At 35.0% G+C, this 52740-nt stretch overlaps 1 long non-coding RNA gene across 1 annotated transcript; it reads left to right on the plus strand.

The window, feature by feature from the left end:
- The first annotated feature begins 6691 nt into the window (after positions 1–6691).
- On the plus strand, positions 6692–28429 carry LOC108365902 (uncharacterized). Its single transcript, XR_001848024.1, has 3 exons — positions 6692–6705; positions 7301–7306; positions 28350–28429. It is a non-coding gene; the product is annotated as an uncharacterized LOC108365902 (long non-coding RNA).
- Positions 28430–52740: the final 24311 nt, after the last annotated feature.

A 52740-nucleotide genomic window follows, 5' to 3' on the forward strand; every position in this document is an offset into this window, starting at 1 on the left:
AAAGTAGCCTATTTTTCAACTCTAGCTCATAAGCTATCTGTGTGAAAACTTCCATGCAAATCAGTTCACTCATTTCCGCGTATTAAATAAATTAAACATTTCTAACAGGTGGAAACTCTTAAAAAAAGTAGCCTACTTTCTAACCTAGATCATAAGCTATCTGTGTGCCAAATTTCATGCAAATCCGTTTAGTCGTTTCCACGTATTAATTTAATTAAACTTTTTTAACAGGTGGCAACTCTTCCAAAAAATTAGCCTATTCCAAATCCAAATCCATTCAGTCGTTTCCGCGTATTAATTTAATGAAACTTTTTTACTCTTAAAAACTCTTAAAAAAAAAAAGTAGCCTATTTTCCAATCTAGGCCATAAGCTATCTTTGTGCAAATTTTCATGCAAATCCATTCAGTCGTTCCCGCATATTAAATAAATTAAACTTTTTAACAGGTGGCAACTCTTAAAAAAAAATAGTCTATTAACCAATCTGGTAGCTATCCGCGTACAAAATTTCATGCAAATCCGTTCAGTCGTTTCCGCGTGATGATTTCCCAAACATCCAAACATACAAACTTTCACATTTATAATATTAGTAAGAAAGATAATACAACTGAATCAACGAACTACGATTCTTGAGTAGAGATGCTAGCAACATTTTCTACAAGTTGAGGTTATTTTGGCGTTTATTGGAGTTGATTCATATATTCAGTTTGTGAATTAATTTAATCGTCTATAATCCTACTTCCAATTGAATAAAATATTCCACTTGCCTATCAACTCACCTAATTGTATTATTTTCATCTTGTATATTTACTGAGGATTAAAACGGCATGCCGGTCGACAGTATTGCCAAAGAAGATAGAACAAGTCTTGGAGAAGAAAAATAAATTTCAACTTAAATATCGATATTACGGGTAAAGTATCGATGTCTTCGATGAATCGAGCTGGGGAATATCGATTCAAAAAATTGATTATCGTACCATGAAATATCGATATTGAGAATAATCGATACGATATCGAGCATTCCTAGTATATAATGTGGTTGATTCGTTGCTTTCTAGCCAACGACTAAACGATAGACCTTAAGAGCAGTGTTGCCACAAAAAAATTACTAAATTCCTAGAAACCAAATGAAAAATCCTCAAAATCCAAACAAATTACTAAACATTTTCTTTTTACAGATGAGTATTGTGTACTGCATACTATTTACAGGTACTTAGTATAAAAATGAATTACATTCTCCCTTTCAATTGGTACATTTGTTCTTGCGGTTCAAACAAAGTATCACCGTTGTTTTTTAAGCTCAATCTGGTCCTCAGGCCCGTCCTACACATTTTTAAACTACTAAATAATCGTTCTACTGAAGCATTAGCAAAGGGCTATATTAAGCAATGCATATATAATTTTTTTTAATTGGGAAACATATATGAACCTGAAGAATCTTTTAATTCAAAAACTTTTTTCCTATAATCTAATGAAGAATCAATATGAATATCCTTATGATTGAACAATGCGTGTTCTCTCCATTCGTTACCGCGATTTTGCAAGTTCAAAATACATAAGTTGAAAATATAACGATGGAATAAAAAAAATTATCGATAACATTTTGAATATTTAGCAACAAATGCAGATGTGCTTAAGAGCGAAAAACACCACACAAGGGGCTTGACAAACCAAGCGAAATATCCCTTTCCTTAAAGCTATTAATGTTGTGTATGGGGGTGTTTGAAAGTTTGACAAGGCGTTTGAGGGAAATACGAACAAAAATCAAAATTTTTTTATTTTCTGGCCGCCATGTTGAGGTTTGATCAAACCGCTTACGTTGTGTATGATAAAATCGCTTCATTCGCAACGGAATTTTTACCGAATGAGAGCGCAAGAGAGAAAATTCGAAGAAAACCAAACCCTTTTACATTGTGAACCGGAAGAAAACTAAAATTCTTTGCTTGAACGACTCATGTTTGCATGGTGTATGGCGAAATGGGGAAATAATGTTTGACAAGCCGCTTGTGTAGTGTATTTCGCTCTTCATAAAACTTCGGAAAGCTTTTTTTTCAAAAATTTGAGGAGCGATTTAACGAATCTCTTGTGTAAAACATGGTTGCGCAAACATATCTTGAGAAAATTCCTCAAAATAAAAATCCTCAAAAAATACTCAAGCTCACCCGAAATTCCTCACGTTTTGAGGAATTACTCAAAAAGTGGCAACACTGTGTGTGAGTTGATCTTCCACAACGGAGAACGGCTAAGGAGATAAAAGGAGAAAAACCTGCCTAAGCCAGCAATGCATACAGAGGCAATGAAAACCGGCAGAAAAAAAGGTGTAGATCTTTTAGCGAAAATGACTCCGCAGCGAAGAGCAATTTTCAACCAATAGGAAGGCACGAGCGTTTTCTCCTAAGAAGCAAATACTGCGGTCCGATCAACAACAGAAAAACACGGAACAGCCGACAACCAATGATAAAGCTGCCGCGACGAAAAATAGCGAAATTCGATCGTTAAGGAAAAATAAGAAACCTGCCAAGCCCGACGCCATTGTAATCAAAGCCTCCGGCGAATATTCTTATGCGAATATCTTGAAAAGTGTAAAGGGAGACGAGAGTCTTAAAACGATGAGCACGGCCGTTCGGAAAATTCAAAAACCGCCAATGGCGATCTTCTACTCCAGATAAGTAAAACCGGCGACAAGGTGTATTCAATAGGTTGCTGTTGATTGGTTGGAGCAGTTGATTGTTTGTTGTTTTCTGTTTTCTGTTCTCTTTCACATCCTTCGTATGAAATTTTTGACAGTCCTCGTCGCAAAAGCAAAAAACAAAATACATGCACATTTTGTTATTGTCGTACCGATACCACCTTATTGAATACGCCTTGACCGGCGATCCAAACACCGCCAAACTACAAACCGCTGTCGGAGAGATGCTATACGGCAAAGCTGAGGTTAAAAGTCTAACCCAGCAGTCCCAGGTGGAGATTCACGATATCGATGAGGTGACAACAAACAAAAATGATTCAACGGGTTTCTCCATGCTAACTGATTAATATTTTCGAATTAGTTCATCATCAACCCAGTTTCTAGCTTAATTGATATCAGAAAATAAACGAGTTTTGAAACGTGGATCACAAAATATGGCAACAATGAAGCATTACGGAACGATGCCGAAAGCGGGACGATATATAAGCATGCACAATAGTTCGGCGTTCATTGTTGTTTATCTTTTGTCTTTGACTTTCTCCTCTATTTACCAAAAATAATCTATAAATCTTTTTAATACAGGATGATTTTATAACTTGGATTTCAGGGGAGATAATTTGTATTCTTTATTGGAGCATTCCATGGTTTGTACGGGACAAGTCGTACGAATTTTTATCGTTTCCGTATTAATTAAAGACAAATCTAAATCTTATCAAACAAAGTATCTTGTACATCAATATTGTGTGGTAAATTTCGAAACAAAAACAGAAACTTGCTTTAGAAATATTCGTAGTTGAAATAAGTTATATGTTTGTACGGGACAGCTCTAGTCCACCATGATACTTAGTTACTGAGAGTCAGATGAATTTTCAGCGAAATTAATATTTGAAAAAAAAAAACAAAAATTACCTTTGGTAGCACTAATATCAAAGTTTATTAAAACAACGAATGATGAAAAATATATTTATTTAGAAAAAATTATAGTGTTACAATGAAATTGTTTGTACGGGACACGCGTGTTTGTACGGGACTCGTACGAAATTCAGTTTTTAAAATTTGATTTGCACATCTTCTATAGGAAAAAGTTGATGCTGTGGTTATCAAGAGCATGTTTTTTTGCAAGTAACTTCTCGCCCATTTACTGATATTTCATGAAATTTAGATATTCCGGGTATAGGCTTGGTCAATTCCCAGGGATGAACATTCTGAATTTTTTCAGCTATTTCTGATTCAGAAATATAACAAATGGTTGTTGAAAGAACTAAGGTCGCTGCTAATGTTGCAAAATCATTTGCATTTTGGATAACGGTGTCACTCCCTTGACTTCGAGCTTTTTGGTTTACGAGCCGTTTTACGTTACCACCGACTCCATATATAATGCCCTTGCCTGGGAAGTGACAAAATATTTCCATTTGAATTTTTTGTTATATTTTTCAGAAAGAAATATCAATAACGTAACCATAAAACGATTTTTAAATTCAGAGGAAGGACCATCACTCCGTATAATTTCTTGAAATGCATTTACATTATCGGCAAAAATCTTCTCATATAAATATGTCCCGAATGTGAAAATACTGTTTTTATCTTTTTGCTTTGAATCTGAGCAAATCACAAAAGTTTTGCATTTTGACATACAAAACGAAGCAGCAGTAAAAAGAGTAACACTTTCTCTGCTCCACAAAGCAGACTGAACCTCGTTTTGATATGCGCAAGAATAAGACATAAGTAGCAAAATCAATTTGAAGTATCCTCACATGATCATTATTTTTATCCATCTGAAATTCTTGTGATTGTATTCTTTTTATGTTCACATGATACATGACACATGGTAAATCCGAAATAAAGTTTTTATGCAACTCCCCACAACTGATTTCTTCAGTCTTAAATTTTACTCTTTGATCATCTCCTTTTTTCCAATGTTTACAAATTACATTTTTTTATGGATCACCAGGTAGTTTCATTTTACCTCCAATTTTACAACCATCACAGGTATTCCCCCAGCAATTAGAGTTCAGCACCGAGTTACATAAAATGTTACTCCAGTAGGAATTGTCGTAGTTAACTTTCAAACATTTTAACTTTAGAATAAAATTTTCGTGGATTATGCATTTGCACTGCTTCCATCGGAGTAGCAAAATATTTCTCGGTCGTAATGCACAAAATTTAGAAAACTGTACTTTAATATCCGGAAACTCTTGCTTAAATACATGAAAAGCTTCGCGCAAGAATAAAAAGAGGTAATGCTTCTGTAATGTCAGCTTTTTACCATTAACCTAAGTGACCATTGTGTCGTTCATACCGGGACATGTATACACAATATCTGGACGAAAGAAGAAATCTTTCACCGCTGTTGCGGTTTCATCAACATTTAGTATCTCATTCATAGAATTCTTCATTTCGTTTCCAACTTTTATTCCTATTTTTTTGCCACACCCATTACTACAGCTTTTTGCTTCGTTGGTGAATTGGCCAAACTTCTCACACACTTCTGGACGGCTTTTGCAAAGGTTTGCTTACACTTATATGGAAAATATTCAGAATTTTCTACAGAACTATTTTCACAATTTCTTTCAATAGTAGAATTAGCCGAATTACCAATATTTGCTACTAATTTTTTTGCTCTTTGCACTTTCTTTCTATCTTTCTCATACATCCTCCGCTTTTCCTTTTCTTGTTGTGTCATGGCTTCCACTTTTCTTTTTCTCCACTCTTTAACTCGTTATTTTTCCTTGTTCTTAAAGTCAGAATCATTATTTTCTTTCTCGTTTCCCCATTTTCTATAACGCGGTGTACTATTACTTTTATCAACTTTGTCCATTTTTAAATAAAGCGAAAAAATTTGGTGTCGCGTTTGTACGGGACAAAAATTAAACTATTACGCTTTAGACTTTGAGCATTACTAACAGACAGCAATACCTCACAATTAAAGAGAGCACCAATCAAGGCCGTATTTAGGGGGGTTCTAAAATTGGAAAAAAAGGTGGTGAAATATTTTTTTGTTTAGATAACCAAAGCCTCGGAAGTAAGAATTTGCTAATTTCAAGTTGACTAAACTTTGAGCTTCCGCACCAGATGAAAAAAAAGAAAGGCTGCCTCCAGGCATCCTTGCCGTTAAGGTATAAATAAAAAAGGAAAGTGTTTGACATTTTTTGGCTTTGATTTTCACTAAAAGACGTTTATGTCAATATGGATTGTCGAAACATAATTAGTTTTTAGGGTTATAATCCAGAAAACAGGTTTTTGCACCTTAAGATCGTAAAAACTTTGCATTAAACCCTGTTTTGAATCCTTTGCTTATATTTTCCCAACTCACACCAAGATCCATTCCTCCCCTTCAGGATATATAACATCAGCGATCAAATCTATATCGTTGTGCTCATCTTCGATGAAAAACTCACTGATATATTCATCTATATCTGTTAAATCCATTAGTTGAAGCTATTGTACCCCAGTACAATCAGAGAATCAAAGCTTTTTTGTTCTAAAACCACATCCATTGGTTTTCGGTTCTATGAAAAATAATAAAAAACAATGACGTGCATAATTATAAATTGAAAACAATGGCGATAAAACCAAAAGTCGAAAATGCATGTTTTGACGTAAACAGGCAAGGCTGCCTTTAGGCCGCCTTTACATTTTCACATCTGAACCACGATTGCGAAAACATACACTTTTCCGCATTTACTATTAAATTTTGGATCGAATCTATTGAATAAAACTTTGGCTACTTGACCTTTAAAATTTAACTTTCACTGGAATTCATTTTTGAGGCTAAATGACTATACTTTGACAGTAAAGTGAGAATAAATCCAATTTTAAACAGCAAATGACAAAGTAACGGTAAATAATGCGTAAATTAATTGTCTACGAAAAGATTCCAATGGTTTTTGCGCCAAAACAAATATTGACCGCTGAAAAATGTATCTATTAAGGAAGGCTGCCTCAAGGCAGCCTTACCAGTTAAAGAGATATTAGGCCGCTGCACCAGAAGTTCAGTTGTGAAACAGAGATCAATTGTGTTAGCAAGTTTTGTAAAGTGTTGTAATTGCTTTAAGGAGTATTGTAAAGTGTTTGTTGTACAATAAAGGGAATTGTACTGTAATTTGGTCATTTCGAGCGTTTATTTAACAATCCAGTAGGCCGTGCCTACTTCTTATTACAACCATGCGCGGTTTGTTTACATTTACACTAATTTAAACTGCGAGGTGAGTTGCAAGTTACAATGAGTATAAAACGAAATTCGCTGTTCGAGTATGAATTTAAAAGACAGAAAGTCAATGATGAAAGTGCTCCTGCACAGCAACAAGACTGCGGGACATCACTTCAAATAGCTGGTCCTTCAAAAATGTTAGAATCTTCAGACGTCAACAGTTTGGACATTGGTGCTTTCTTGGGAATGGTAATAGAAGAAAGCAAAAAATATACCCTTCTTACTTCACCCTGGATGCCTGAAGAATCTTTTCGGTTTAGCGGAACAGGAAAAAGGAATCTAAAGTTCCAACGCCATTGGTTGACAAGGTAGAGCTTGCAATTAATGCTATTTATTATTAAATAATGGAGCCCAATTACATGTGTATGTAGATATGACTGGCTTATTTATACGCAAGCCAAAGGAACAGGTGCGCTTTGCAAATATTGTGCACTTTTTTCTCACGAATGTGCCGGAAAAGGTGCTCATCAACGATTAAAGTCTTTTGTGACTGAACCGTTCAAGAAATGGAAAGATGCCATAGAATCTTTCGAAGCGCACTCAAAATGTCAATATCATGTGTCCAGCGTTCTTTTTGCAGACAATATTTTAAAAACTTGGACGCAGGTGCTCCCTGTCATACGATCGCAGATAGACACCCAACGTGAGGAGCAAATTAAAGCAAACAGGAGTGAGTTAGTTGCAATTATTGAGGTGATTAAATTATGTGACCAGCAAGAACTGGCGTTACGAGGAACGTGTGGAGCACTCGGAAAAGAATCAGAGTACAATGATGGTAATTTACGTGCACTTTTGCGTATGCGAATAGCTTGTGGAGATGAAATTGCGAAATTTCATTTCAAAAATGCAGCTAAAAACGCGACTTATTTAAGCCCGACAGTTCAAAATGAAATAATCGCAACTTGCGGGGAATTAATTCAGCATAAAATTGTGGAAAGGGTAAATGCGGCTAAATCTTTCTCTGTTTTAGTAGATGAGACAACAGATATTTCACAAATTGAGCAAATGTCACTTTGTGTGCGTCATATTGACGTCGGGGATTCTGAAAATCACGTGATACGTGAGGATTTTTTGCAGTTTGTACCACTACAAATTACTACTGGCCATTATATAGCAGAAGTTATTCTAAAAACCATAAAGGCAATAGGAATAGACGCAAACTATATGATCGGCCAGGGATACGATGGCGCTGCGGCAATGAAGGGGAGTTTCAATGGAGTGCAAGCAGTCATTAAAGAAATATATCCTACAGCTTTATATGTGCACTGTTGCTCTCATTCTTTAAATCTGGCACTGGGACATGCTTGTGGAGTTCAATATATTCGGCATTGCTTTGGTGTGGTTAAGACAGTTGCGTCCTTCTTCAAGAAGTCAGCTAAAAGAACACAAATTTTGACTGAAAAAATTAAAACAACATTTCCGGAAGCAAAATCAACTAAGTTAATTTCGATTTGTGCGACTCGTTGGGTGGAAAATCATGATGGCTTACTCAGGTTTAAAGAAATGCTTCCCGCAATTGTTTCAGCTTTAGAGGAGCTTCTTCTTGACCCAGATATTGAAGTCTCTTCTAAGGCCAGCTCATTTCTGAAATCTATAACAAGCTGCGAATTTGTTGTGAGCCTATATATGGCATCTACGGTGTTCTCGTTTACTCTGTCATTATGTAAGATTTTGCAATCACCTTCCTTGGATTTAACAAAAGCAATTGAGCATATCGAAGTCGTGTTACAAGTGATTAGCGATTTTCGCTGTAACATAAATGAAAAGTTCAGCGAAATATTCCAAGAAGCATGCAAACTTTTAACGTCCATCAATGGGGAGATAAAACTTCCACGTATCATCTATACCCAAAAAGAAAGAATGGGTATTAGTAAAAGAGATCCCGAAACTTATTTCAGAGTCACTGTTGCCATTCCTTTTATCGATGATGTTTCTATTCAATTAAGAGACAAATTTGCTCAACACAAATCAATTATTAAAAAGTTTAATTTCTTTATTCCTTCGATTTGCTCTGAAAAAGATATTGTTTTCAACGTCTCTGATGCAAAAGAATTTGAAATTTACAAAGAAATTATTGACACGAAAACGCTTGTCCCAGAGTTTGCTTTGTGGAAAAGAAAATGGAGCCAAGAAGAAATTTGTAAGCGACCAACATCTGCTATTGAAGCTTTAGAACAATGCAATAAGAACTTTTTTCCAGCAATTTTTTGTTTGTTAAAAGTATATGCGACAATGCCGGTCACAACATGCCCAGCAGAACGATCTTTTTTAACACTGAAAAGGTTAAAAACTTTTTTGAGAAATTCGACCGGAGAAGAAAGACTTAACGGCTTAGCCATAATGAGTACTCATCGTCGATTTGATCTTGAAACAGATGAAATAATAAATGATTTCGCAGCTAAAAAGTCCAGACGCCTTAATTTCTTATTACATTAATAGTCAGCATAATAACCAAAATACTTACAAAATTTTCTGGTTTAATTTTTTTTTACTTTGCACAGCTTTTTTACAAGGTAATACGTTGTTCGCTGATATTTGTTTTTAATACCAGCTTTCAAAATATTAAAGATGCTACTTTTAACAACAACTATCAGTTCAACATTACATGCCGTACACCTACAATGAGAATAAAAAGTATTAATATGGCTAATCATCGATAAATGGAAGGAACACTTTATACATTGCTTTTGGCGAAAAAAGGTGCAAAAAAGTAAAATCAATCAAAAAAATCTATTCTTATATTAAAGTACAATATATTTCAAATATATTGGCACTGAAAAACTCATCCGAAAAAGAAATTAGTCTGGCGGTCGAAATTTACCAATTTCCGTGGAATGCTCGTATTACGTATTGGATACTTCTGCTCTATAAAGCAGTTAATCTAGTCATAAGTATGTCGCTAAAAAAAGAAAAGAAAAAACATAATAGAATATTGTGAAATTTATATGCATGGTATCCCGAATCCGGTTATCTGGTAAAATCTCTATCTAGTACATCCCTTATTCAAATATAGCTTACTATCTAAAAAAAGCCATGTAAGTACAAGTTTCAAATTTGTAGAACATTTACAAAAGTTCGCCGCATTTTAACAAATCTTAATAAAAATTTTAAACTTTTTAATCAGATTTTTAGAATTTTTTTGAGCATGCAGTTTTGTAGCCCATTAAATTTTAGTATAACAAAGGGCATTTTCGAAGTACACAGAGAAAAAAGCACCTAATAAAATAGAACAAAACTAGTAAGGTATCTCTATGGTTTTTTGTTAAGAAAATATTCTTCTTATTACCAGAGGAAAAATGTTTTTAATAAAAGCAAAAAGAAAACTTTTATTTTTTATAGGGTTACTTCTTTAAATATATTTAAAAGGAAATCTTATTGTTTTTTTAAGGTGATAGCATTGAACTTAATAATAAGTGGCTCTGTTTGTTTTCATAAGACAAGCTTCTTGATTATATTAAAAAGGGATTCTTATTATTTTCATAGGACAGTCCTCTTGAATTTATTAATAAGGAAATCTTTTATTTTTAAAGGAAATCTTCTTGATTTTTTAAGAAGAATTTCCTTTTATATTCATAAGAATATCTTATTAATTTTTCTTACGTTTTCATAAATAAATCTAAAAGGGTTTATTTTAAAGATTTCATTTATTGATTTTGTTTTAATTTTAATTTTTTGATTTTGACTTAATATATACACATGGATATATGTATACATGTACTTTGGGTTGATAATTATTTGGGACAGTCACGAAAAAACGTATTTGTGAAATATACCTAATTGCAAATTATAACCGGACCACATATTAACAAGTTTTAAGATTTTTTTGTTATTTAATTTGTATTTTTTTTATATAAATATAGTTTATTCTATAAGTGTATGAATGCAAGTTTCAAGCTTTGTGAAACATTTGTGGAATTTTTTTAAATATTGCACAGAGTTTGAAACTTAGATTCATACAGTTTTTGTTAAGGAATTGCTATATTTATATAAAAAATAATAATTAAAATTAAATTTAAAAAATAAATACATTTTAAAACTTGTAAATAAACAAATACATTTTTTCGCGACTGCCTCAAGTAATTTGGTAATCCACAGTAATAAGCTAAGTTACCAATATTTTTTAAGTTACCAATATATTTTGGGTCTTACGACATTGAGATCATTATTTAAAAAATAAAAATGAATAGGTGGACCATCTAACATTGTAAAATTTATAGTGTGATATGTTGTTGTACATTTGTCAATTAGATATGATTGAAATCTTTCTGAAAATGTTAAGTAGCTCCATTTTTTTCTAACAATTTCTAAAATGTTGTCTTTCAATATAAAGTTAACTAATTCATATATATTTACATTTTCGTTTGTTGTAGTAATAATAATGTGGCCAATTTTAAAAACTACTCCTCGAAAAATAACTTCGTTGGTTGTCATATACAAGCTTAAATCTAAATCTAAGGAGGAAAGATGAGCATCTAATTTTAAGTCCAGTATTTCAGTGCTTTTAAAACTATATTCTGGTTGAAAAAAGTTATTTTTTTTAAATACATTGAGACCTTAATGAAGACTTAATTGCTAATGTTAGTGGAACATTTGATCTGGAGGTAATATTTTGCGCATATTGCTTATGCAATTGATGTTCAGCTTCAAAACGAAACTACCATAAATATTTTAATGGCCCCAATTTTCTAATTATATTAGGATAATGTACAAGATTGTGAAATTTTGGTTTCAAGTGGTCCTTAAAAAGTTTTTGATAGGTTTTGTTGTGTTCTTCTATTAATAATTGCAGATTGTTTAAAATAGCATTATCGTACTTGGATAATAAGAGTAAATCAATAAGTTTGACAAACAAAACTAGAAATTTATAAACTAAATCATCTCGATCTATTAAATCACCTATAATGAGCAGTATCAAGTGAGAAAATGTTTTCATTTGTCTAGCGTTCATTTTGAAAGAAGCGTTTTTTATATGACTTTTGAAGTGAAACTTCTTTAGCGGCGGTTGGTTGGTTGGGAGTAAATTGGCAAATTCAGCGGAAATTGCACACGGAAATGATGCAACGGAAATGGTTGGGGCTGAAACAAGTACTTCTTGTGTGTATGCAACGAAAATGATGCAACGGAAATGGTGCAACGGAAGTGGTGCTTCTTTTGTGTATGCATATGGTATTAATTTAACAAAAATTTGCTAATAAAAGGTTAAGGAATAACACTTAGAAAAAGACCAATACAAGAACGAAAGCAAGGGTGACTACGTTCATAAATGAAGAAAAGGATAAAGGCAAAGGTAAAAATAAAAACAAAAAGAAAGATGCGTAAAGATAAAGGCAAAAATGAAGACCAAGGTAAATTTAAACACTTTACTTATATACATAACGGCAAATGTGCAGGGGAACATATAGCTGAAAAAAATGATGAACATAAAAGTAAAGTCAAAGATGAGGATGAGGATACCGATAAAAGCGAAGATGAAGATATGGGGAAGAAAGATTAAAATAGAGGTAATTAAAGAGGAAAGGATATAGAGACACAGAGACTCGGGATTCTCGAGACTTATCGATAAAATAATCGATATTTTTATCGGTTTTGTTTTCGATATTTATCGATTTTGTTATCGATATTTACCGATTTTGTTATCGATAATTATCGATTTTGTTATCGATTCTTTTAGATTTTGTTATCGATATTAGTCGACTTTGTTAGCCATACNTATCAAGTGAGAAAATGTTTTCATTTGTCTAGCGTTCATTTTGAAAGAAGCGTTTTTTATATGACTTTTGAAGTGAAACTTCTTTAGCGGCGGTTGGTTGGTTGGGAGTAAATTGGCAAATTCAGCGGAAATTGCACACGGAAATGATGCAACGGAAATGGTTGGGGCTGAAACAAGTACTTCTTGTGTGTATGCAACGAAAATGATGCAACGGAAATGGTGCAACGGAAGTGGTGCTTCTTTTGTGTATGCATATGGTATTAATTTAACAAAAATTTGCTAATAAAAGGTTAAGGAATAACACTTAGAAAAAGACCAATACAAGAACGAAAGCAAGGGTGACTACGTTCATAAATGAAGAAAAGGATAAAGGCAAAGGTAAAAATAAAAACAAAAAGAAAGATGCGTAAAGATAAAGGCAAAAATGAAGACCAAGGTAAATTTAAACACTTTACTTATATACATAACGGCAAATGTGCAGGGGAACATATAGCTGAAAAAAATGATGAACATAAAAGTAAAGTCAAAGATGAGGATGAGGATACCGATAAAAGCGAAGATGAAGATATGGGGAAGAAAGATTAAAATAGAGGTAATTAAAGAGGAAAGGATATAGAGACACAGAGACTCGGGATTCTCGAGACTTATCGATAAAATAATCGATATTTTTATCGGTTTTGTTTTCGATATTTATCGATTTTGTTATCGATATTTACCGATTTTGTTATCGATAATTATCGATTTTGTTATCGATTCTTTTAGATTTTGTTATCGATATTAGTCGACTTTGTTAGCCATACTTATCAATTTTGTTATCGATATTTATCGATTTTGTTATCAATATTTATCGATTTTGTTATCGATATTGTTATCGATATAAATCGATTTTGTTATCGATAATTATCGATTTTATTATCGACATTTATCGATTTTGTTATCGACATTTATCGATTTCGTTATCGACATTTTTATCGATTTTCTAATCGATTTAGCTACCGATGGTATTATCAATGTTGCTATTGAAATTTTTATCGAATTTGTCATCGATTTTGTTATAGATATTTTGATGTACGTTATAATCGATTTTGTTATCGATAGAGTATACAGATAAAAATGAAGATAACGGAAAAACAGAATGGCATTAATGTTATTAAAATGAACAGTGGTAGAAGTAGGGATCTACATTGAAAGAAAAAAAAAGCGAGAAAAGTTATAACCTTAAGCAAAAGCAGATGTGTGTATGTATAGATAGATAAGTAGCGTAAGTTTCACTTCTACAGTGTGGCCCAGGCGCACTTACTTTTTTTGAATAGGGGGACTTATGTTGACAATTTCAGTGTCTCCATACTGAAGCATTTAGATAGATAGATAGATAGATAGATTTTATTAAGTAGACAAAAAATATGACATGGATTGTAATAGCAAAATTTGCAGAATATGGTAAATAAACCTTAATTCTACAACATATCATTTTTTATCACAGATTTTCATTTATTTTTCAGATAAACATTTCGGAGGAAAAACCTACTATGAAAAACCTCCGCTTTAAATCTTATAAGCTAGTTTTCTATATTTTTACATAAATACCTAACCTACATTACTTATTAGTAAAGATTTGAGATCAAGTCATTATCAGTTATACTACAGCGAATTTTAAACCGCTCAGTTATTTTTTGAATCTGTTCATTTATCATTTTTATATTTGACTCGCTATGGAGTCTTCTAGTGGAAAAATCCCAGTCCTTGCATCATTTTCAAAACTTTGTTTTGGCATATTTGTAATTTTTTAATATGCGACTTTGCAGTTATACCCCATGCTGGGCAAGCATACAATATTATAGATAAGAAAATGTGATTATAGATTATTAATTTATTTTCCTTACTCAGATTTGAGTTCCTGTTAATCAAGGGATATAGCATTTTAATGGCTTTACTAACTTTTTCTGTTATACTTTTAACATGATCGCCGTAAGTGAGTTTTGTATCGAAAATTACCCCAAGGTACTTAACAGATTTTTCCCATGGTATTTCATAAGTGTTTATTTTTAACCTAGTGCTTGGTAAATAACAAGGACTTCTTTTTCTGGTGAAAAAGATGGCTTGTGTTTTTCCAGCATTTAGCTTAATTTTCCAATTTTGCATGTAATCAGAAATACTACGTATCGCACGCTCCAGTTTTGATACAATTTCATCGCCAATCTCATGCGAATAAAATTTACCAATGTCATCAGCGTACATAGCATATTGGCAATTTTCAACTTTTGGAAAATCTGAACAGTACAGAATATATAATAAGGGGCCAAGTACTGATCCCTGAGGAACTCCAGCAGGGATTCAATTAAGTCGGAGTACTCATTGTTTAAACATACACTGTAATAGCGATTGGTCAAAAAACTTTTGATTAGCTTAACGAAATGCAGAGGAAAGTTAAAGCTGATTAATTTATAAATAAGTCCATCATGCCAGATTGAGTCAAAGGCCTTTTCAATGTCTAGTAATATTAAACCAGTGGACTTTTTGTTTTCAAAATTTGCTTTTACATGATTTGATATGCGTTTATCTGATGCGTCGTACTGTGATACTGCCTAAATCCGAATTGCTCATTTGGTAATATTTGGTTGGCGTCGATAAATAGACACATTTTATGTTTAACGACTTTTTAAAAAATTTTGGACAAGGAACTCAGGAGGCTAATGGGTCTGTAACTTTCAGCAATATTGTTTGGCTTACCTGGTTTCCATATTGGTACAATTTTTGCTGTTTTCCACGCTCTGGGAAAATATTGCAATTTAAGACAAGAATTTATAATATAAGTGAAATATAGCACCGCTTCCTTTGGAAGATATCTTAGCATAATATTTTTGACATCGTCATGCCCTGCTGATTTTCGTAATGGTGCTTGACATATAAGGTCTTGGACATATTCGGTATCTACGTACTCGGACTCCGGAGTGCCTAAAAACTGTGAGTCAATATGACTTATTGATTGGGCTACCAAATCATCTATCGATGAGGTACCAAGGTGAACTGATACTTTGTGATTTTCGAGAAATTTATAAGCAAGAAGGTTGACTTTTTCATCATCGGGGGAAATTACTTTTTCCTGATCACGCAATGGTGGTATTTGTGCATGCTTTTTTCGAAGTAATTTGCAAATATTCCAAAAAGGTTTGCTCCTCTTCTCGAGCGAACTAAGCTTCTTTTTCCACGATTCATTTCTATATTTGAAAATCTCACCTCGGATTTTTGCCGAGATTGCAACATTTATACTTTTAGAGAAAACTTCTATATTTTTGTCAACGTCTTCAGTCAAGACGATATCATTGATATTTGTTGGTAAGCTATATAGTGCATTTTTTATGGAACGACGATAAATAGATACCCCAATTTGTGTTACTGTAATCCATTTCAAGGTTCTCGCAGTAGGAAAAATTTAAATTCAGTAAAAATTTTACAGGCAAGTGGTCCGAATTAAATTCATTCAGAGCTATTGGTTGACTCAAATGCATTGGAATATTTGAGAGTACTAAGTCTAAATTTGAGGGGGAAAACGTATTAGATGGTGGTACATACGTTGGCTGGTTTGAATATGAAATTGTAATTGGAAAGAATGTGGTAAACTCATTTAGTATATTACCCCAACTATTTGCTCTTAAGCATCCCCAATTACGATGCTTACTATTAAAATCGCCACAAAATAGGAAATTTCCACTAATATTGAAAAGTTTTCTCAAGCATTTGTTTCCTATAATTTAGTACTTCCAAACAAAAGAACTTTTTTCATACACAAAGTAATGCAAAATTTTGGAAAAGTTATATTTACAAACACCTAGAAATAAATCGTGCATTATATCACACGCAATGTTATCAGTTACATGAAAACTTGGAAGGGAATTGAATATTGAAACACTTTTAATTCCAGTGGAAATTGGATTTTTTGACAAAACATCGATATTGTAATTATTTTCATTTCTTAATGAGATTGGAAATTCAGCACAATCTACACGAGTCTGATGTTTTTCCCTTTTACATATTCTGCAAAAGGAATTCGCTGAAAATGAGCAAACATATCCTAGTACAGTGCTTAGGCCAAGATTATCGCCCAAAATTTGCGCCAGTTTTAAAAATATTCTACAGCTTCTGCCTTCTGAATTAATTTGTAAACCTTCCATTTCTAATTGTTTAAGAATATTAAGTAGAGGTGTGAGGCGTATAGTAACTCCGCAATCTTGTAGGTCTCGACTTTTAACAAAACCCGCGACAAATATATTTGATAATCTGCTCATTTGAAAGTGGGGTAAGATTGGAAAGCTGTAATATATTCCGCATACTTTTTGTTGACCAGATTTGCTGCCCAAGGGATTATTAATTTCGAAATCGTCCATATATAAAAACAAAGGAATTAGTGAAACATTTCTATCATTGGCTTTGCTTTTCCAAAAGTCACTATTTATGAAATGTGAGTACGAATAGTTTCGTGAAAAGATTTTCATATTTAAAGGGGCAGCCTCTAAAACACCTTTACTTTCGAAAAATCTTTTAATTTGGAAAGGTATATCCGAAAGAGTAATTTCTGTTTTTGCGTATGTCAATGTAGGGTTATTGTTAAGAATAACTTCTGAAAGTTCTTCACTTAAAACATATTTTTGCGTATGCTTGTATAGATTAAGTTTCTCTAGCTCATTAAAATATATTCTGTTATTAAATTATATTCTGTTGACACCTCGGAGAACGGGTTAGAAATCATTTTGATTGCGTCATCAAGAAAAGAAATGTTTGTATTCGCCTCACAGATTGTCGTTAATACTTTGTGAATGGGAGTTGTTATATACTCCCTTACTGCATTTTGAATTTCAGACACGTCTTTACGAGAAAAGTTTGTGTTGGAATGAAGTTGAAGCAGAAATTCCACTACCGATTCTTTGAGTAAACTGTTAAAATTTTGTGGGGAAAAGACTTCCGGTTCAGGCGAAGTAGTACTTTCAGGATATTGTCTATCATAAACAACTACATCATGGTTAAGCGATTTGTCTGAACTATTTTCTGTTTTAACATGCTTTCTTAGATGCGTTCGGAATTGGTGGATGTTATAAAAAAATGTTTGCATTCATTGCACTGAAACTTATAAATTGATGGAACTCCATGGTATGATTTCAAATAGGTAATTAATGTTGTGGGTGTTGTGTGAGTTTTTTTAAAAAGTAAGCAAGCAAATTTTGGCATTTTGAGCTTATTTTAATTAAGTCTGCTTAAAAGATTTGCAACGGAAAAAAATTCCCCAGACTTTAACTCGAAAAAATATTGTTCCAAAAATGCCCATACCTGCTTACTTCTTTGCAAATACTCAATTTTAAAAACATACGAAAGTTTAATAATGCAATCTATGCACTTCATAAAGGAAGCACATTTCCATTTAAGACCATCGATAAAGATAAAACTCGGAAATTGATGAAATATCTTGTCCTACCACTATAATTCTGGGCTGTAACTTTTCCTTCCTAAGAGCAAACAAATCAGTGATCTCGATTATTGTGGGTTGAATATTGTTGCATGTCGCTACAAGGGTAACGAAATCACGTTGAGCGTCAGCAATTGAAGGTTTATGATCTTTACTAAGGCGCAGAGGCTGCATCAGAGCATGAAGGAGAAGTGTACATATACAATATTTTGCGTCTGTAAAGGGCACTGTATAAATTAACTGTAAATTTAGTCTTATAAAGGATTTACCTTTCTTAATACTGCTGCAATATGACAGTTTAAAGAAAAGTTCCCTTGAGTAGCGATTTTTTATATCGGTGTCGAAAATTCCGTAAAGCTGTTCATAGAAAGTTTCCAATTTCAGAAATAGCATATTTGTTCTACCTGGGTATAGCGTCTGAAAATCAATTTCAACCTAAGTATGAGAAATTACATCAAAATGTAAGAAATAAAATTTGAGCAAAAACTAGTTAAAATGTCTCAACCGTCACTTTGAAACAAAATCAAACTTACTTTAGCCACGGTTTCCGCATTGAACAATTTATTAGTACCAAACTTTTACCAAAACAGTACCATTTTCGATTAAAAAGCACCATCAAACAATCTACTTGAATAGATTTAGGTTCTTTAATTTAGTTAAAGTTGCATTTTTTATGAAATAAAAACTAAACTTTATTAATTGCATTAAAAAACCATTTTATGGAAAACGGTACCAAAGTAACCTCGATGCAAAATGCACCACTTTTGGTACCAAAGTACGAAGTGCGGCAACAGTGACTACAGCCGACAAACAGGGTGACATTGATATACAAAATAAACTTTGAAATAAATAGGAGCTAAAATAGTACCTACTACCAAAGAGTTGAGCATAAAAATCGTATGAAATATTGAGGGAAAATTATTTCAAAAGTATAATAAAATGCGAATATTATATTTTATTATATTGGAAATAATATATTTTTTTTTACTTTACCTTAACGTATCTCAGCGTTTACTACATTAAACTGTAAATAATAATGACCCGTGAACGTTGTTACTACTTGATCAAATGTACTTAAAGATACTTTTTAAGTGGTCGGTAACACTGGTTTCTATTTTTCTTGGGAATTGGCAAAAGAAAAGCAAACAGGTAAACAATGATTTCTTTCCTATATATTTTCAATAAATAAACTATTAATTTCGCAATATATTTTCTGTGAATAGTAATATTTTTAACGCTTCTAATCCTTTAGGTGATATACATATGTATATATTCAGCCCTATTCTGCATTTCGATTACGTTCCCGCATTCCGCTCCGCTATAATCGTAATTTGGTATTCTGAGGTACGCTCGAATCGAAAGAAGAAGAGGAAGAGCGAAAACATCTTTGAAATCAGCTGGTTGCCTAGGAATGTGTGAAATCGAAACAAAACAAGCAGCTTATGAAGTTAAACTTTGTAAATATTTAAAATAACTAAATATATCTAACTCATTTTAATTTCAAAATAAAATTTCGTTTGTTCTTAATTAAAGTGGAAACATAATTATATTGCTTGAAGAGCAAAATGAGTCCCAGCTTGCTGATGCTAAAGTTGAAAGGCGGAGGTGTAAACTATGTTCCCATTGGCGTAATTTAGAGGTCAATCTTAATTTACGCATAAATTAAGTACAAACTAAGTACTTTCGCCTTGTAAAGCCTCTCAGTAAATTAAGTTGAAAGTACGTAGTTTATCTTAAACCAAAAACCAAAAACCAAATCACGAACAAATCAGTGTCGGCTCTAATTTAATCGATAATAATCGAAAAAAGTATTGTCCCATAACTGATATGTCATTGTGTTTGGACGTTTTTGTTTTTAATAATCGGGCGTGGTAGTTTGTAAAATATTTCCAGAAGCTTTCTCTTTTGATCACTCATCTAAAATCTAAAAAATTACCACAAACAACTCAGAATATAAAAATATACGCAATTACTCACATTCGCGATCTCTTTTGGTTAAATAAACAATAACACAGGGTTGCTACAAAGCTGTCAAGACAAATATAGAATCGCGTGTATGAACGCACTTAATTTAGTGAGGTATTTTAAACGAAACTAAGTATTTTGTGTTGGTACTGTGAACATAGTTTTAGAGACATGTTTGATCCTTTTCAGATGAGTGAAGAATTATAAGAAATTCATCTTGAACTGCATTCTCACCGCTCAAAGCCAGTGAAATTATAAACGTTGTTTGAGCACTCCACAATAGCGTGGGCCGAAAATCCGCTTTTTAGAATTTTGATTGGTAATGGCAAAAATATCGTTCATTATGCTCTAAAAAATATCTGTGTGCAATGTGAAAATTTTTGGTCAATATCCTAGGCTCGCCCAAGTCCATCAAAGTTCAAGTACTAAAAAAAAATTTTCTTAGCTAACTTCGATTCTCTACAAGAAATGTCCATATACCAAATTATGTAGGACTAATACTTTAGAAGATTATTGCAATTTTAGTAAAAAAATTTATTACTTAATTTATTTATTAATTTTTATTTTTTGGCCATATTAAACTTTGATGCACTTGGGCGAGCCTAAGATATTGACCAAAAATTGTCATATTTCACACAGACTGCTTTTAGAGAATAGTGAACAAGATTTTTGCTATTACCAATCAAAATTCTAAAAAAGCGGATTTTCGGCCCACGCTACTCCACAACATTTGCATTTAGTACAGAGTGGAAAACTTTAACGCAAATGAACTCGATTTTGAAAGCCGTCAGGAGGAGAGGAAGAACAAAGCTTATCCTTCCATAGCAAATCGTATTCGAGACAACATACACACCTCTTTTTAAAAAGTTTGTAAAAACGAGTACAATAGTAAAAACATCTTTTTTATGTAACTCCACATTTTATGTACATATGTATGTTATATAAAAAGAATATATTGTATTCAGTGCATTTCACAGTCTTATTTATAGATAATGAAAACAAAAACGCCTGAATTTCCTCTTTGAAAACTCTGCGCAATATCCCTCTTGGTTGCCATTATTTGAGCCAAATTTTTTGTATTGCCCGTATTGCTGCTCGCGAAAACACAGAAATCGAGAAAATTCATTTAGGATGACTTTTACAATCATGCACAGTATATTTCACTTAATTTTTTTATAAAATTTTAATATTTAAACCCACGAAAATAACAATCGAAACGTTCTCCGTCAACAAATTTGCAACTTAGAAAAACGTTACTACGATCGAAATGTAGAATAGGTACAATCGTAAATTTCGAAGATTGATCGAAACGAAACAGAACGCAGAATACCAAAGTTGCCAAACGGAGAAAATTTCGATTCGAGTCGAATTGCAGAATAGGGCTGATTAATGCAACAAGCAGATCGAATAGGAATACAAAGTCAGTCTACTATAATGATCGCTACAACAGCCACCGACCTTATAAAGCGGGGAGCGATGAAAAATGAAATTGTTGATAAGCACATGAAATTTAAATGATACAATGCCTGTTCATGTAGCAAATAATTACATAAATTACTGGAAATATTTTAACTTGCAACATATTGCCAGTAAGAAAAACAGCTGATCGCTTGTTGATGGGTGCAATTAAAACTAATAAAGCAATTGTTCATGGGGTTTTTACATGATAAAAATATCATCATGGGGTTCTTATAGTAGTGTTTATTAGGAAGTTGCTTCTTTTTGATATCTTTCTCTTTGGTAGCGAATGTTGGCAAATTCTCGGAAAAATTCGAAATAATTGTTACAATAAGTTGTCTTCTTAAATTAAGAAGATGCTCTTCCATACAAATAATAAGAATCTCTAAATAAAATCAATAAGAAATTGTCGATGAAGATCTCTTTGCTTTTTTCCCTGCACACACTCCGTCGTCTAGAAACAAATCACCGCTTAATCGATTTCTCTTTTCATTCTGATCATTTATGTATACATTTGTCTATATCTATCTCGATTCGTTTTGCCTGTTACAAACAACCGTTATGTGAACAAAGTTATAATACCCTTGAGCACAAGTGTGGTCGGGTATAAAAAGGACCCATTCCGTATACGACTCGCAGACGTAGATTATACTTTTAGGGTTAACTCTCTCAGTACAAAAATTCAACCACTGGTTCTAAAAAATTTTAAGTATGTATACCAGCTAATCTTGGATCGTTCATTTTAAAAATCACATACAAAATTGTGTTATGCTTTGAGGTTTGCGGTCATTCAAGGTCCCTTTAATGATCAGTGATATCCTAGGTGTTTAAAAAAGAAAGGGATCTCAGCTATTTTTATTTTTTGCTTTCGTGAAATATATTTCAAAACTACGAATAATATAAAGTGATATATGAAGACATTGCCGAATAAATTCAAATCAAATCATGCGACATAAGTTGCGTTCGCGTACATAGCTGTTAATTGTTCATGTTTAACCAAAACTTTCAGTTTTTTGCGTTCGCGTACGCAAAAAACTTGCAAAGGAGGGGAAGTTGAGAGAGCAAAGTGACATTTCATTTTGAGGGGAAGCTGCTGGTTTCTGCTGGAAAAATTTTTGCCAACAGCAATTTTCCAACAGGAAAACAGCTGATCAAAAACAGCTGGTTTGAATTTACGCAAATCACAAAATTGAATTTGATGGTTTGGAAGTTAAAAATGACAAAATGCGACTAATTAAACTTGTAAGAAATAAGTAGTTATTTGTTTAATCAATAAAATGTGTCAGGATACGACTTTGTAATGAGTTTTCGTACATTTTAAATTTTACGCTTTTGAATGTAAACAAAAATTATATCAGCAGTTCGTCTAACTTGCAAGTTTCTGCAAATTTTCTGTTCGCGTACTGTTTTGGATATTTTTCTCTTGTGAGAGAACTGGTGACATTTCGCCGGAATTTTGCTGTTGGTTGGTTTTTGCTGGAGATTTTAAACGAACGCACCTATATTCAGCATTATTATTCACATTGTATATACGGGAAGAGATTTTCCGAATTTCGCAAGCTCCTACTATAGTAAAATTTATTAAACAATTATCTAATTAAAAATCTATATACCAACGGTGGCTCTTTGGGCCAAATGCGGAGCTTTGCTTAGCAAAGTGCGGCTCTTTTTACTTTCTCCTTGCTTAGAACATTTTTGCCCTTTTTACTTTTTAAAATACATATTTCATACATATTACACATATACATACATATTATACATATAAGTTAGGGCTGTGCGATTATTCCATTACTCGAGCAAGTTGGTTAATCAATTATTCGGTTAATCAATTACTCGAGTAATCAAGATTTTGATTACTCAAAACGATGATTAATCGAGTTACTTGAAATATGATTACTCAAAAAAAATAATTTTGCTCGTTAAAAGAGTTTGCTTTGGAAAATGCTTATTTTCTTTTTCACATTCTGTATATGAAAAAAAATTTTTGTTTTAATTTTTGAAAACAGAAACGTTGTTTTCAAAGTATCAAGGAACTTTAACTACTTTATACATATGTAAAGAGTTGAAATGTTGATTACTCATTTTACTCGAAATGTTGATTAATCATAAAGCAAATTACTCAAATATTTTTGTTTTTGGTTAATCAAAAATCTTGATTACTCGAGTAACTGAACTTTTGAGTAATCATAATTTCCAAATAATCGAATAATTGAGTTATTTACTTTATGATTAACTAGCAGACCCGGCGAACTTCGTCCCGCCCAAAATTTTTATATATTTTATTGAAACTTTTTGGTCCAACATTTTCACCAATTCACGTTTACGAATTTCATTGGCACATTTGTTTGCTAAGATTAAGGTTTGGTGGTCATTTGCCGCTTTAAATAACCTAAGGAAAGTGTTATATCCGTTCTTGAAATTCTCCAGTTGTGCGGCATTTCATAGCACGGTTATTCGCAAAGCGAAATAAATTTTTTCCTCTTCACTCCCTGGCGGCAATAATGACCCGGTTCTATAGTGAATGTCCTAGAAGCTTTACAGTATAGTAGGTGGCAATTTCAAAATGGGTGTGAATCATTGTTCTACAGAAATGCAATATAAATATACTTATTTCAGACGAAATACCTTAAAAGTTTGAACGCATAATAATATTGGAAAATCACATCCATTGGGCCAATTGCAACGCAGGAGCGTTCGATATACTCAACCGTGCAACAGGTCGATTTAATCTGACCTTCACGGCCCCTTTTCTCACTTGGCTATTTTTAGTAATAGCTCGACTTCAGCACCACTTGGCAGCACGTTTTTGCAATAGTATTGCATACATATTTAAAAAATTAGCCAAATCGGATCATATATAAGATTTTTAGTAATAACTCAACTACAGCGCCAACTGTCGGATTAAATTGTGAAACTAAACCATCCAGAGACCCACTCAAATACACAAAAAGTTTCGTTAAGATCCGTACAACCATTCGGGAGGATTTTACTCACAAACACACCACAGAAGAATAAAAAAATTCATTCAAAGATAGCTAAAGGTCGGTAGGTTTGTAGGCCTCAAACCCCTTTTCAACTAGCCCAAATTTTCTCCATGAGTATGGGCTTGATTTCAACTATATACATATCTCCATACGAAGTTCCAGTACTGTACCATGAATACTTTCAGAGTTATGCAGTATAAAAACTCGATTTATATGGGAGGTGCCACGCCCCCTTTCCAACAGCTGCCCTCTTTCTTCATGAGTATGCGATTGATTTCGTATATCTCCATACCAAGTTCCAGAACTCTACCATAAACACTTCCAAAGGTAGGCAGTATGAAAAATTCGGTTTGTATGGAAGATGCCACGCCCCCTTTTCCAATAGTTCCAATTTTTCTCCAAGAGTATGCGATTTATTTCGTACATCTCCATACAAAACTCTAGAACTCTACCAAAAAATTTCCAGAGATAAGCAGTATGAAAAATTCGGTTTGTATGGGTATGCGATTGATTTCGTATATCTCCATACCAATTTCCAAAACTCTACCATGCACACTTTCAGAGATATGTAGCATGAGAAATTCGGTTTGTATGGGAAGTGCCACGCCCCCTTACATATATATTTTTTTCAACCTAAAACCATCCTTGGGACACGTGCGGCAGGTGGCAGTTTCAAAAAAATCGGTTCAGCCGCTCTCGAGCCTTGCGAAAACTAACAAACGGCTTTCTAAATATATATTAGTTGAGATATATTATATATTATAATAATATTTTGACAGTATACGTTGTTTCTGATTGGCGCAAAAAAATCTTGCCTAGTGATGAATTCGCCCCTTGATATGGTCGTTACTTAAAGCTATTAATAATCGAAATTGCATGAAAATTGGAAAACAGGAATCTATAATATATATCCAGGCAAAAAGCTACCTACGTACCGAATTTTAAGCAAATCGGACCATAAATACGATTTCTTCGAACAGATCGGTCCCTGGTCCACTTCTCGGACAAAATGGATCATATATGCTAATATATTCTAAAAAGCTACCTACGTACCGTATTTTAAGCAAATCGGACCGTAAATACGATTTTTTCGAATAGATCAGTCCCTGGCCCACTTCTCGGAAAAAAATGGACCATATATCCTAATATATGCTAAAAAACTACTTACGTACCGAATTTTAAGCAAATCGAACCATAAATGCGATTTTTTGGAATAGATCGGTCCCTGGTCCACTTCTCGGAAAAAATTGATCACATATGCTAATACATGCTAAAAAGCTACTTACGTACTAAATTTTAAGCAAATCGGACTATAATAAGATTTTTTCGAATAGACCGGTCCCTGGTCCACCTACCCGAAAAAAAGTAAAATTTGTTTAGCCTAAAACATGGTGGTTACCGAAAGCTATTTGTATAAAAAATTTCATGAAAATCGGAGCAGGCGTTCGCGAGATTACCTGTTACAAAAAAAAGGGACTTCTCTTTATATAATTAGTATAGAAGTATAGATATAGATTAAAATTTTGAGTAATCAATTAATCGCACAGCCCTAATATAAATACATATTTTAGCCCACAGCAATTTTCCAACAAGAAAACAGCTGATCAAGAAGAGCAGGTTGGAATTTACGCAAATCCCTAAATTAAATTTGATGGTTTGGAAGATGAAAGAGTAAAATGCGACTAATTAAACTTGTAAGAAATAAGTAATTATTCGTTTAGTCAGTGAACTGTGTCAGGATAAGAATTCAGGATTTGTTTTTTTACGTTTTCAATTTTATACTTTTTACAGGTCTATTCTGCGCTGGTAACATAAATTTTATAACCGGTAATTAAAGTATCTGTCAATTTTTAAACCTTTTTCGCATTCTGTGCTCTCTTGTAACCGGTAAATTTGGTTACCATCTCATAAGCTGGTAACAAAATATTGCCCCGTGAAATATGCAATACAGGAATTTCCACAAATCTTCATCTTTTCCGGTCACAAAATCTTCGGTAACGTGCAGAATAGACCTGTTAATGTAAACAAAAAATCTATCAGCTGTTCGTCTAACTTGCAAGTTTCTGCAAATTTTCTGTTCGCGTACTATTTTGGATATTTTTCTTTTGTGAGAGAACAGATGATATTTCGCCGGAATTTCCCTGTTGGACATTTTTTACTGGAGATTTTAAACGAACGTACCTATTGACTATCCAACATTTAACAGAATTGTTACGAACGGCTTTAACTGACCTAAAACCAGATTTTAAAAATCTCGCCAAAGGGATCTTTTGAACTTTCTATTATATCTATCTTACGTACAATAGAATGATAATAAAATTAATGTTTTTCTTGTTCTTTTTTTGTGGCTCTTGTAGCATTTAGAACTTAGATGTGGCTCTTTTCGGCCTCGGCCTTGCCCACCCCTGCTATATACATTTTCATAGAAGGCAGGATTAAACAGTATTAAAAATACGCTGCAGAAACACAACAGCAAACAACAGCTGAGCTAAGAAGCAATGACATGCTATAACAGTATGTTTGAGATGGAATGACATGGCATTGCAATGCATGAAATTTTTGAAAATGACATTTTAATAGATACGCTGGGAAGAAGTTAAGAAAATGTTTAAATTTATATTTACCTACTTCACCGATTTGAAATCTGAAAACTATACCTTTCATAAGCATGAAATGGTATTATAACTTTGGCCCGATATTTGTAAGTACCAGAATATGAAGAGATAGACTCATGAAAATGTGTACTTATGTATGTGACCAGTCGAGCTGAGCCGACTTAGGCTTATGGCAACCGAACTTCAGTTGGGTGGCTACTGGCTGAAATGGTTTTACAGATGGCAACTGCAAACTGGCAACTGAGTTGCTATATTGGCAACTGCATTTTTGTGGTCGGGTTCGAGGGGCAGGAGTCCCCTACGTAGCGACGCCCATGTATCTGGCAATACAATGCGCCGATTAGTATAACACTTTAATATATGAAAGACGAAATATGTTGCTATCAATTGGCTTCATCAAATTCGGTTTAAGTGGATTTTTACTTTTTTGCTTTTGATTGAATCTTTTCGTAAATGCCCATATGTATGTATATGTATATAAGCAGACCGTCGTCATCACTACAAAAGGTCCAAACGGGCATTTTTCGAAAAAAAAAATACGTTACTAATGGAGTTTTCTTTTCTCGAAAAAAATGTCACCTCTTATATGGCAACATTATCAGCGTGCAGCAGTTTGAAGAAAGAGCACGCAATATGCCTGTGAAGCAAGAATGATAGAATACAAGATTGCGCCGATTGCAGCAGAATTCGTGAGAGTAATTTTAGCGTGACGNCTGGAACCGACATATATACATCTTTCATTTGAATCAGTATTAAAAGCTCTATTGGCGAGTCTCCCCTGAGCCGTTTTTTTCCATATCTTTGGCCTGTGTGCGCTTTTATTTGAAATCTAAATGTTTTGGTACCGAGTATCGAGAGTATTGGATACATTTTAAATCGTTACCGAATATCGATCAATACTTGAAAGTATTGACTGAGCACATCACTACTGCTGTCTTCTCTACTATGACGTCACCAAAACAGCTGATTCTGTCAAAATCACTGAGAGCCGAGTAGCGGTATCGTCATCGGCGCCACCTCTGTATTCTCTCCACCGTGCCTGTGAAGATGGTGAGAAAAGAGCACGAAAACTTGGCAGCCTTGGCGCAGAGCAGAAAAAATGCAACATTATTTCGAGAAAAGAAAACGCTATAAAATTAAAAATCAAATAAACGTCACTTGGAATCTTTTGTTATGATTATATGTATATGTTATGATATGATGTAATTTCGACATCCATTATAAAATTTATTACTAAAAATAAACATAAATATATATTCAAGAATTTCAGCTTTAGATCCAGCCTTTCCGTTGTTCTACGGATCTTTTTCGAGTCATTTAAGTAAACATGATGCCGATTTCGTTGATGTCATTCATACAGATGCTTGGATTTATGGTGCACCAGTAAGTACCGGCACTGCAGATTTTTGGCCTAATGGTGGTACCACACTACAACCGGGTTGTCCTAGACGAAATTATAAAGCCCTTACAGACATTGGTAAGTTATGTTAGGGTGTTCAGAAGAATCAAATGAAACATAGTTAATTTTTTATCACGATTAGATAAAAACGTTTTAAATGTTTATAATACAGTGAACTCGCGATAATATTAACATCCTAACATATGAACATCCCAAAATATGAACACTTTTTCGCTACCATTCACTACTCTAAAATATGAACTTTAGGCAAAAGCTCCAAAATATGAACATTATTGTTTTGAAAAATTTCTAACGAATTTCAAGCGCTTGGTAATTTGGGGAACCCCTAGTTATTTGCATTGAAAATGTCCATAAGTGTCGCTCGGAAATGCTTACAGTGATTAACTTCATTGTTCGATTTTCTTATTGTTAAATACGCGTGAAACATGTGATCCAAAATTTTAAAGTTTTTTTAACTGCAAGAAATCAACTTTATTTGTTAAAAAAAACTTGATTTAGAAAAAAATGCTGATATTGCAAAGTAAGTTTTGTATTTTGTTTATCAAGTCTCGGCTAATAGAAAGCTTATGTTTTGTATGAGTTTCTTTGGAAATTTTGAAAATCGGTTATTGTGGTAGACAAGAGGTCGGTTAAGGTATTACAATACCACATTACGTCAATCTTTAATTACTTGAACACCACGTTTATTCTAACAGCTGCGTTATCGTAATGTGGTACAGTATACATTATACATTATCCTAACCATATATACCATGTTTCCCTCCAATTTTTGAAGTATGTATTTTTTGGTGTCTTTTAACTTGTTTTCAATAACTTTGTTATTTTTGAATACATGTATTTCATTGAAAAATATTTTATAACTTAAGTTTCACTGTTCTCAAATAATAAATAATAGTTACAATAAAGCTCGTACATTTGCTACATATCTCAAAAAACAAATACCTATACCACAATAACCGAAGTTCCCCTGCATATGCGGTTTGTTTATTTGTGTAACAAACAAAACGAATACAAGTTTCTTTTAAAGTTTTAAATAAAACACATTTTTTCTTAATTGATGAAACTTGTTTTTTTAATTCTTGAGCCTTTCGTAAATATGAACAATCTCCAAACCAGGATTTTGTGAAACAGTTTTTGTTTCGTAGTATTTTCCCCCTCTATCACTATTGGCTAAAAAAAGTTAAAAATACCGAAAATCAGCAGAAACCCCATGTTAGTACACTTAGTGGATGAAATTCATTATTTTTATTCACATATTATTATTTTTCATTTGTTTTCAATATTATATATTACATTTTAGTATAAAATTTTCAGCTCCTCGGCAACACTGAAGTTTACGAATTCATTTGCGCATCAAATTTGCCTCATAATTTTACGAGGGGCTCCATACAAGTTTTGACAGTTTTTTTACGAGGCTCGTAAGTTTACGAGCTTTACGAGGTTTACGAGGCTTTTACAAGTTTAAGGGAAGACTCCTATTGTTAATACATATGTACATACAAGAAAATATGTACATTTCATCAGTTTCTCAAATAACAAACTTCTTAGACGGGGTTTGCTATTGAGAGAATGTACTCTATATCTCTATATGCATTAAGGTCTTAGACGGGGTTTGCTATTGAGAGAATGTACTCTACATGCATTAAGGTGCTCGTAAACGATGAGAGTAAATACCTTGAGAATAGGTCACCGTCTAACAAGTAATGAGAGTGGGTATTCGTTCTTATCGTGGATTTCTCATAAGTTCTTAACACTGGAATATTCTTACCCGTGTAACAAGTGTGTTTGAAAGTTTTCTTTCTCTCACACGCATATTCTCAGCTCTCATATGCTACGCGTCGAGAATTTTTATTCTGAGCCGTACACAGTGTAAAAGCATAGACAGACGGCAACGTTGATCCGGATTAACGCCGCAATCGATCTGATCAAAATTGTGCCTTGACAGACGGCAGTAATGCGGATTAACGAGCCGCGAATATTCATTTAATATTTTTTATTGATTCAATTATAAGTTCTATATTTTTTAACTTGTTTTTAGTTAGTTCTTGTTGACTTTTTTTAGCAAAACTAAACTCTAAAAATTTAAATTAACTAATAATAAAATAAAACATGTGAAATAAAATAAAACAAACGAAAATAAATTAAAAAACTATTAAATATACTAATCAAATAAAACTTAGAGAAATAAAAGAAATAATAAACACAATTTTTTTTGGCAATCGCTCCAACCGAGGATCGAACCTGGGACCTACAGGCTTGTAGTACGCAGCTCTCACCACTCGGCTACCGCGGATGAAGGAATCGGCTGCTTTATTTGCTCAGTTAGCGTAGAACACAAAGAAACTGCAAAACTAGCATAGACATCCACCCTGTCGTCGGTAATGCAGTCACCGAAATAAGTTCTTATTCATTTTAAATTGGATTCCTATTTGAATTATTATGGTGACTGCATTACCGATGAGAAGGTACATGTCCATGCTAATTTTGCATTTTCCCTGTATTCTACGCTCTCTGAGTTTTGGTCAGTGTTGTCATCGAAAATTCCTTTGATCAGAGTTAAGTTTGGGAATTAACTCTAGGATTTAATCCGGGTCAACTGCAGCTAATTCCCGAGATAATTCCGAATTAACGAATGGATCCGGATCAACGCCGCCGTCTGTTTATGCTTTAAGATGTCTAATAACGCAAGAGGGATAGAATACAAGATTGCGCAGATCAAGCTGTGAGCAACCGGTTGTGACGTCATAAAAGTGAGGGAATTAATAAAAGTGAGGGAAGCAAAGAATAAATTCTAAAGAAAAAAAGATAACCCGAACATGTGATGCGAAATAATGATTTAAATGCAAATAGAATTGTACCCATTAATTAGCCTTTTAAATTTGAACGCATATTCGGTACAAGCACACAATTTTAGGTACATCTGGAAGGTAGCAAAATAACTTGTCGGGACATTTTGTCTCATTTTTATAGGCATTTTTTTTTTTTTTTTTTTTTAATTTTTTTTTTTTTGAATCTGCCCTGCCTAAGAGCCTAACAATAAGTTTTCGAATATTAATCTATTCAATTAATTTACATCCCCTAGTTGGGATGAATATTTTCTTAACTGGCCCTAAGAAAAGATTACGACTGGGCTGGTAAGTCATTCCTACGTAGTCTTGAGGTCCTGTTGACACGCATTAAAGATCTTGCTAAATGATTTGGGTGCGCTAAAAGCTTCGATACATATTTCGTCTTCCGTTGTTCTATTTCGTTTCGTACTTCTGGTATTCTCAAGTCGCGGTGAATGTTCTCATTTCGCATATACCAAGGTGCTCCGGTGATTGTTCGAAGGATTTTAGATTGCGCACGACGAAGGATTTCGATGTTGCTGCTGCTCGCGTTTCCCCATAACTCACATCCATAGGTCCATATCGGTTTTAAAACTGTATTGTAAATAAGCACTTTATACTCCAGACTCAGGGGTGAGCGAGAGTTAATAAGCCAGTGGAGAGAATTAGCCTTCAGCTTGAGATGAGTCCTTTTAGCCACTATGTGGTTTCGCCAAGTAAGTCGCCTGTCCAGGTGGACCCCTAGGTAAGTGACATGATTGCTTTGTGGTATTTGTACGTTGTTTAAAGTCAAGGGCGGACAGTTACTCTTATTCAGTGTAAATGTAACTTGCTTACATTTTTGCTCGTTAACCTTTATTCGCCAGTTTGCGAGCCAATTGGCAACAGCTTCCATATGATTGCCTAGGAGCACAGTTGCTTGTAGAGGACACTTGGAGCGACTGATTATGGCAGTGTCATCGGCAAAAGTGGACATTATCAGGCGGTCGTTTGTAGGAATATCCGCGGTGTATAAGACATACAACATCGGGCCAAGGACACTGCCTTGTGGCACTCCAGCTTCGATTGCATGGGCTTCAGAAATGGTGGTGTTACATCGAACTGCAAACTTTCGATTATAAAGGTATGACTTAAGCAGTTTGTGTGTGCTTTGTGGGAGTAGCATTTGTATTTTATACATAAGACCATCTAGCCAGACGCGGTCAAATGCCTGGGCGACGTCAAGAAATATTGCAGCGCAATATTCCCTCTTTTCAAACGCTGTTCGGATTTCGGTTGTTATGCGATTTACCTGCTCGATTGTTCCATGTTTTTCCCTGAAGCCAAATTGGTGAAGTGGTATTATATTGCGGGCTTGCAGATGTGGGGAGATGCGCAGCATAAGAAGTTTTTCGAATAATTTCGACATACACGGTAGCAGGCTGATGGGCCTATATGAAGATGGCTGCGTTTTGTCCTTTCCGGGCTTTGGTATCATCACAATAGTCGACTTTTTCCATTGGTGAGGGAAATGACAATGTTTAGTGATTGCGTTAAATAGCATACAGATGCAAAGTACAGCACAATTTGGTAGCTCAATAATCATTTTTGGGGTTATTAAGTCGTGCCCTGGGGCCTTATTTGGTTGCAGTTGATCCTTAATTACTTTTGAAATTTCTTCAGGTACAAATTTCAGCGGCTCAAATTTTGACACATTGGGTACGGGTGGAAGTTGAAAATTATTAGTTGCGGGGTTTGGCCTAAAAACATTTTTTAGATGAGAAGCAAAGGTGTTTGCTTTTTCTGCGTCACTCCGAGCCCATTTGCCATTGTGGTCCCGTACTGGCATTTCAGTCTCTATTGGCGCATTTAGCTTGTGGTGTGCTTTCCATAACGAGTGCTTTGTGCTAGTCGGTGAGAGCTTTTGGATGTACCGGTACTGTGCGTACTGTTCCTCGTTCTTGAGGGCTCTCGTCAGTGCATGTGTGGCCGCCTTGAGCAGTTGTTTTGATGCTGGTGATCTATGAGTCTGCCATATCCGTCGTAGGCGTCGTTTTTCCAAGACAAGCATTTCAATTTTCCTATTGGTTAAATTATATTTTTTATTTTGCACATAACCTTTCTGGGGTGTGGAAATGCTAGCGGCTGCTCTAAGTGTAGATTCAAGAGCGGCTATGGAGTTTTCAATATCGGTCGGCGTATCTAAATTTGGATCGAGGTCTATATGCGCACTGATATATTTTTTATACTTTAACCAATTTGTAGCCCTTGTCGTGAGCATATAGGGTGACTCTTTTTCTTGCGGCTGATGCCACAAGGTGAAAAGTACAGGTGAGTGGTCTGATGAGAGATCTGCAACTGATTCTGTACTAATAAGGCCGCGAGGAATTTTCCTTGTCACCGCAAAGTCAATCAAATCTGGCAACTTTTGCGGGTCTGCCGGCCAATATGTAGGCTTTCCAGGAGAAGCGTAATCGAGTTTGTTTCTTCTACATATAAGCGCGTTATATAATTGCTTGCCTTTAGGGTTGGACAAGCGTGAGCCCCAGTGAGGGTGCTTCGCATTATAATCACCTGCAGCAAGGAAGCGCTCTCCCAGCGAACTGAAGAAATCCATAAACTGTTTTTCTGTTATCGTGAAACGTGGGGGACAATAAACCGCGGACAGCGTAATATCACCTTGCTTTGTTTGTACGCATATTGATGTTGCTTGCAGATAATTCTCGGCAATTCCATCTGGATGATTCGTGCAATAAAAGGTATATCCCGAAATGTCAAAATTATATCTATTAGTTAGGTGTGTTTCAGCAAGGAGCATTATGTCAATTTCCTTGTCCTTAAGAAATTTTGACAGCTCTAGTTTGTGGCGAGGAATGCCATTTGCATTCCAGAGGGCTATTTTAAGTAAGGTCATTATCTTGTTTGCTGAGTAGCAAGCAGGTTGAGCAGCGTATTTTGATTTCGCATGAGTTCTTGCATTGTGTTTTGCATGAAAGTCATGAAATTCATCATGCTTTGTTGCATCGACGCTATCATAGCTTCGATATTGGATTGTTTACCATATTGTGCATGGGGATGCTGTTCTTGCGGCGCAACTTGAGGTGCAGTTTTTGTAGGGGCACGGTTTTCTAAGCCTGATTTTAAGGCACTTGCAAACAAGACGCCATTGGCGGTGTTTGATAGAACTGTTGGCGACGTGGCTCTTTTGGCGAAGAAGACGTCAGGATTCGTTTGGGAGGGTACAAAGGCATTCGGTACATTATGAGTACGTATGGAAGCCACGCGTTGGTTGATCCGGTTTTTTAACTCCTTATAGACTGGACAGCCTCTGTAGTTTGCTGTGTGATTTCCACCGCAGTTACCACATTTTTTTGCACGCGGGTCTTCTTTGTTTGATGTGCAAGTGGCAGAGACATGTAGCTCTCCACAAGCTACGCACACTGAGCGAAGCGTGCAGTAAGACCTAGTATGACCATACTCCTGGCAGTTGGTGCATTGTACAGGGCCATTTCTCTTATGCGGTTCTTCCACAGTTATCCTACGATGCAGCAGATATTGTAATTTATAAATTGGATGCACATCGTTTTTGCCCAGAGGTTTGTTTTCAGGCTCGAGCTCAACTTTAAACATAGGTTGAGGGATTTTGTTCCTATTAAAAATATTCACAGCAGCTTTTGGATTGAAACCTTGTTCTTTAAGTGCTTCCAAAACTTCCACAGCTTCAACGCTTGGTTCGATACCTTTAATTACAATTTGTAGACCTTTTGCACTTTTAAGTTGGTATGTATAAAATTTTGTGTTTGTGTCATTCAGGTATTTGGACACTGTTCGAAAATCCTGTTCGGAATAAATTTGTACTTTAGTTTCGCGAATATTTCCCTTAGATAGTGGGATAATATGAAACTTATTACTACCGATTAGCTGTGTGAATTTTTTTTTACAAGAGCGCCTGGATTCTCTTCTCTTATAAAAATGGGCGGAGGTTTGGCATTAGTAGCTTTTGCAGCACCTTCAGAAATTTGGCTATTCACATCATCGGCATTGTCACTTAGCAGTGCAAATCTATTCGTACTGACTTGCTGAGTTGAGGTAAGGCGGTTTATTTTTGTCTTACTGCCCGTTGAATTTTGCGGACTAAGTTTTCTTTTTATTGTAACATAGCGGTCCATTCCAGTCTGTATGGCCGCATTTTTAGTTGTTTCGTTTTTCAACTTTTCTTGCGCTTTACCTTTGTTGCCAGTGCTTGCACTCAAGTTAATTTGTGGTTGTGCAGCAAGAATAGGCCGGGCTGTTGACACCGCTGTGCAGTCGGCAGGTACCGGTGTGTTTGTTGTTGTTGTTGGCGCGATAGAGGTAGTAAAACATGTCACTGTACTAGTTGTTGTTGCCGCTATATTTGGGGATATGTTATCGCTTACCGAATTTGATGTAAGCGTTGGGTAAGCGTTTGATGTAAATATAGGCATTTAAACGCGTTTTCTAGTGTGGGACGCTTTTACAATAGCACCCTTTCTTTGCAAATAGGCATAAATATTGGTTAAAATCTAGTTTTGGCTTGAACTGCTCGGAGAAATTCCCTTTAAGGCTATTATTAATAGCAAAGAGTGTTTGATAAGAGTCGTCCACAAGTGTATATAGTACCGAAGGGAGACCCTGCAGGGAAAGCTACCAGTTGTGAAACAGAATGCTACCAGTCTGCGTTTCAGCCGAACTAGTTCACGTTGTATCCCTTTTCAGTGTTAGCGACTAGTATTTTTAACATGGCGGTGCCAATTGTCCGCCCCTGGATCAGCACGCTACTAGTAGAAATACTAGTAGCATCATACCAGTTGACGGGATCGACTGAATATTCATCCCCCGTGAAAAGCATAAGTATGTAATTTTGCTCGCGGTGCTGGAACAGTGGCAATGATCGACAGAGTAAAGCTTTGGCAGGCCAAGTCAAGAGATCCGAGTTCGAATCTCAGTGAGCTAAGCTTTTTTTTATTTTTATTTATTTATTTTTGTATTTATATCTCTTGTGGTAATTTTTAAACTTATTGTTTTAAAAAGAACAAAAAATTATTTCTTTTAATTTTTAATGGTATTTGAGTATTTAGGTTTTTTCCAAATGAAATTAAATTTATATACAATTCTTATTTTATATTTAAATTGAAATAATTATTTTATTTATATTAATTTACTTACTTTACTTTAACAACCTCCACGCGCACTCGAACCTGAGATCTCAGAACCAGAATCGGTAGTCTGCACTCGACGCCACAGCCGACATTTGTGATGAAAGCAATTTACCGCATTTTAGTTTTGGTTGAGGCTATTCAAAGACAGATGTCGCTGATTGCATAAGTTGTTCGAAATCGCCGAAATGGTAGGCCGTCGCTTTAGCACATACTAGTTAATGAACTAATATTTATACTGGCGGGTTTGGCATTTCACTGCGGAGAACTGGTATAATTATAGTCCATGACGAACTGGTATGACTTCCCCATTTAATACCGGTTTTCGAACTAGAATTTCTACAGATATCCCATTGAAAATTATGTCAAAAAGCTGCAACCAACTTTACAGTGGAATGTATTTGGACTATGACTACGGGCCAGTCACTTTAATCCTATTTTTAGCTAATTTAAAAAAGTTAAATTAAATCAAGTTAGGGAACTTCCTATTCTTCTTAAACGGAATCGCTTTATCTATAAATTATTTTATACTCTTTTGCTCTTGTTGTAATAAAAGCGTATTTTTAGCTTTTTAACTATAATTTTATTTTGCGTCTATTCAACATTCTTCACGACACCTGAATGACAAAATTTTACATAATTATCGCAATGTAGAGAAAACAACAGTACCGTGATTTTATTCTTGGCAAATGTGACAGAATCAGCTATTCTATTTCCACTTATTCTCGCCTTTTTCTTCTTTTGTTATGTTTTGTTTCTGCGACCCAATACTGCCACTTTACCACAATTAGATACCACATTTTCGGTAATTTTTCACTTTTACCACAACTACCACATATTTAAACAATCTACCACAATTTTACTAAAATAAAATTATTAACCTAATTCACCGAAATGTTGCTTTCATAAAAGTTTAACAGCAAATTTTCTCCTGAATATGAATTTAAAAGTCAGAATATTGTGTTAGTTGAAGGATATGTATTTGCTTCTGCTCCTTGTCTAGCTCACGCATTTCATAATATTATCGTTTTAAGCAACCACCTCCCATGACAAAGCTTCAAAGAGCAGATAATTTCGTTTTCTGCTTTACAAAAGTGTGACATTTTAAAAAACGGACACAAAATTTTCTCACCGTTTGCCTTTATTTTAGAATCGAACGCGAAAAGACAAATGGGCAATGAAAAGGCGAAGATGTTCTAAGAGCATTTGTGCATTAAATTAAAAAAAAAAATCGCTTAAGTTATTTTCGCGGTTGAGGCTCGATATGTATGCGACTTAAAGGAAACATGAGACCGTAAAACGTTTGCTTGTTCGTTTAATTCCCTGAACCGTCCCTGTTTTGATATGGCGCTTCATTATTTTATTTCAAATTGAAAACACATTAGGGGTATTCTCCAAATCTTGCAAAGCCATTGCACGTAGCACGGATTGCATGGATTGCATAACTTGCAAACACACAACAACAAAATACATGAGAAACAACATTTCCTATCGCTGCAAAATATGCAACGTCGAAACCCATGTATATATTTTGCAAAATAGCATAGCAAAATAAATGCGACCCTGTGCTAGTTGTTTTGTTGTTGGAATTGCTGCATATTTCTCTCATTCCTCTCATCTCGCTCACTTCATTTTTTTTTTGCTGTTTCTTGTTATTGTAGTTGATACATAATTTCGCTCCTTGCTACCCATGCTTTGCAATAGGGTGCTCTCATACTCTTCGAAATTTGGAATAGTATTTTTGCATTTCGTGCAATCCGTGCATCGTGCAAGACTTCGAGAATACCCCTACTGTACCAGCAATATAGAAGTATTAAGTATATGGTTACTACAGTGTAATTCGGCGAATAAAAAGTTTACAAATATTTTACCACAGAGATCTACCACTGTTTTCATTAATAAGCTACCACTAAATTGGTTTCTGAAGTGACAACACTGCTGCGATCTTGTATTCTGTAGTTCTTGCATAAGTTCATATATTATTACATATTTTACTCTCAAACCACGTGAGTCCGGGGGCTATATCGGGATTTTTGGGGTTTTCGAGACTACCTCGAGATTTGGGGAATTCTCGGCACTTTATAGGGATCTTCGGGATTTCTAGACTATTTCCGTATTTTCGGGACTACTTCGAAGTTTTAGGGACTATTTGAAGGGTTCTGGGGGGCTATATCAGGATCTTCGGTACTACTTCGGAATTTCCAGGACTATTTCGGGATTTTCGAAACTACCTCGAAATTTTGGGCATCCAGGCCCCAGAATCCTAAAATGTTGAAGTAGTTTCGAAAAACCCGAATTATTCCCAAAAATCACAAAATAGTCCAAATATACCGAGGGAGTTCCGAAGATCCCGATATAGTGGCGAGAATCCCGAAAATTTCGAAGAAGTCTCGAAAGTCTCGAAATAGTTCCAAAAATTCCGATGTAGTCCCGGGAATCCCGCAAAATCTCGAAAAACCGAATTAGTCCCAAAAAGCTCGAATTAGACCCGAAAATCCTGAAGTAGTCACGAAAATCAGTATTGTGCCGTTAGTTCCCGAAATCTCGAGATAGTTTCGAGATAATAGTCCAAGAAATCCCGAATTAGTACCGAAAATCCTGAAAAATCTGCCGAAGTTTTTTATTAGCTGCATATTCGTACCCTGCGGGGGGTCAAGCAGGCACGCTTGCATCGTCGGTTGGGGGTGTCCTTTCCGCCTGCCATGGTGGTATGGAGAAACACTACCGTAGATCACCATTGAAGAACAAGGAAAAAAGGAAAAAAAGATGAGAAAGAGAAAGCACTACAGAGAAATGGTCCAATCCCGTCCTGTCAGGTGGAGTCATCCCGTCCTTCTTCAACGTGACCTCCACGCGAAGCCTTGGGCGTTGTCGTGACTCCTCACCTTCTTTACAACGCCCCCTAAGCCTGACACAAGTCCGTCTATCAATCAGTCAGTCATTTCACTTTAGTGGTCGTTGCGTCTTCACACTCCCTCTTTCCCTCTGTTGCACAAGTTCAACACTCACACCAAAAACTTGCGCTCAGCATTCCATTATTGCCCTCAATACCTACTTACAGGCTAACCTAATATTCGCGGCTTGCGTTTTGGTACGCACGCCGTCGAATTTGTTTTTTTGCGTCACCCGAAATTGGCTTGCGTGCGTTTGCATTTGATTTCATTGAGCGAAACGTCAAATAAAAGTGTCACGCAGAACAAAAATTGGAAATTGAGTTAGCTTCATACGCACGCCGTTCAATTTCGGTTGGTCCCATACAAGTTGTATGTGCATGAGAAATTTTTGACAGTAAATTGGCGGCGTGCGTGAATATTAGGTTAGCCTGTTAGAAGACACAAATAATTCAAAGCATGTTTTCTCTTTTCCCTCTTTACTCCACACTCAACAAATTTATTAATTCCTTGGTTTCTTCTTTTTGTTTAAATAATATTCATAGAAATATCCTACTACTAATAATCGTATTTGCGTTGCATAAAAAAAATATTATTTAGTGGGAAAATCACAAATGGATTCGCTCCACAAATCAAATCACAACTAAATTTGATTTCTTATTTGGGTGACGAATGAAATCACAAATAAATTTAATTTGTTATTTAAGAAAGAATTTTAAATAAAATTCATGAAATCGACTTAACAAATCTTTTATTTTAAAAATGCGATCTTGCTATAATATAGTTTTGAAAATCAAAAACGAATATAATAACTTCAGATTAATAATAAATAACACAAATCACTTATATAATAGTGATGTACAAACAATTTACTTTAAAAATACGAATCCTTTTTAAAAATCTTTGTATCAACACATTTTGCAATAGGACTGCGCAATTATTAAATTTATTATAACTCGTATTAATTGATTAATCGCACAATCCGCTTTTAAGCGCTCGGCGCTAAAAATAAAATAAATATAGTAAGGCGAGATCAGCTGTTTCCACAATTTCTTCAAAATCACCTATAGTGTCTGAATCATTTACATTTATGTTGTTGTCATGTATTGTTTTGATATTGGAAACGTTTTGCAGCAGAAACCATTAGCCTCCATATAACATTTTATTCGAACCTTACAGCCCTATTCCGGTTTTGCAATAGAATGACAATTGATCATCCTTCATTGTCGTGATTTTGTCATTGTCGTTGCACGCTGGCATTCCTTACAAAAAATGACAAGCGAAAAGCTTTTGTCAACTTACCATGCATGGTGAAAAAATAATACGTGCTCCCCAAAACTGATGCAATCGCTCTGGACGCAGATGGCTGACAGCCTAAACGCCATGCGTGGTCCCACCCGCTCCGTAGCAAAGCGGATAGATGTATGTTTTGTATATTTACATACATACATACATTTGTATGTATTTATCAGAGATCGAAAATAACCGTCACCAAGTGTCTCGTATGGTGTTTACAACTGACACAAACACTCAGCTCTCAAGCAAAGAGTGTTTCCCACCGTGGCAAATCACTCTGTGCTATCATTTTGTGTTTTCCGTTGTGGGTTATTTATCAACTGCTAAAATTTTCCTTGGGCAAAAACACTTTGGCAGGGACTTCTATTTTTAAGTGTCTTAATTTGGGGGTTATTGTAGGACTGAAAAATATAAGTGGGCGTAATAAGTGGAAGCAAAGCGTTAGGCATTTGTTTACGCGACATATACGTACACATACATGTGCGAACAATTATGACAAAGAAGAGAGCGTGCACATTCTTAAAATGATACATACACCGAAAATAAGCTATTTTATTTTATTGATAAAGAAAAGAATAAAGGCAAAGGAAAAACTAAAAACAAAAACAAAGATGCGTAAAGATAAATGCAAAAATTAAGATCAAGGTAAATTTAAAAATTTTAATAATATAAGGGCAAAGGTGAAGGGGAATATGTAGATGTAGAAAATGATAAGCATAAAGATTATAAAGATAAATATTAAGAAAAATATGAGGATGAGTAAAGATGAAGATAAAGGAAGGAAGATTAAAATAAAGGTAATTATGAAGAAAATGATATAGTCACAGAGACTCAACCTGGGAACTAGGAATGTTCGATATTTAAGAAAGAATCGATATCATGAATCGATTTAATTCATTTCCATCTCGAAATAGTCCAAAAATCCCGAAGTGGTCCAGAAGATTCCGATAATCCCGAAGAAGTCTGGAAAATCGCGGATTAGTCCCGAGGGCCCCGAAAATTTTCGTAGAACCGGAAGTTGGAATATACTTGAATATCCTATTTGCGTTGCATCACAAAAGTATTATTTAGTTGAGGNAGATCGAAAATAACCGTCACCAAGTGTCTCGTATGGTGTTTACAACTGACACAAACACTCAGCTCTCAAGCAAAGAGTGTTTCCCACCGTGGCAAATCACTCTGTGCTATCATTTTGTGTTTTCCGTTGTGGGTTATTTATCAACTGCTAAAATTTTCCTTGGGCAAAAACACTTTGGCAGGGACTTCTATTTTTAAGTGTCTTAATTTGGGGGTTATTGTAGGACTGAAAAATATAAGTGGGCGTAATAAGTGGAAGCAAAGCGTTAGGCATTTGTTTACGCGACATATACGTACACATACATGTGCGAACAATTATGACAAAGAAGAGAGCGTGCACATTCTTAAAATGATACATACACCGAAAATAAGCTATTTTATTTTATTGATAAAGAAAAGAATAAAGGCAAAGGAAAAACTAAAAACAAAAACAAAGATGCGTAAAGATAAATGCAAAAATTAAGATCAAGGTAAATTTAAAAATTTTAATAATATAAGGGCAAAGGTGAAGGGGAATATGTAGATGTAGAAAATGATAAGCATAAAGATTATAAAGATAAATATTAAGAAAAATATGAGGATGAGTAAAGATGACGATAAAGGAAGGAAGATTAAAATAAAGGTAATTATAAAGAAAATGATATAGTCACAGAGACTCAACCTGGGAACTAGGAATGTTCGATATTTAAGAAAGAATCGATATCATGAATCGATTTAATTCATTTCCATCTCGAAATAGTCCAAAAATCCCGAAGTGGTCCAGAAGATTCCGATAATCCCGAAGAAGTCTGGAAAATCGCGGATTAGTCCCGAGGGCCCCGAAAATTTTCGTAGAACCGGAAGTTGGAATATACTTGAATATCCTATTTGCGTTGCATCACAAAAGTATTATTTAGTTGAGGAATTACAAATCAAATTGATTCGCTCTACAAATCAAATCAAAAATTTTTATTTCTTATTTAGTTGACAAATCAAATCACAAATATGTAAATTTTATTTTTTCTTTGGTCAACAAACCAAATCACAAATCAAATATATTTCTTAATTGATTGCGGATTTTAAATCAATATGGATTTAAAAGCACGCAACCCTGCCACCGCATGACCACGACGTTGACGTTGCTTATATCTCTCTATATCTCTATCAACAGCAAATTTGATATGTTTCTACGCCTTCTACGGTACCCTGCGTACACGTTCGTGGGTAACCGCGCTCTAACACTTATTTTTCCTCTTCCAGCGATAAGTGTCCGTATCCAACAGCAACGGAAAATATATGCAAATAACCCTTTCCCACTGAGAGGAGCACACATCTACACAAAATAAGCCACCTGTTCTGTTTTGTGGGTTATTTTTTCTCTTAAATAGGGACGGTTATTTTGGGATACTTTCAAAGTGTTGAGTGATATTTTCGACCTCTGGTATTTATATCTTTCATTTCTGCATGAATACATTTGCATACACACATTATTTCGCAGACATTAGCGGCGTGGAAAAATCCGCTACGCTGCTGAGCACGAAAAGTGCATGTGGATGTAATTGGAACATGTGGGGGACCACGGACGGAAATTTATTAAATCGTCGCACTTTTTATATCAAGACAAACATATGTTTTTGCCTTGTCACCTGCGCAAAAGGTCATGACAATAAAAATGGCATTTGATTTGATTCGAGCTTTTCAATTTTGCTGCGAATACCATTTTTATATCAATTGTCATCGCGGTCAGTTTTGTCAGTGTGGCGGAATAGGGCTGTTAGTTTCGAACAGGGTTCGTATTTGCACACACATGCGCAGCACATCCTAACATTTTACGCTCACACTCGTGTGCTGTGCATATAAAAAATTAAAATCTTGCTCACATCACATGTGTGTGCCGTTTGGTAAAAAGCACGGGCACATGTGTGTACTTTATTTTTATTAATATACACAACAAAAGTATGGAAAGCGCCATTTTGTTTGTTTACATTTGAAAACAGCTGAGATCACCTGATTTTCAATTCTCTCATTCTCCGCACAGAGTTACATTCAAGTTTCAGAAAAAACTTTAAAATGTAAATTGAGAAATATTTTAGAAAAATGTGTTTTTATTCATTTGAATTCAATAAAAAGGAAATTAAAAATGCATGCCAAGTCTTGCATTTCCAATAATAACGATAAATGTGTATGTTCCGGGCAATAATTTAAAATATTTGTGAAACTTATCGTTTTGCGCTAAAATACAACAATGTGTGTAAAATTTGTTGTCATTGCTTCTGTTTTGAATATCATATTCGTACCTGCCGGTGGAAAAAATAGGTAAATTTGCATTTATTTTCAAGAAAACATATCAGTTAAAATATATTTCTTTCCAGAGCGACATACGGACAAGTAAGATGATAAATTTGTATGATGAATATCGCGGAAAAACTTTTGTATCAAAATTTCTATTCTAATTTGCATTTGAATTATGATATCAACAGGGATGCTTTGGGACGTATTTTTTGAAGACAATTTTCTTATAAATCTTGAGATTGTTGATTTATTTTAGAATTAAAAAAGGTAGTTTATATTAAAAAATATATTTACACTAGCAGTATGTAAATTACTTTTATTACGAATTGAAACGATTTTAATGAATATTCATGGTTACCATTAATAGTAGTATGACAGTTAGATCTAAATGCATATTTGACAAGAAAGATAGAATACAAGATTGCGCCGTCCTGGCGGCGATGACATATCTGTACAAAAAGTAATAAAAGTCGAATTGGATGTTGAAAGAAAATGTGAGAACAGCAAATTTTCTTAATAATAAATTTTTCGATAAGGAACGTGTTTTGAATGTGCTAATTTGTAATAGCCTTATTCATAAACAATAAAGTAGCTTAAAAAGGCTTATAAATTGAAAAAATGTTTGTAAACGGCAATTTAAAAAGCTTTTTAAAATTTTTATTTTTTATTAATAAGGCAATAAAAATATATGATTTACAATAACTTTTAACAAAGGAAATACGAAATAGGGCGATTTTTGCGGAAGTGGATATTAGTAAATTTCAGTGCATTTAAAGTTTCTGAGGTTTCGTTTACTTTTAGATCAGAATTGTCAAAATTGAGAAATTCAAAGTAGCAATGCAATAATCATAGAAAAGAAGATTGCGCCCTGCTGTGATGATGAGTAAATTTACCACAATGAGGAAGAATATAACAATTAAGTGAAAAAATATTATTTTTACAAATTTAGTGAGCAGTAACGCGTTTCAAGAACGATATTTCAGACAAATCGTTAATGAACAACTATTTAGGCTGATTCACATACAACTTTCTTCGCTTTGCTTGATAGTTCTTTGCTTTGACATATAAGATCGATGTAGGCATATGCATGAGTATGCTCACATAAAAAACGTTTGAAGCAAAGCAAAGCAAAACGAAGCAAAATCATGGGCAACTCTCAACTTTTGCCCGCTTTGGCAATCAGCTGTCTACATGTATCTTTTCTCGTGCGCTTGCATTTGCATTTAATGACAAAAATAAGGTAAATACGAATTTTTATTGCTATTATTAAAGCATATTATTAGGTTCATTCCTTATCTTTTTGGACTAAAATCTGAAAAGTGTCAAAATGCCAGAGCGTAAGCAAAATGCGCTCACTAAAAGAGAATAACAGGAAAAGTAAAGGAACGCAAAAAACCAAATTTTTAGTCCAAAGAATGGCAACAACAAAACTAACGTCAAATAACAATGTAAATGTATGTACAAAACACCTTCACACAAGCACAAGCANAATTTCCGTTAATTTAAATTCAGTTGAGTTTGACACTTTTCAGGATTTTGCCAGAAAAAATTCTTCTGACTAAATCTGACTACTTCGGACTGATAAGAGTCACTCTCACTGACTGTTGCTCTCTCATTTTTGCTGTCATTTCCGAGTTAAGGAACGCTTTTTGGACTAAATCTGACTACTTCGGACTTTTTCTGACTATTTCTGGGAGATAAGGAACGCTCCTATTATATTGCTATCTATTTTACCGATAAACAATATGGAGGAGAAGGAGAACGCAAAAGCTGTCAAAGCGTTTATTGTAGCATACCTTCTGCGTTTCACGCTTTGTTGTCAAAGTTTGAACTGTCAAGCAAAGCGAGGAAAGTCGTATGTGAATGGCCCTTTTGTCCTTCCCGTCTGCTTTGGTTTTGGCAAAAAAGTGGATTAGCTCCTGCCGGCGATCAAGTCATTTCAACCATAAAATAATATTATTTGCAAGAACCATTCACTAAAATTGTAACTAACTTTTTATTATTTATTAATTCCTTTTTGATATTCAGCAATAACAAGATGGAAAAAAATTATAAACCAAAATTGGTAATATTTTTATGAATGTAGTTATAAAAGTTCACAGAGGAAACGCCGGAAAACAATGTATTGGCAACAACATAAAATGTATGGCAATTTAGATGTCAACAGAATAATAACTACGATAAAAAAGCATGAGAGAAGTGTGCGAAAAGGTCAACAAATTTCTTATAAAATATTTAGATTTTTGCTGGGTGTAAATGAAAACTCAATGAGTATTAAGGAAAAGAAAAATTTGAAAATAATAAACAGAAAAAGAGATGGGTGCAAAAAACTTGAGTTAAATGTTTTTCCCAAATTCTTAAAAAGTAGACAAATCGATTTTTTAATGTTACTTTACATCTATTTTCTTTTTTATGAATAAGGCCATAAGCATGTACCGTTTTTATAAATAAATCTTATAGCAATATGCTATATATTTATTTATACACTTTTTGGCTAGCGAAATATGTAATTTTTCAACTTAATAAAAAAGCGTATTTAACCACATTACTTTTTTTTTAATATTGAATGGCGCAACACAACAACTCTTTTTGTTGCACGAAACCCTTGAACACGTGCCTGTCATCTATTTCTTCTGTTTCGACATTTCGGTATTTTGCATTTCTTTCATTTTGACGTCATTCGCATTGTAAGATTTTTGAAATTCGTTTTGGTTCGACATTCTGCTATTTCATAATTCTTTCATTCTTATGTTATCCATCTTCCATTTCTTACCTTCCATTGCCGTTCGCATCGTCGAACGTGCCTGTCAAACACTGCCGCCATCATGCTTTTCAGTTTGGCAGGCACGTCCGCTGTTTGGCAGGCATGTCCGCTGTTAGAAAGAGAATAGACAAAAAGGGGCATAGGATTCCATACTTGTAAGTATATACGATGCATGTGTGTGCTTTGCATACAGAAACTTATACACTTCGAATTCTAACTCAAATCTTAAATTAATTTTTTAATACATATGTTTTCTGTCATATAAAAAAAAACAACATATCACTTTTTATTGAATTGTCTTTCAAAAAATAACGTTTTATAAAAAAATTCTTTTAAAAATATATTATGTGCATGTGCATGGGCAGAAATTTGTACAAAAATCGGCTCACACTTATGCGCATGTGCTTAATAACAAACAGCACACACTTTTCTGTGAGCAGAGTTTGTTTTCCACTTATGCACACACATGTGTATGAGCAGTGAGTGCAAGTTGAATGTGTTTCTGGCGTGTGTGTGAGCAGAGCATGTGCGTGCAAATACGAACCCTGGTTTCGAATCTTAGTTTTTGTTGAATTCATTACGGAAAAAAGCGCTCAACAAAAGCATGTGAATGCGGCAAGGATAATAATATGAAGGCTACTTTACTTATATTTCCAAACATTTTATTGCCTGTTGCGGTTTTCATTGCGTAAGCAATTATCCAAAATTCTTCAGAATTGGATGGAATGGAAAGCTAAAAGATTTAAACATTCAGTTTCCGCTGCTTTTCTTTCTTTCAAAGTCAAATAGTGTATTGGCAGATCCCTGAAACTCGCCCTCTTGTGATTCAAACATGTTTCTGGTGACAAAATCAAATTTTTTTTAAAGTAAATATTTAATTACCTAGGTCAGTGGTGCCCAAAATTTTCTTATGGAAGCGCGCGCACCACCTCATTGAAAACACAGCATTTTTCACTAGTAAAAAGTATGAGTACACTCTAAAAATTCAAGCAATTATTAATATAGTTTTTTTTTAATAAAAATAAAAGCCTGATTTAAGAAAAAGAAATAAATCTGTACACCCGAAAAATTCCGAAATGTATTAAAATAGTTAAAAAAAAAACTAAATTTAAGAAAAAGAAATAAGGAGTAAAAATGCGATTTCAAGTCCAATTAGATAATAAGCCCAAACTTTTGTTAAAAATTCAGCTCCACTCTGCGGGTCTAACTAAAACAAAATCATTTAATTTCATTGTAATTTTTTTTAGTTTTATTCGTTTTTGTTATTTTTTTTTTAAGTTTTATTCGATTTTACTATTTTTTTTTTATTTTTCTTATGTAGTTTTTTTCGAAATTTTTAGGTAGAATGAACTGTTAGTTAAAAAAAATACTTTTAATTCATTCTCAACCTGCCCTGCACTAACTTGTTGATATCTATTTCAATTTTCGTCGTTGATAACTTAAGAACCGCTTCTAAATACTCGTTCGTTATGCTATTTCTGCTATTTGTTTAAGATGTGAAAAAGCGCTTTCACAAATATATGTACTACCGAACATTGAATATAATTTTAAAATTTCCCGGCTGAGTAAAGGATATTTGTCTTTGTAGGTCTTGTTTCTGGTCATTTATATTACAAGTCATTGGGATATAAAAAATTTGTATCTTTTTCAAAGTCTTTAAATCTGTCAGAAAAATTATGTTTCAAATCAGCAAAATAGTTTCAAAACGTCGAAAAATCAAATGATGAAAGATTAAACTCACTCAGCACTGTTTTTAAATAAGAGAAATGGTAAAGTTTTGTCATGTTCATATCAGCGATAAAAACATCAATTTTTTAAGGAATCCTTCGATTATATTCACCATTTCAAATATTATTTTTGAACAGAGGATCACTATGGTCTTTGGAATTTTTCCTGTAGCTTATCACTCTTATCACTTACGTTTTCCGCTTTGTATAAAAAAGACACGGGGAACTTTTCGTTAAAATATAAATTTGAGGAGGTTTATTCAAAAAATCGGGGGCTGTTCGGACACGTCCGCACGGAGGAAAATCTTAACAATTGTGTTGTTTTAAATCTAAAATTTTGCTGACATTTCTTTGTGTCTCAAGTGTGTGTGTGTGTATGACATGTGTAGTGTGTGTACAAAGTAAGTGGATAAGTAATGTCAAAGTGTTTTGTTGAATATGTGTAGATGTGGGTGCGTGTTAGGATGTGATGCTGATGGGGACATATGTGGGCGCCTGTTGGCGATAGTTTCGCAGGCGGAAATGCCAGCGTTGCCGTCGCGAAAGGACCCATTTAGCCATCCCGGCCCCCCTAGGCGTATACTTAGCCTAGTAACCGCTGTAGTTGCCAAGCCCGGTTGGGCGGCGGTGGTGCGACCTGGACGACTGTTGGCTGCGGTGGGATGATGGGGGGCCCGGGCGGTAGTGTGCCGACGGTGGTCTCCGAGCGTGGACGTTCTGCCGCGCGTTATGAAGTCGGCGACGATTACCTGATGCTGGAGCTGGTTGTTGTCTTCGCGCGAGGCTGCGCCGTGGACCCGATGGGAAGTGATGGAACATGGTATGATGACGTCTTTGACATACGTGACATCGGCTATGTGATGCACATTCCCATGTCCTGTGGGACAACGCGAGGCAGTTCAAACAGTGCCCGTGCGCCCGGGCTACTTGCTGCCGCTGGGCCGGTTGCAGGCCCCGAAATATTGGACAGGCGCTCAATGCGTGGCGCCGGTGACATAGGCCACAAAGAAGCACGCCTTGATCCAGTTCATCTGCTAGTAGCAGTTCGGATGCTGCGGGGGCAGCGGATGCTGAGGGTGCGCCTAATGGCGCTTCGGTTGCTAATGCTGCCGCTCGCCGAACGCCTGGACGAGGGGATGGCACTGGAGCTGCTCCGGAGAATGATATGGCAGATCGTGGAGCCGCAATCGGTGGTGCTGATGCTCGCAGTGCTACTGGTGCGTTGGTGCGGACTGCCGGCGTGGGGTTGGAAGAGGGGATAGCCATGTCAACGTCCATTTCTATGAAACGAAAGGGGACTTTAGTGTTTTGCGGGGGAGAAAGCGTGCATGCTAACGCCCAATTATTTGGTTAGTCAGGTGTACATTATTGAAGAATATTTCTATGTACGTCAATTGAGTTGCGTGGTTTTCGGTTTATTTGCGGTTTTGGGTATGACGGAGTTGCGATTATGGTTTTTCATTGATTGTTGGCGCTTTCGGTCGGTAGAAGGCAAAGTTTTACGAACGGTCGAGTGAGTGTACCATTTTGTGTGCGCAAATCTACGACTCGTATGTGACCTTCGGAGCCACGATGTAATTTTTCCATTCTTGCGAGGCGCCACTCGGTGGANAATCTACGACTCGTATGTGACCTTCGGAGCCACGATGTAATTTTTCCATTCTTGCGAGGCGCCACTCGGTGGGGGGAAGACACTCATCGTGGATGAGAACACATTCTCCGATTTTAGGTTCCTCTTGAGTGTTCTTCCACCTATATCTTTTATGGAGGTCTTTTAAATAATCTTCCTTCCATCTACGACTGAATTCGTGATGGAGAATTTTCATTCGTTCCCATCGTTTCATTAGAGATAAGTATTGCTCGTCTGGTTCGGGTATTGCCAGAAGTTGAGCTCCTCTAAGAAAATGCCCAGGGGTGAGGGCAGTGAAATCGGAGGGATCTTGCGAGAGCGCAGAGAGGGGCCCTGAGTTAAGAACGGCTTCTATTCGGGTTAATAATGTAGTAAATTCTTCAAAGTTTAATTTGTGTGTACCAGCGACTTTTTTAAAATGTGTTTTGAAGCTTTTGACAGCTGATTCCCATAGACCACCCATATGTGGGGCACTTGCAAATCAATGCCTTGGGGTGCGTATTTTTTAACGATTTCAGGCGAGACCTCCTCTATAAATTTTATAAATTGTTTTTCAGTGGCTCCGACAAAGGTTTTTCCATTGTCCCTCATTATTTTGGATGGAAATCCTCGCCGTCCGACGAAGCGAGCAAATGCCGCGAGAAAAGCCGCAGTGGTCAGATCAGAACATAGCTCGAGGTGTACTGCCTTTGTCGTAAAGCATACAAAGACAGCCACATAACCCTTCGTAAAGGTTGAAGTCCTTAACATGGAAGCCTTTATCTGGAAAGGCCCAGCAAAGTCAACACCAGTGGTAGTGAAGGGCAGAGCGAAAGTGCAGCGTTCAGGTGGAAGAGCTGCCATGATCTGCGTGCGCATCTTCTGCTTATGTATAGTGCAGACTTTACACATAAATATGCATTTTTTGATCTGTGGCTTTAGTCGTGGAATATAATATTCTTGTCGGACCATTTGGTGCATGAGGCGATGTTCGGCATGTAGCATTAATAAGTGGAGAAATCTGAGGTATAGTGTTTCAAAGGGGAATTCTCTGGTATTATTATGGGGTGGCGTTCGTTATATGTGAGGCTGGAGTTCGCTAGCCGTCCATTAGCACGAAGCAGACCTTTCGTGTCTAAAAATGGATTGAGTACTAAGATTTGACTCTTTTGGTCAATTGGTTTTGATTCTCTTAGCATTAACATTTCGCGGCTGAAATAGCGCGTTTGAGTATATGCAACAAGGGAAACCTTTGCTTTTGGTAGGTCTTGATGCGTTAACCTGTTATCTGGGGAATTCGGCGTTTTCTTCACCTTATTTTTGAGGCGTTCTACGAATTTGAACATATAGGCGACTACCCTTAGGGCACGGGGGAACGAGGAAAATCGTTCTAGGATGTCAGTGTCATCCAATATTGTGTGAAAGGTTTCAACTTTTCGACTTTCTGGGGCAATTATGTTGCGTATGGGGGATTGTGGCCAGAATTGTTGTGATTCTATTAGCCAGCTGGGGCCGTTCCACCAGAGTGAGGTGGTGGCGAAGTGCAGGGNGTTAGTGTGTATGTCACTATGTGTTTGGCTAAGGACGGGAGAAAGGGATAATTTGTGATTGCAATTTCGTTGCTTTGTTTTGATGTATGCCCGTTTGTATATATGTACGAGTAATTTGTTAGCTGTTGGGAGTAAAGAACTTTTTAGCTAAGTCAAATGGGCAGTGAGTTTGCTGATGACCGTATGTACATAAGTTTGTTTATGTGTAATTGGGTTCAGGTTAGAAACTAAATAGCGTTTGTTAAATTGTTTACATTCACGTATGTACGCATGTATATTACTTCGTGCCGCAGATGCTGGGAGGCCAGAAATAAAATAGGCAATCGTTCGATATTATGTCTGGGTATTTTTGATATTTGTTATTTACGGGTTCAAAATGCTGTAATATAATATATTTACATACATAAATATGCAGTATTTACTGCTACTTCTTTTTGTTTAGCCAATAAGTAAGAATATTTTTCGCACTTAATTTTTTATTTGGTTGGTATGTATTGTTCTGACTTTTGTTTTCTGCTGCTTATTTTGTGTGCAATCCAGCGTTTGCTTGATATGAGTACAAGCAGAAGGGGTATTGCCGGGCAATTATTGCAAGTAGATACTTGAATTTTTTATGTTTTGGGCTTTGGTGTGTTACTAAACACGAAAAATAAGCTAATGCAGAAATTTAAAGTTATTTTTTCATGCGTATATATGTATGTACATACGAATTTTTTATATTTTTTGTTCAAAANCATTTCTACGAAAAATTATTTTTTCAACATATAAAATACATGGAAAACTTTGAGCGCTTTGAGCACTCCCTAAATATTTTTTGATTTCAAAATAAAAAATAGGGGTATATTTTTTCGATATAGATCAATTCTAGGGTGTGCCGGCATTAAAACCCCGACTTTATTTCTTTGGACCACTCTAATATACATACGAATTTTTATATTTTTTTGTTCAAACCGTTTTTGGAACCGTAAAGTTTTTACCGATATGTATATTTATGTATGTAAATATGTATTTGTATATATATATATTTCCAAATTCCAGCAAAATATCGGATTTTTTTTTTATAT

The sequence above is a fragment of the Rhagoletis zephyria genome, unplaced genomic scaffold (genome assembly GCF_001687245.7).
Source record: "Rhagoletis zephyria isolate East Lansing unplaced genomic scaffold, Rhagoletis_zephyria_1.1 Rzeph_scaffold_02052, whole genome shotgun sequence".
Lineage (NCBI taxonomy): Eukaryota > Metazoa > Arthropoda > Insecta > Diptera > Tephritidae > Rhagoletis > Rhagoletis zephyria.